The 72089-nt window shown below is 40.1% G+C and overlaps 1 protein-coding gene and 1 pseudogene across 1 annotated transcript; one reads left to right on the plus strand and one right to left on the minus strand.

Annotated features, from left to right (window-relative positions):
• Positions 1-6059: 6059 nt before the first annotated feature.
• BATF (basic leucine zipper ATF-like transcription factor) lies at positions 6060-50576 on the minus strand. The gene is made up of 3 exons (XM_043988412.1): positions 50268-50576; positions 46107-46211; positions 6060-7031 (listed from the first exon to the last, which is right to left on the minus strand). Exons 1-3 carry the CDS (start codon positions 50364-50366, stop codon positions 6822-6824), a joined length of 414 nt encoding a protein of 137 aa, XP_043844347.1. The 5' UTR covers positions 50367-50576; the 3' UTR covers positions 6060-6821.
• A 4626-nt stretch (positions 50577-55202) lies between these two features.
• LOC122744569 lies at positions 55203-55458 on the plus strand (annotated as a pseudogene).
• Positions 55459-72089: the final 16631 nt, after the last annotated feature.

The following is a 72089-nucleotide window of genomic DNA, read 5'->3' on the forward strand; positions in this document are numbered from 1 at the left end:
TCTATGCACCTATTTCTTTTTTTTTTTTTTTTAATTGTGAGTCAATTGGGGTTAAGTGACTTGCCCAGGGTCACACAGCTAGTAAGTGTTAAGTGTCTGAGGCCGGATTTGAACTCAGGTACTCCTGACTCCAGGGCCGGTGCTCTATCCACTACACCACCTAGCTGCCCCCTATGCACCTATTTCTAGGCATATTCTTTTATTCTGTTCAAGGATGCATCTGATGGATATAATCTTATGTTTAATAAATACCTGTGGTTGATGTGACACAGTGAGATGGTACAGTGGAATAAAGTGCTGGGTTTGAAGTCAGGAAGCCCAGAGTTCCAATCTGACCTCAGATATTTACTAGCTGTGTGACCCTGGGCAAGTCACTTAATCTGTCTGCCCCAATTTCCTCATCAGTCAAATAAAGATAATAAAAGCAATTGTTAGGATCAAATGCAATAGTATCTGTAGAATACTTCACAGATCCTTAAAAATGATATGACTCTTGGCTATAATAATAATTGTTAACATTTCTGTTGTTAATAATACATTTTAATGGTAAAATTATTTTTAAAAATCATTATAGCTAGTATTCATATAGTGCTTTAAAGATGTGAAACATTTACTACAACTACTTTAGTTGTTCAGTCCTTTTCAGTCATGTCTGACTCTTCATGACCCCATTTGGGGTTTTCTTGGCAAAGATACTGGAGTGGTTTGCTTCTCTGGATCATTTTACAGGAACTGAGGCAAACAGGATGAAATGACCTGCCCAGGGTCACATAGGTAGGAAATGTTTGAGGCCAGATTTGAATTCAGGAAGATAAGTCTTCAAGAAGATAAGGCCTGGCACTCTATCCTTTGTGCCACCTTAACTACTACTACTACTACTACTACTACTACTACTACTACTACTACTACTACTATTATTATTATTATTTGGGTTTTTTGTTTGTTTTTTGTGGGACAATGAGGGTTGAGTGACTTGCCCAGGGTCACACAGCTAGTAAGTGTCAAGTGTCTGAGGCTGGATTTGAACTCGGGTCCTCCTGAATCCAGGGCCAGTACTTTATCCACTGTGCCAACTAGCTGTTCCCTACAATTATTATTAACTAACCAACTAACCAACTTACTAACTAATGCTGCTGCTGCTAGCATTTCCTTGCATTCCTTTGTGGCATAAAGGATACTCAGAGATAACTCTGGGAGACATAGAAAGGGAGAGTGATCTTTCCTAGTACAGGGCTGGAATCCAATCCCTAGTCTATTGTTAAAGGGTTTTTTTCTCTCTAACCGAAAGCATGCTGGTAAGCCTTTTATAGTTTCATAACTATACTCCTGGAGGCAGAATTACTATGGACCCGGGGTCTTTGAAATCTAACTCCTCAGACTACAAGCCTAACGTGTTGTGACCCCCTTGTGGGTACAGAGGTGCTGTGGAGGAGCACCTTTTTTTTTTTTTTGCATGAGCTGTTCTAGATGTCCTCTGAGGTCTCTTCCAATCCTGAAATTCCATGATTGTGTGATTTCCTCAATACCACTTTGTTTCTTCATTCACTCATTCAACAACAATTTATTTGTTTGTTTGTTTGTTTGTTTATTTATTTATTTTTAGTGAGGCATTTGGGGTTAAGTGACTTGCCCAGGGTCACACAGCTAGTAAGTGTTAAGTGTCTGAGGCTGGATTTGAACTCAGGTACTCCTGACTCCAGGGCCGGTGCTCTATCCATTGGTGCCACCTAGCTGTCTCTCAACAACAATTTATTAAAGTGTTGTGCAAAGTAATGGAAATACCCCCCTCCCCCCACAAAAAAGAGAAGAAAAAAAGAAAGACCCCATCCCTGCCTTCAAGAAGTTTATATTCTATTGGGGAAGAAGGGGGAACAAGCTGAACACTGATAAATAAAGATAAAATAAAGGCAAAGTAACTTTGGGAGGGGCACAAGCAATTGGCGGGATCCAGCTGGGCTTCAACAGCTGGATGTAGGTGAGAAGAGGGACAATGTAGTAAGAGAAAGTCTTGGGGGGGCAGCTAGATAGCACAGTGGATAAAGCACCGGCCCTGGATTCAGGAGTACCTGAGTTCAAATCCGGCCTCGGACAACTTAACACTTGCTAGCTGTGTGACCCTGGGCAAGTCACTTAACCCCCATTGCCCCGCAAAAAAAAAAAAAAAAAAAAGAGAAAGTCTTGGCAGAGAGCAAAAAAGGAATTAACAGGAGGTCTCTCATTAATGGCGCTGTCTCAGATTCCCTGGTGGCTCTGACCCATTGTATGGAGCCACCAGTTGGCAAGGTGTGCGTTGGATTTGGACCTCCAGCAGTTGTCCCTGGGGACAGCAATGTGGACACGAGTTTGGCCTGTTGGTATGCAAGCCCCTGGAGGACTGTAGAAGCACTTGGTGGTCTCTGAAGAAGAGCAGGACAGATACCAGAATGGAAGCATCCAGAATTTCCTGGCTTCAGGTGGAAACTTATTCATGTCCATCTTCGTCAAAAACCATCATTTGTTTAAATTATTCAGTTTATACAGCTTTAACACTTTTTAAAAAAGAAGCTGGCATCATAATGGAAGCAAAAGACCAGTCCCAAATCATTGCTTGTCAGTCAGGAGAAGACAATGAAGGACAAAAACAACAGAGAGTATAACATAGCTCATAAATCTCAAAGGCCTAAGAAAAGCTGAGCTTCACTAGGGACCATCACTCCTGTACTTAGGCTCATTCCTGGGCAGCTAATAGCTGCAGAGCCTTTTTTGGTTTTCAATCACCAAGCAAGGTAGATAATACCTGGGTCAATACAACAGGAAGAACCAAGTTTAGATCGCTCCCATTGGACCCAAGCTGCAGTTTGCTTGCTGTGGACACTGACTACAAGGGAAAAGCTGGTAGAGAAGTTCAGAGAGTGTAACGTGACTTCTTCATCTGGTCCTAAGAATTACATCAAATGACAATGGTAGAGGCTCAGTGTATAGAGCACTGGGCCTGGAGTCAGAAAGACTTTTATGCTTCTCCAGCTCATTTTACAAATGAGGAAACTGAAGCAAATTGAGGCAAGCCAATTAAATTTCCCAAGATCACACAGCTAGTAAGTGTCTGAGGCTGGATTTGAACTAAGAAGAAGTCTTCCTGATTCCAGGGCAGGTGCTCTATCCACTGTGCAACATAGCTTCCCCTGTTTTAGTGGATTATGTTATTATGAGGAAATGGGGATTGCTTTCCTCTCAATGAGAATATAATAGTCACCATTCAAATTATACTCCTCTAGACTTGTTTGAAGAAAAAGGTCTTCTTCTCCTCCCTGCCCCTCTTGCCCCAAACAAAATCACATGGTTCAGGGAAACCCTGAGCTGGTCGCAATTAGGTTGGCTCCTGAGCTGTGTCCATATAAGGGAGGAATTGAAGAATTGTCCCTGTATCACCTCCCCATTGGCTAAGAAAGACTGTGTTCCAATTAGCTAGTTTTTGCAGGTAGATTTTAACCCTTGAGTAATTGGACCAATGATGAAAAAGGGGAGGGTCCATTTGTGTTAGGGACTAGGGGATAAAAGGGGCCTGCCGACCTCCATTTTTGGTCACCCACCAGCTGCACACTGGGTGGCCCATTCTCAAGAGAATGGCAATAAATGAGCCTCACTGCCCCTGCAGCTGAGTTCCAGAAAATTGTTGTAGGTGTCATTTTCCTCACAGTTATAGTCAGGAAAACATGGACTCAAATCCCAACTCAAACACTTAGTGTTGGATAAGTGCCTTAACTTCTACCTCAGTTTTCTCATTTGCAAAATGGGGATAATAATAATTATACTTATCTCACAGAGTTGTCATGAGGATCAAATTAGATAATTAATATGTGGGTATCCCAAAAGTCTTAGTGCAGTCTTAAGCTTTATTATAGTTTATTAATGCTTAAAATCTGCACTCAGATTGGAACATGTTTTGGAACATCCTGTATATGAAGTATTTTGTGAACTGCAAAGTGTTGTATAAATGTAATTATTATTATTATTACTACTACTACTATTACTATATGTCATTATATTATAATTATCCATTGAGAAAATACATCATGACAAAAATACACTATGAATTCAGTTAACACTTTGAAATACATTTGTATTTTATTATTCACAAAAACATTTGCATACATAGGGAGAAAAATGTGGAACTCAAAATCTTACAAAAATGAATGTTGAAAACTATCTTTACATGTAATTGAAAAAATAAAATGCTTTTAAAGTGGGAAAAAAGATCACTTGTACCTCACTGGGGACCCAAATGTCATGTTCCAGTTGGGTAATATTACTCACTTTCCTCTTCTCCCTCTTCCTCTCCCTCTCCTTCTCCCTCTCCTTCCTCAGTCCATATAGTGCCTTCCTCTATCCACATAGTAAACCATAAGCTTACCTGCAGGTAAGAAATGTAAGGAATATAAGTATTGATTGCTTAAACTTCACAAGATGTCTTGGAGTTTACAACCTAGATGTGTTAAGGACCAGCCTTAACCCCAAATCATTCTCTCTGGTAGACTGGCCAACAAAAGGTTCCGCCCCGCCCCCCCCCAACAACATTGGCCATTATTTGCCCTGGTAATGAATGGCTCTGAGTGAGTATAAATAGCAATTGCTTCTATTGTGACCAGAAATCCTGAAGGATTTCCCCTTCCAGATTTTACTTTCCTTCTTTCGTTCTTTCATTCATTCATTCATTCTTTCTTTCTTTCTTTCTTTCTTCATATATTGATTTATTTGCTTTGACTAGGTAAAAGAGGTCTTTCTTTGTCTCATTTCTTACCTAGCCTTAATCAATGAATGGGCCTTGCCTCAGGCAAACCGAGACCAGTGGAAAGCTTTAGCTTTCTTTTTTTTGGTGGGGCAATGAGGGTTAAGTGACTTGCTCAGGGTCACACAACTAGTGTCACATGTCTGAGGCTGGATTTGAACTCAGGTCCTCCTGAATCCAGGGCCAGTGCTTTATTCACTGTGCTACCTAGCTGCCCCCAGGGCAAAATCTTCCACTGCATCAGGATCATCTCCAGTTGTCCTGATATATATCTTGCCACTGCACCCAGATGGTTCTGGAGGAGAGAGTAAGGCTGGTGACTTTGCACAGCCTCTCCTCACTTAAATCCAATTCACTGCAAGTCATGACATCACCTCCCAACATCATGGTCCTCTTCAAGAACTTCATTGAGAAGCCCTTGAAATTCTAGGGTTTGATGCACTTAGCACCTGAAGGTTTTAAGCAGTATTTTCAGTAGCACCTCGAAGACCTCACCATGTATAGAGAATCCCTTTTTTCATGTGGAACATAAGAAGACATCTTCCATGGTGGATCAAAAAATAGTTAAGCATACTGGAAAGGGATCTTGACTTAGAATCAGAAGGGAATTTGTGATAAGAAAGTCAAAAGGGGGCAAAGTGAAGGAAGAAATTATCCTTTTCTGAAATTTACTTTGTTATGATGAATATATTAACCACCTGGATGTGATGGAGCTGCCTTATATTTTCCAAAAGAATTTTATGAAACCTTGGATTAAAATAAGCCCAAAATGCCCTCCAATTGAACTCCAAACTGAACCCAATGTGCTAGTGGGTGTGAGGAAAACCCCAGAGTTATTTGGCTGTTACGCGTCATTTGTTTCTCCAAAAGTCTAAGAAGTTTATAGCTAACATATAACCCCTTATCTGCTGACTTTTTTCCCCAGGACAGTTGGTAGATTTTATGACTCTCTAATGAACAGCTTCATCTGCTAGAGCCATCCTTGTAAAAACATCTGGGCATCCTTGTTGTGACAACCTCCTTTTGAATCATTTGCTCTTGTCATATTGTTTGTTCTCAAGCTTGAACTATCAAACTGATTGCTATTTCATATATTCTTGTTTTTGTTTTGTTTTGGTTTTTTTTGTACTGTGGTTTTTTTGGGTCTTTTTGCAGGGCAATGAGGGTTAAGTGACTTGCCCAGGGTCACACAGCTAGTTAAGTGTCAAGTGTCTGAGGCTGGATTTGAACTCAGGTCCTCCTGAATCCAAGGCCAGTGCTTTATCCACTGCACCACCTAGCTGCCCCTTCATATATTCTTGTTATAGTGTTTGCTTTTAAGCTGAATTGTCAGACTTATTTGTGTACCCTTGTTATAGGGTTTGCTTTTAAGTTGAACTGTCAAACTGATTTGGATCATGCTAATGGAACTGATGAACTAAGAAAACTGAAAGTTAATCAATTTGGATCTGATTGATTTCTTAATAGAGGCCTAAACTAAGCTCCTTAGCCAGTGAGCAGAGAAAGTTTATATAGCTTCACACAAAAAAGAGGTTTTTGAGCTCCCTCTTTGGAAGGAATCTCCCCATGCACATGCCCGCTTTTTCTTGGGACAAATAAACTGGTGCTATGTTTTCCTGTCAGTCTCTGATCTGTTTTTTCCCTTAGGAGACATTTTCTGTAGGAGACAGGCATGAAAACAATTTGTTTATAATGTCTTTTAATTTGTATTTAGAAAAATAAATTTCTGTCCATACTATCCTCTTTGTTCATCAGACTGGTATTATATTTGCCATTGGTCATATACCTCCAAGGGAAGGTATAGATAGTTACACACCATGTGTTGGGCATACAATACAAGAAGCTCTAGCATTCCATGCCTACCCCCGCCAGTTATTCCATCTCCACCTCCTTCTTTCCAGAGAGGGGAGAGAATTAAGCAGGAGATGAATGAGGTTTCTGTTGCAAAAACCCCAACTTTGTTTCTTCTATGAAGTCTCCCACTGGAAATTCTAGGGAGGAATCCCCTAGGATTGAATGTCAGAGTCTATAAAACGCTCCTCTTAGGGTTGTAGGATCAGGGCTGGAATCGCGGGGAACTGACGTGGGGCTGGTGGAAGGCATGGGCACCATAGACCACTTCAGGGGGTGGTGGGGATGTGGTGGCCAAGATGGAGCACAGAGGTTCATGGCTGTTCAGCACTGAGGTGAAATACTTCATTTCCTCTGTCAACTGCTTGATCTCCTTGCGGAGAGCTGCATTTTGTTTCTCCAGATCTTCACTCTCCTGTGGATTGAGAGGCCAAGACACAAAGTTAACACTTTTCTGTTCAATGGGAGGCAGGAAGATAACAGAGAAGTCAGAGGATGTTTGGGGCAGGGGAACCAAATTAGAAATTCATGTACAGAACCAGAGACTGTGCCATGTGATGGAAAAAACAGTGGATATGGAGTTGGGTTAAAATCCTAGCTCTATGGGCAGCTAGGTGGCACAGTGGATAAAGCACCAGCCTTGGATTCAGGAGGACCTGAGTTCAAATTCAGCCTCAGACACTTGACACTTACTAGCTATGTGACCCTGGGCAAGTCACTTAACTCTCATTGCCCTGTCCCCCGGCCAAAAAAATCCTAGCTCTGATACTTATTTCTTCACCTCTCTGACCTTTCATGTGTAAAATCAGGATAGTAATACTGGTGCAACCTATACTACAGAATTACTGTGAGCAAAATGTGCTGACCTTTCTTTCTTTTTTTTTTTTTTTTTTTGTGGGGCAATGAGGGTTAAGTGACTTGCCCAGGGTCACACAGCTAGTAAGTACCAAGTGTCTGAGGTCAGATTTGAACTCAAGTCCTCCTAAATCTAGGGCCGCTAGGTGGCACAGTGAATAGAGCACCAGCCCTGGATTTAGGAGGACCTGAGTTCAAATCTGGCCTCAGACACTTGACACTTACTAGCTGTGTGACCCTAGGTAAGTCACTTAACCCCAATTGCCTCACCAAAAAAAATAAACAAATAAAAATCTGGGGCCAGTGCTTTATCCACTGGGCCAGCTGCCCCCAACCTTTCTGAAAAATTATGTTGAATTACACCCTTGACCCAGCAATGCCACTACTCTTTCCCAAGATGATTGGGGGAAAAGAAAAAGAAGCTATATGTTATAAAATATTTATAGCAGTTCTCTTTGTTGTGAAAAAGAACTGGAAATTGCAGGGATGCCCATCAGTTGGGAAATGACTGAACAAGTTGTAGCATATAATTGTAATGGAATACTATTGTGCTTTAAGAAATGGTGAGTTTGATGGTCTTAGAAAAACATGGATAGATGTGCATAAAATAATGAAAAGAGAAATGAGTAGAAACAAAGGAAAGTTGTATACATTAACAGCAATATTGTTTTAAGAAAGTTTTTGAGGAACTAAATCATTTTGGCTAATACCCAAATTGACTACAATGGACATATGAAAGAAGACACTATCTACAACCAGAGAAAGTACTGATAAATAGAAATATGCATAGGATGATTTTCTGTGTGTGTGTCTAATGGTAGCCACTGGGGTGGGGGGGGAGGGGTAAGGGGGGGTTGGGGAAGGAAAAAAAAGAAATGTACATGATGACTATTATATATTTAAAAAGAATGGCAAGTTGTAAGATTTGCAGTTTCATGTGCAATCATTTAAAAAATTATACTATGTTATAGAAATGCTTATTTTATTCCATAAATTAAAAATAGAATAAATAAAAAAATTTAAGTATTCTATAAATGTGAGCTATTTCTCTCTGTCTCTGCCTGTCTGTGTGTCTGTCTTTCTCTCTTTCTCTTCCCACTCCCTCCCTATCTCTCCCTCACCTTGTCTCTGTCACGTGTGTGTATGTGTGCATGTGTGTATCAACTAGGTGGCTCAGTGGATAGAGTTTGGTGTATATCTTCTATGCATATAATTATTTTCATCATGTGTCCGTGAGTCCCTTGAGAGCAAGGACCATTTCCTCCCTCTTCTTTTGTATCTCTAACACTTAGCATAGTGCCTGACATATAGTAAGCAATGAATAAATGCTTGTTGACTGACATAGTAGGTACTTAATAAGTGCTTGTTGACTGGCTGATTGATAGATTATGTCTGACTCCCTACTACCTTTAAATACATGAGACTGTATACCTTTTCCCCCCCCCACTTGGTCTTCCTTTCCTTTTATTTGGATTTAGACTAATGAAGCCCTCTGATCAGGGACTATGTTTAATTGTTTGTACATCTTGGCCAACTGATCCTTGTTGCCCCTCCTCCCACCAGCCTACATCTGAAAACTTTCAGCAAAAAAAAAAAAATATTGGGGCAGCTAGGTGGCGCAGTGGATAGAGCACCGGCCCTGGAGTCAGGAGTACCTGAGTTCAAATCCGGCCCCAGACACTTAACACTTACTAGCTGTGTGACCCTGGGCAAGTCACTTAACCCCCATTGCCTCACTAAAATAAATAAATAAATAAAAATAAACTCACTTTTAACCATCATTATTATCATCGTCATCATAACTGATACTTGGCATTTATCGAGGCCCTACTATGCGCCATGCACTGTGCTAAGTGCTGGCATAAAGCATTGACACAGCCGGTGCTTTTCTTAAATTCTCTCATCTGATCTCTACCAACCTTGTGAGGTAGGTAGAGTAGATACTATCAGACTCATTTTGCACATATGGCAAATGATGCTCAGACAGGTCAAGTGACACATATCTAATTCAGGGCAGAGGCAGCTGTCAAACACAAGTATTCTCATTCCAAATCCAGCCATCCTCTTGGCATCACATTCCCTTTTCAGACAGTTCTAATCATTACTTATAATGAAACTAAAACTACTTCCCTTTAACTTTCATTCATGAGTCTTCATTTGCTCTTGGGGGGAAGGGAGGGCGCTAAGTCAACTGAGTCTAATCCTTCTTCCATTTGTCAAACCTTCAGATCCAAGGAAGCTTCTATCAGAACCCCCCTGAGTCTTCTCTTCTCCAGGCTAGAGACCCATCTGCAGATCCTTCGGTGAATCCTTGTATAACATTGTTCATAGTCCCTTCACCATCCTCATTAGCATCTTCCAGATCAGAGGTTCTTTTTTTTTTTTTTTTAGTGAGGCAATTGGGGTTAAGTGACTTGCCCAGGGTCACACAGCTAGTAAGTATTAAGTGTCTGAGGCCGGATTTGAACTCAGGTACTCCTGACTCCAGGGCCGGTGCTCTATCCACTGTGCCATCTAGCTGCCCCCAGATCAGAGGTTCTTAACCTTTTCTTGAGTCATGGTCCCCTTTGGCAAGCTGGTGAAGCCTAGGGACCTCTTGTCAAAATAATGTTTTAAATCCATAAAACACATAGTATCATAAAGGAAACCAGTTATATTGAAATAGAGTGATCAAAACATTTTAAAAACAAGTCCATATACCCCAGGCTAAGACCCCCTATATTAGATATGCTCCAGCTTGCAAATATCCTTCCTAATTGGGTCCCCAGAACTGAATACACACACACACACACACACACACACACACACACGTATGTGCATATGGATATGGATCTACGTCTGTATATATGTATGTGTATATGTGTATTGCTATTGCCATTGTCCAGTTGTTTCTGTTGTATCTGACTCTTCGTGACCCCATTTGAGATTTTCTTGGCAGAGATGCTGGAGTGCTTTGCCATTTCCTTCTCCAACTCATTTTTTTTTTTTTGCAGGGCAATGGGGGTTAAGTGACTTGCCCAGGGTCACACAGCTAGTAAGTGTCAAGTGTCTGAGGCCGGATTTGAACTCAGGTACTCCTGAATCCAGGGCCAGTGCTTTATCCACTGCGCCACCGCCCCCTCTCCAACTCATTTTACAGATGAGGAAACTGAAGCAAACAGAGTTAAGTGACTTGTCCAGGGTCACACAGCTAGTAAGTGTCTGAGGCCAGATTTGAATTTGGATTTTCCTGGCTCTAGCCCAGGTGCTCTATCAACTGAACCACCTAACTGCATGCATACACACACACACACACATACATATACACACGCACATACATGTGTATGTATGTGCGTGTGTATATATATATATATAAACATGAATACATATGTATCTGTATAAAATAATAATGATGGCTAGAATTTATACAGCACATTAAAGGTCTTCAAAGCACTTTACAAGTATTATCATCCTAATAAAAACCCTGGGATAGAGTTACCTTTATTATCTCCATTTTATAGATGAGGAAGATGAGGCAGAACTAGGTTAAATGAACTGTTTGGGATCACAGAACCATTAAATATCTGAGAGAGGATTTGAACTCAAGTCGTCCAGACTCTAAGTCAGGTTCAATTCAATAAACATTTATTAAACATCTCTTTATTTGCCACATTCATTATGTGCCAGGCACTATGTTATGCACTGGGGATACAAATAAGAAAAAGAAGAAGCTCTCTGCCCTCAGGAAGCTTACAATCTAATGGGGAAAGACAACACACAAAAGGAGGCTGAAAAGTGGCAGGTGGAGCGTGTTCTTCTATGAAGTCCAGGACTTTCTCCCCTGGGTCACCTAGTATACCTTTTTTTTTTTTTGAGGCAATTGGGGTTAAGTGATTTGCCCAGGGTCACACAGATAGTAAGTGTCAAGTGTCTGAGGTTGGATTTGAACTCAGGTCCTCCTGAATCCAGGGCTGGTGCTCTATCCACTGTGCCACCTGCTGCCCCTGTTTCATCATACTTCATTTGAACCTTTTTCACAGGTACCATGATTCCATCTAACACAGTTGTGTATATGTTCTGTATTCTCCACACACCCCCAATCCTCCACCTCAGCCTATAAACCCTTTGAAAGGATGGTCTTTATTGTATTTGTTTGTATAACCAGTGTCTACCGGAGCCCTTATAAACACTGGGCATTTAATAAATGTTTGTTGAACCAAATTAAATGTTGCTTAGGTGAACATCAAATGAATTTGTATTCTTTGGGAACTAGGTGGCTCAGTGGATAGAGTGCTGGGCCTGGAGTCAGGTACATCCTCCTGAATTCAAATCCCACCTCAGACCCTTACTAGCTGTGTGACCCTGGGCAAGTCCCTTAACCCTGTTTGCCTCAATTTCCTTAGGAAATGGTGAACCAGTCCTGTATCTTTGCCAGGAAAACTCCAAAATGGGGTCACAAAGAGTCCAAAAACTACTGAACAATCAGGGGCTTGAGTCCAGTTGTATAAGACATTGGTGAAAATTGATTACTCATCCATTCTGCCCCTCAGGCGGACTCTGGCTTACATAAGCATATAACAAACACAAGGTAATTGGGCAAACGTCTGAGGAAGGGCAAGAGGGAATAGGGTAGAGGAAACAGCGTAGAGAAATCTCATGAATGTGGAAGAATCAGCATAAATTCATTCATGCTCCTGGAAAATCTACTCAGAATGCAGAATTGAGGATGGATGAGGTCAGTAGGCCTAGCTCTCTAAGTGAAGGATAGTGAGTTGTCTATTTACCCAAATATTTCTGAGTTAGGGCATCCCCACTTTACCGAAAGCCCTACAAAAGATAAACAGGACACTGGACTGGGGGTTGTTTGTTAGAAGGGAACCGGGGACCAGGAGTCATGGCCTTCCCCTTCCTCTAACCCTTTTCCTCGCCCCCTCTCAGAGTTTCCACCAGTGGCAACATTTACTGTAAATTCTATGCAATGTAGGACCTGGGCAAACCCCTAACGCTGATGGGAGGGGCCTTGAGGTGGGAAGGGCAGCTTGGGGAAGAAATATGGCAGCTCTGACAATCTCTCAGTCACTAGGGGCTGGCCCAGCTTTCGGGAAGTGACACTTAGTCCGTCCTCTTTGGGGCTCCAGGCTCCAATATTAACTCTCTCCCAGGTCTCCTTAGTAAACAGGTTGCTTGGCCCTAAACAGGCCGAGGGGTAGGGTGGGGAGCCCAATAACTGACGGTTTTTAACCAGAAAACCACCTGTGACAGGAAATCTGTCATTACCTTGGAAATGGAAGACTTGCTGCTTCCTGCTGGGGGCCCCAGAGAAACCAACCCCACCAGCCTGCCATGGCCAAGACTCCGGGCAGGCAGTCAGACGGGCATTTAAAAGAGAAAGGGGTTAGATTTCACATTAAAAGGGAAATGACATAGCCCAGGGGGCGCTTATTCTCCTTATCCCCATCATCATCTCTATTCTGACCACTTTTGACACTTCTCCCAGACCTCAGGTGTCCAGGGCTGGGCTCACCCACGACTGGCTCTAATGCTCTTACCCCTCATTCCTCGTACTCTCCTCTCTAGGCTGCCTGTCCTAACCCACCATGGCTGCCAGAAGCAATTCAGAATAGCTATTTAAAACAGCCAGGCAGGAATTTCATTCCATATCCAATTTGAATAGAGATCAGAGTTCAGGAAATGGAAGGCAATGGCGCTGTGTACCCTTCCTCCTCATTGATCCAATTCCTTACCATGTTATGGTGATTTATGTAACTCTGGGAGCAAGGAACTGAGTTTCTCATCTTTGTATCTCTCTGTGGTCTGGGCACCCGGGCTTTGCAAAGAATGGAAGATGTGAACTAAAACACAGATCAATTTGAAGTTGAAAGACCATTTACTTGACTTTAGGTCTCTGGGTTGGTCTAGATGACCTTTGAAATCCCTTCTAGCTAGGTTGAGAATGACATTGTTGGCAACCAGATAAAATGCTAGGCCTGGAGTCAGGAAGTCATGAGTTCAAATTCAGCCTCAGGCACTAGCTATGTGACCCTGGGCGAGTTACTTAACCTCTGTCTACCTCAGTTTCCTCCATTGTAAAAGGGGGGTGATAACAGCACCTATTTCCCAAGGTTACTGTGAGGATCAAATGAGATAATATTGATAAAAAACATTTAGCACAGTGCTTAGCATATACCAGGCACTATATAAATGGGGTCCTTAAATCCCCTTCCTTTTTTTTTTTTAAAGTGAGGCAATTGGGGTTAAGTGACTTGCCCAGGGTCACACAGCTAGTAAGTGTTAAGTGTCTGAGGCCGGATTTGAACTCAGATACTCCTGACTCTAGGGCGGGTGCTCTATCCACTGTGCCACCTAGCTGCCCGGATCCCCTTCCCTTTTAAGCAATTTTATGAGACAAGTGCTATTATTTCCCTTTTACAACTCTGGAAATTAATGACTTATGCTAGAATTTCCTCCTTCCCCCTCTCCTCAAATTACTGGGGGTTAATGTGGGGATCCTATTCCTCCACTATGAGCAAATGCTTCCTCTCCCCATCTGTTTGTTTCATTAGTTTAGGGAAATTGGGATGAGAAGGACTCCTTTTACCCAATGAAGGGTGACGACTGTTCTAACAATTTATATTCTTGGAGAGTTTCCAAGGTTCTATGGCGTCAAGTAAGCTGCCCAAGGTCACATGTGGCAGCTAATATGTAGAACTAGAATGTAAGGACAATTTATCCTGACCTCATAGCCAGCTCTCTCATACTCTACACCATGCTGCCTGGATTTACAAGTATAAATATGAGACTTTAAATTTTTGATGCTGAAAGGAAGGAGACCAGCAGAGTAGTATGGGGGGGGGGAGAAACATTGAATCTGGGGTCAGAGGACCTGAGTTCAAATCCCAGAGCTACCACTTATTACCTGTGTGAACTTGTGTGAATCACCTAATCACTTTGGGCCTCAGTTTCCTTATCTGTTAACTGATGGGGTAAAGGGCAGCTAGGTGGCACAGTGGAAAGAATGCTGGACCTGGAGTCTGGAAGATCTGAGTTCAAGTCAAATCTTAGATACTTACTAGCTGTGTGACTCTGGGCAAGTTACTTAACCTCAGTCTGCCTTGGAAGGAGCTAGGTGGCTCAGTGGATAGAGCTCTGGGCCTGGAGTCAGGAAAACTCACCTTTCTGAGTTCAGATCTGACCTCAGACACCAGCTGTTCGATCCTGGGCAAGTCATTTAACCCTGTTCGCCTCAGTTCCTTATCTGTAAAATTAGCTGGAGAAGGAAATGGCAAACCACCCCATTATCTTTGCCAAGAAAAATCCAAATGGGGTCATGGAGAGTCAGACACAACTGAACAACAACAAAAACTGATGGGGGTTGGACAGGACAACCTATGACTAAGCTTTCTCCCACTTCTAAGTCTATGGCCTCTAGGCAAGTTTAAGGATTTTAAATATATCTGTGAGTATCTGGCAGATGTGAGCCAAATCAATATCAATGTCAATATCAATCAAGGGGCTTGGTGATGCTATTGAAGAGTTTTTAGAGGATCTCTAGGTTTTGACATGAGTGTGAAGATGAAGAAACACAGCAATAAGGCAGTCCCTGGAGTTTATTGAATAGGGAAGTGACTTGGTCACACCTGTGCTTTAGGAAAATCATTTTAGCGGCTGGGTGAAGGATGCATTAGAGAAGGGAGGGTCTTGAAACCAAAGGACCTATCAGGAAGCTATTTGTAAGAGTCCAGGCATCCAGCTCGACCTCTATGATGTTTTGACCACACAGCTGTTCTATCAAATTTACATGTCTGGGAAGGTAAAGATAGAGGGCAGTTGTGGGGAAAGTGAGCCAGGTTTTATCCCCATTCCACTACTTCCCCCCATGCACATAGTGAGCTACAACCAAAGAGAGTTATTTGCTGTTCCCCATACACATAAACAAGGGAAAAACAGCAGCTCAGGATAAAGGCCCAACATAAGCCAGTTGACAGGAAACTGGAAATTTCTGAGAGATCTTGTGTCAAGTTAACTGATTATCATGAAACTGTGCCTATAACTTTGTAGGTAGCTCATACCCTAAAATCTCCTCCTCCTATTATTAAAAACAGAGCAAAACAGATTACAGACTGTGTGTGTGCTGTTTCCGAATGGTTAGGGTTGGGGGAGAAGGGCAATGTAAAAGAAGTCAAAGGGGAAAGGTCATGAATTCCAAGAGAGAGGAAATCCTCTGGTAGCTAGGTGGTAGAAGGGATAGAGCTCTAGGCCTGAGGTCATGAAGACCTTACTTCAAATCCAGCCTCAGACATGTTCTTTTTTTATTTTTGGTGGGGCAATGGGGGTTAAGTGACTTGCCCAGGGTCACACAGCTAGTAAGCATCAAGTGTCTGAGGCCAGATTTGAACTCAGGTTCTCCTGAATCCAGGGCCAGTGCTCTATCCACTGCACCACCTAGCTGCCCCCTCAGAAATGCTCTAACTGTGACTTTAGGCAAAGTCATTTGCCCTCTGTTTGCTTCAGTTGCCTCATCTGTGAAATAGGTTAAACATTTGTTTTTGTTTTTGTTTTGTTTTGTTTTGTTTTGTGGGGCAAAGAGAGTTAAGTGACTTGCCCAGGGTCACATAGCTAGTGTCAAGTGTCTGAGGCTGGATTTGAACTCAGATCCTCCTGAATCCAGGGCCAATGCTTTATCCACTGCACCACCTAGCTGCCCCCTCATCTGTGAAATAGGGATAATAACACCTATGCTTGAGGATCAAATGAGATAATGATTGTAAAGTGCTTGGCATATAGTAAGTGCTACAATAAAAGTTAGCCATTATTATAGTTATGAAAAATCAGGTTGATAGATCTAGAGTTTGAGGTCAGCTAGTCCAACTGTCTTCTTTTTTTTTTTTTTTTATACAGGCAATGGGGTTAAGTGACTTGCCCAGGGTCACACAAGCTAGTAAGTGTTAAGTGTTTGAGGCCGGATTTGAACTCAGGAACTCCTGAATCCAGGGTCGGTGCTTTATCCACTGCGCCACCTAGCCGTCCCTCAACTGTCTTCTTTTATAGTTGAGGAATCTTAGTGAAGTGACTTGGCCAAGGTCCCACGGGTGGTAAATGATAGTGTTGGAAATGAAACCAAGTCGTCTGCCTCCTAAGCTGCTATGCTTTTCCACTATGCCTTGCCTCGGAGTATTTGAGTTGTGTCTTGAAGCGTGAAGGGTTGATAGGAATTGGTCAGATGGACTTGGAGGGAAAGGGTATTCTAGGTAGGGGAAATATCACCAACAAAAAGGCAGGAATTACAGGGTGTGTTCAACTAAAATAGATGACTTCCTATTCCCCAGAATACAAGAAGGAAATATGATTTGGAAGGTAAATTAGAGTCCAGTTATGGAAAGCCTTGAATGCCCTGTGAAAGAATTTGTATTCCTTCAATGAATACATGGAAGATTTTTTTTTTTAAGTGAGGCAATTGGGGTTAAGTGACTTGCCCAGGGTCACACAGCTAGTAAGTGTTAAGTGTCTGGGGCCGGATTTGAACTCAGGTCCTCCTGATTCCAAGGCCGGTACTCTATCCACTGTGCTACCTAGCTGCCCCCATGGAAGATTTTTAAAAGAAAGAAGCAACAAGTCCAAGATCACTGAGTCTAGAGTTTAGTGGATCTGCATTCACGTTGTAAATTAGGGACTGGATTTGCTATAGTCTCATTTTGTTGTCTTTTCCAGTGTAACTTAACTGCCTTCCCTAAGAGTCTAGACTGTTTATTGATCATCTAATCATTGGTGATACAAATGCCAAAGTTAATGACTAGCACAGATTCCACCCCCCCAAACCCCCTCCTCCCCAGGAAAAGTGGGAGTTCAGTTGGGACATTTCCTCCTTGATAAGAAACTCTCTCCCTATATAGCTGTCCCTTCCACATCGCAACTTTCCCCATTGGGGTTTCCATATATCATGGGTCGACATAAGAAATTAAATGGGAATTTTATGAGAGTTTTGCAGAAGCCTCAGACAACACAGGAAGACCAGCAGATGACAAAGAAAAAGTTTAGAAACTCAGAAATGCATAACATATACGTATAGCCTTGTATGATATCAACATATTTTCTCTTTTAATATCATAATAATTCAGACCTTCTTCTCTGGTACGGAGGGCCAAAAATTTTTACACAGGTTTTCCAGATCTTGGGAGTGCTGGGCTCCTAACCCACAATATGGAAGGGATAACGAGTCCCCTACTCAAGACTGATTTTTACCCTGTAGGCTTATCCCTTTTCATCTGAAGAGAATTGCTCCAGTTCCACGATGCAATTAAACTGAGTTAAGGTTATATAGAGATAAAGTATCTACCATAAACTAGGCATAAGAGAAATGATAAATGTGGGAATAAGCCAGGTTATGATGGAAAGATCATTGGCCTAGAGGTTAGTAGGCTCCCAGATTGGTCACTCTGAGAATCTCCAAGATCCCTCTCCATTCTGAAAAATTCCAGGGTTTCCTATACAAAATTTGAGGATTAGCTTCCTCAAGCCACAAGATATTTGATAATTCTTCTCATAGGGTACCTGGGTCCTGACACCTTTTGCTCTCACCTCTTATTTTTTTCCCCCTTACACAAATATAAGGGTCAGTTGACATAATTTCATATGCATGATGGGATGGGAGTGGGGATTTACCCAATGCTACTCCTACAGGCAGTTATAAGCAATTTGGGACTCTGGGATCAAAGTAGGGAATTCCCACCAATGAAGAGAGTATGGTAGGTGTCATTCAAGGAATTCCTGAGTGATGAGAAATTCCTCCATCAATTCCACCAACAGGGGAGCCCCTCACCCTCTAGGGACTCAGCCTTCTCTTCTTCCTCCTTCTGCCTTAGACAACTACTTGGATTTTCTAATCCCAGTTGTAAATAAAGATGTGAATTAAATCATTTCTCCAAGAAGCTCCGTCCTGTCTCACCACATACTTGACTAAAGAGAAGAGGAAAACACACCTAACATCTTTAACTTCAATAAACAATTTATTAAGGGCCCAGCATGTGTAGAATACTCTTCAAGGCTCCAAGAGGAGACATAATGTTTATATACAACACCATCCAGGTCTTCAGGGTACTCATCATCTAGTGGGGGGGATAAGGCACACAAAGCTATAATATATAAGGAAACATAGTGGATTATGGAAGCGAAATGGGTGGTCTGGGAGTTGGGGGAGTGAGAAGGGGGAGAGACAGTAAAGGGTGTCTGCTCCACACGAGAAGTCATCAGAGGTTGGATGAGCAGTAGTTAGCCCTGTCATAGAGAGGAATCTTGTTCAGGTGTGGACTTTGTGGCCTATGAGACACCTTTCTGATCTGACATTTGGGGATTCTGAGATTAAATGTCCCAGAGGAGTATGAATCAGACGCTACGGAAGTTGCAAAGAATGCTGGGAAATGTCTCTTCACTGGGCAGAATCAGATCTTTGGACAACATAGCATTTAACCTGGACTTTGAGGGTGGGTGGGCTTTGGGATGGGAAGAGGGCTGAGGAAATTCCCAGTGGAGAGAATGGTATGAATAAAGGCATGGAGCTGGGATGGGTCCAGAGGACAGTGAAAAATCTGGTTTGGAGTATAACGTGTGCAGGGGAGTAATGAAACCAGGACAAAACCTTTCCTATTTCCCCAACACTCTTATTTTCACCTGCCCAGACACCTAAAAGTAGCAGCTTCCTAAACACAGAAATCTGATAGGCCATATCTCCCTTCATGGAGTCATAGGCTCACATAATAGGAAGCCTAGAGTATCATAATAGCTTCCTACTTGGGCTCCCTGCCTCAAATTTCTTCCCACTCTAATACATCCTCAGCCCTTAAGTAGATAATGATAATCCTCCACTCAGCCACCAAAATGATTTTCCTAGAGTACAAATCTGTCACTCCCCTACTCAACAAAATTCAGTGGCTGGGGTGGGGGTGGGGGAGCAGCTAGGTGGCACAGTGGATAAAGCACTGGCCCTAGATTCAGGAGGACCTGAGTTCAAATCTGGCCTCTGACACTTGACACTTACTATCTGTGTGACCCTGGGCAAGTCACTTAACCCCCATTGCTCCCTCCCCCCAAAAAAATTCAGTGGCTCCCTATTGTTACCTATAGGACCAACTACAAACACTTTTCTCTCTTCTCTCTTTCTTCTTAACCCCTTACAATCCAGCTTCTGACCCTATCATTCCAAAGAAACTACTCTCTCCAAAGTTACTAATAGTCTCTTTAGCGGCCCAGATCCAATGGCCTTTTCTCAATTCTCATTCTCTTTGACATCTCAGCAGCCTTTGACACTGCTGGTCACCCTCTTCTCCTTAATACTCTCTTCTCTCTAGGTGTTGGGATATCAGACTCTCCTGCTTCTCCTCCTACCTATCTGACTGTTCTTTCTGTCTCCTCTGCAGGATCCTTGTCTAGATCATGCCTTCTAACCACAGGTGTCCTCAGGGTACTTGTCTGTTTTCCCTCTATACTATATCACTTGGGGATCTCATCAGCTCCCATGCATTTAATGACCACCTCTGTGTTATAATTTTCAAATCAGCCTAGCATGACCCAAACTCTCTGCTGACCTCCAATCACACATCTCAAACTAGATATCTAGTAACTATCTTAAACTCAGTACAGTTATTCCTTCCGCATCACTGGGGTTACTGGCCTGGTTCCCCTACAATCTGGAAAATCTACATAAAAAATTTTGGCCCACCCTTTGTACCAAAGTAGTCCAGGGGGCGGCTAGGTGGTGCAGTGGATAAAGCACTGGCCCTGGATTCAGGAGTACCTGAGTTCAAATCTGGCCTCAGACACTTGACACTTACTACCTGTGTGACCCTAGGCAAGTCACAACCCCAATTGCCTCACCAAAAAAAAAAAGTCCAAAATTTTTTTGGGGGGGGGTGTTTACAGTACCTTATAAAATTTTTATATATTTATGATATTAAGAGAGGAAATATGTTGATATTATACAATAAATAATAATATATTGTATAATAAATTATATATTTTGTGAATTTCTGACTTTCTAAACTCTAGCTCATCTGCTGACCTTTACATGTCATCTGTGGCTTCTGCAAAGCTCCCCCAAAATTCCTATTTGATTTCTTATGCTGACTCGCTGAGATGGGGAAAGTTGTGATGTGGAAGAGATAATTATATGTCCAAAACAGAACTTGTTATCTTTCCTAATAAATCGTCCTCCCCCACCACCTTCTCTATTTCTGTACAGGGTAATATCATCCTCTTATTCCCTCAGACATCAGGCATCATCCTGGATTCCTCACTATCTCTCACCTCCTGTATCCAATCTGTTGCCAAAATCTGTGGATTTTGCCTTTGTAATGTCTCTCAAATAAGCCCCCTTCTCTCCTCTGACACTGCTAACCACTCTGGTCCAGGTTCTCATTGCGTCATGGCCTGGATTATTGTAATAACCTGCTGGTGGGTCAGCCTTCCTCAAGTCTCTCTGTACTCCAATCCATCCTTCATTTAACCACTAAAGTGATTTTTCTAAAATTTTCCTACTTAAGAAACTCTATTGGCCAGTCTGTATCACTTCCAGGATCAAATATAAAATGTTTTGTTTGGCATTCAAAGTCCTTTATAACCTGTCCATCTTCTACCTTTTGGGGGGGGGGGAGGGAGAGCAGGGCAATGAGGGTTAAGTGACTTGCCCAAGATTACACAGCTAGTAAGTATCAAGTGTCTGAGGTCAGATTTGATTACAGGTCCTCCTGAATCCAGGGCAGGTGCTTTATCCACCACACCACCTAGCTGCCCCCCATCCCCGCCTCCATCTTCTACCTTTTCAGTCTTCTTGCACTTTACTCCCCAACACACATACTTTTGGACTCAGTATCACTGGCCTCCTGGCTGTTCTTGAATAAGACACTCTGTCTCTCAGCTCCAGGCATTTTCTCTGGCTGTCCCCCATGCCTGGAATACTGTCCTCCCTCTGTTCCAACTACTGACCAGTCTAGCTTCCTTTAAGACCCAACTAAAATCCCATCTTTTACTGGAAGCCTTTTGCAATCCTGCTTAATTCTAGTGTCTTCCCTCAGCTAATTATTACCTATTTAACCTGTATGTAGCTTGCTTTCTCTATATTTGTTTACATGTTGTTTCCCCCATTAGATTTCAAGCTCCTTGAGGGTAGGGACTATCTTTTACTTCTTTGTATATCCCCAGTGCTGCAAAATAGTTTATATATAATAATAAATTATTAATTGATTGAAAAGGTGTGTGTGTGTGGAGGCAAAGGAGTAGCTGATACTGCCTGTAATCATGAGTGGCCTTAGAAGTAAGAGGGCTGCTGGGTCACCCCCTCCCAACGCCTCCCCTCCCCCAACATGCACGCTTGTGTCTCAGGACCTAGCACTGCACCAGACACATAGTAAGCACTTAATAAATATGGTATTCATTAATCTCCTCCCAAATTGTGGTTACTGCTGCAGTTACTGCCCCAGGGAGGAGTGAGATGATGAGAAAGATCTATGACTGAACTCTGCAGGGCCACCTGAAGCACTGAAGAAAAACTATAGTTGTGGCACTTCTCTACTCCCTCCCTGAAGGGAAAGCCTGTACCTTTTCCTCGGGGTTTATCTCCATTTCTTTTTGTAGTTGTTGTTTTGGTTTTTTGGTTTTTTTGTATTTTTTTTTTTTTGCGGGGCAATGAGAGTTAAGTGACTTGCCCAAGGTCACACAACTATTAAGTCTCCATTTCTTTAAAATCCATTTTGCATTTCTGTCCTAGTCTCTTTAAAAAAATGAAATATGGGGGGCAGCTAGGTGGCACAGTGGATAAAGAGCTGGCCCTGGATTCAGGAGGACCTGAGTTCAAATCCAACTTCAGACACTTGACACTTACTAGCTGTGTGACCCTGGGCAAGTCACTTAACCCTCATTGCCTCACAAAACATTTAAAATTTTTAAAATTTTAAAAGAAGAAATATGGGAGGCAGCTAGTTGGTACAGTAGATAAAGCAGGAGGTTGGAATCAGGAAGACTCAGCTCCCAGAGTTCAAATCTGACCTCAAACACTGACTAGTTGTTTCAGCCTGGGTTCAGTTTCCTCATCTGTAAAATGACCTGGAGAAGGCAATAGCAAAGCACTTCAGTATCTTGGCCAAGAATTGGACATAACTGAAAATGACTGAACAATAAAAGTGTCTAAAAGTCTATTTTAGATAAAACTGTGCTGAATCTAATTCATTACAAGTCTGGATATATTTCTTCTATTCAATAAACTCTAGCGGCTACCTGGGACAGCTAGGTAGCACAGTGCATAGAACACTGGCCCTGAAGTTGGAAGGATATGAATTCAAATCTGACCCCAGACACTTATTAGCTGTGTGACCCTGAGCAAGTCACTTAATCCTAACTGGTTTACATACCCAGGGCCATCTCTAGTCGTCCTGATATATATCTTGCCACTGGACCCAGGTGGCTCTGGAAGAGAGAGTGAGGTTGGTGACCTTGTACAGGCCTCTCTTCCTCCCTCCCTTCTTTCTTTTTTTTTTCTTTTTTTCTTTTTTTTTTTTTCAGGGCAATAAGGGCTAAGTGACTTGCCCAGGGTCACACAGCTAGTGTCAAGCGTCTGAGGCCGAATTTGAACTCAGGTCCTCCTGAATCCAAGGCCAGTGCTTTATCCACTGCGCCACCTAGCTGCCCCCTACCGTTCCTCCCTTAAATGCAATTCACTGCAAGTCATGATATCACCCCAATGTCACGGTCCTCTTTGAAAAGGAAGAACTGCAACAAAAAAAATCAACAACAAGCTTATCTATTGCCTTCAGGAGCAAATGTAAAATCCTCTGTTTGGCTTTAAAGCCCTTCAAAACCTCACCCCTTCCTACCCTTCTAGTCCTCTTACACCTTACTTCCCTCCAAGAAGTAAGATTCAGTGACATTGAACTGCCATTCTATCTCCTGCCAGAGAAGTGATAGAATTAAGACGCAGACTGAAATGTGCATTTGTGGATATGACTAATGGTGAAATTTATTTTGGTGGGCTATGTATATTTGTTATGAAGGTTTTATTCTTCATTTTACATCATTGTTCAGTGAAGAGAGACTCCATGAGGGAGAGATAATAAATGCTTCTGTTAATTAATATTTTCAAACAAACAAAAACCCTTATTAACTGATGGCTCTAGTCCACCCTCCTCAATGTCCTCTCCAAAGCATAAACCAAAATCACAAAGAGCAAAGTGTCTTGCTCAAGGGCACACAAGTAGCAAACAGCAGGAATGGGTCTCAAACAAGGACTTTTGCCCAAATTCAATAATGTTTCCACTGGTGGGTGGGGTTGGGGGTGAGAGAACGACTGCCTCCAGTGAATCTTTCTGAGCCTCCCACTTTTCCGTGAGCATTTTAGCCTAAAGTCTTAGGAACAAAGAGCACTGAATTGTGCTTTTATTCTATTTATTTATTTTTTGGCCAGGCAATCACCTTAAATGACTTGCCCAGGGTCACATTGATAATAAGTGTCAAGTGTCTGAGGGTGGGTATCCAGATCCAGTGCTCTATCCACTGCTCGATCCACAGAGCCTACCCCTGAATTGTGCTTTTAATTGAACACCTGATACCTCTAAAACCCCCAGGACTAACTGTCCTCATCAGCTCAGTGCTTGGCCACAGTGATAATAGCTTGACCTTGACTTCAAGGTCAGGAATCTCAAGGCTCTTGCAGCCTGCTCCTTGGTTCCTTTTACTGGGATTTTATTGGACCTGTACCAGGAGGGCTATCCATAATACGACCAATTGTAAGTATTTGAAAAGGCTGAGTAAATAATTACAGCAAAAGATTTTTTAAATCTTTGGAGTGTTTACTTAAGTTTAAATGATGACTTATTTCTTGGCTGGCTTAGAATAAGCTCTGTAAATCCTGCAATGACACATCAGCAATTTAACCCCAACCATTCTACTGAATCCATCTGAAGGATTTCAAACAGCCTGTCATAATATATTTGCTAAAAATAAGCAGTTCTTTTTTTCTTGTCTTTTTTAAAAGAGGAAGGATGACATTTAAAAATCATCCCATTTCTAAAAATATACAGGGGAGGCTGTAAAATAATGGTAGTCATCTCTAGGGTTGTTTTGTTGTTTGTCCTTCCTTCTCAAAGAGGACCATGACATCAGGGGTGATATCATGACTTGCAGTGAAGTGGATTTAAGTGAGGGAGGGCTGAGCAAGGTCACCAACCTCACTCTCTCTTCCAGAGCCATCTGAGTCCAGTGGCAAAATATATATCAGGACAACTGGAGATGGCCCTAGATGTTTAAGTCAATTGGGGTTAAGTGACTTGCTCAGGGTCACGCAGCTAGTATCTGAGGCCAGTTTTTAACTCAGGTCCTCCCAAATTCAGGGTCAGTGTTCTATCCACTAGACCACCTCCCTACCCTTATCTCTAGAGTAAGGGGGTGAGGGAGAAAAAAAAATTAAAAAAAATTTTATATAAATTATATATATAATATATATATATGGAATAGCAAGTTGTTCATAATAGATTTTCAGTTTCACATGCAATCATTTTTTTAAATTATACTATATTATGGAAATGCTTGTTTTATCCCACAAATTAAAAATTAAGTAAATTTTAAATAAGCTGCTTCCCTTCATAGGTGAGCTAAGCTATTGCCCTAATTTTTTTTTGATTAAGCAAAACAAAAAATAGTATTTTCTCCATTGAACAGTAAACTGTAAGTGATATCATAAATTAAAAAAAATAATAATTCATCTGAGAGGTAAGCATGGCATAATGTAACATAGAGCTAGCTATTCATGAAGTCCTGCATTCTTTTTTTCTTTTTTTTTTTTAATGGGGCAATGAGGGTTAAGTGACTTGACCAGGGGTCAAGTGTTTGAGGCCATATTTGAACTCAGGTCGTCCAGAATCCAGGGCCAGTGCTTTATCCACTGCGCCACCTAGCTGCCACCCCCCCACACATTAATTTTTTACTTCAGATACATACTCGAAGTGTGACCCTTGGTAAATGACTTATCCTTTCAAGGCTGAACAGTTGCTAAAGTACATGGGTACAAGAACCTTTTTTCTGAGTTCCCTCCATCAAAGATAGCAAAGATCTCAACAGCAGCCAAAATTCATCCAGGGATGAGCTAAATTATACTATGTGTAAAGAAATGACTGCCTAAGCAAATTAGGTATGAAAAAGATGAAAAAGATTGGGGGGGGGGGCAAGTTTCATTTAATTAAACCAATTGTTTAAGTACTTCAACTATTTGATTAAAAACCCATATGATTAAAAAACCATTAATGGGCTCATTAAATGAATTATCTATTTTTTAAAAGAAGACTTGGGTTTGTTAGGTAATCTTTAAGGAATGATTTCAAGTGATTATTCATAGATAATAGAACTAGAAGAGACCTCAGAGATTATTTAAATAGAATCTAAAACTTTAGGGATAGGGATTATCTGATTTTTTTTTTCTGTATCCCTAGGGCTTAGTAAACACTAAATAAATGCTTGTTGAATTGAATCCCTAGTCCAACCCCCTAATTTTATAAATAGGGTAACTGAGTCTTATAAAACCTAAAATCATCTAGCTAGGTAAACTAGTAGTAAGTGAGACAAAAATCTAGGTTTCCTAATTTTCATCTTGGTGACTAGAAAGCAATGAAACCATTTTTTCATTTTTGTTTTTGTTTTTGTTTTAGTGAGGCAATTGGGGTTAAGTGACTTGTCCAGGGTCACACAGCTAATAAGTGTTAAGTGTCTGAGGTCAGATTTGAACTCAGGTACTCCCGACTTCAGGGCCCGTGCTGTATTCACTGCGCCACCTAGCCGCCCTGAAACCATTTTTTAAAGTAGTTTTAAATCCATACTTTACATTAATGTAGACTCTCTTTTCTCTATAATCATTCTAAATTAATAAGATTTTACTGAATTTTGTGTGAAGCCAGGTCATCAGGTGTTGTGGTTTAGTCATGTCTGACCCCATGTGAACTTTGTCCTTGGGGTTTTCTTGGCAAAGATACTAGAGTGGTTTGTCATTTCCTTCTCCAGTGTGTTCCTGCTTTATAGATGAGAAGCTGGGGCAAGTAGGAGCTAAGTAACTTGCCCCAGGTCTCACAGCTAGTAAGTGTCTGAGGCTGGATTTGAACTCAGATCTTCCTTACTCCAAGTCTGGTGCTCCATCTACTGTACCACCTAGCCGCCCTAGGCATCAAAGGGAAGAGATTTATGGACAATCAGGAAGAAGAGATAGATATTCATAAACAGGATTTCTCCAAAATCTTAATTCAACTTTAGGATTTAACAGTTCAAAATTAAACTTCAACCAATTAACCATGCACTAAGACTTTTGGGACACTCTTTTTATGGATTGTCATGTATCTCAAGATTCTTCCTAATTTTATGAGAAATAAAGATAAGAAAAGATGAGCTCATCCTTTTTTTTTTTTTTAATGTTGGCCAAAAACAAGAGACTCTCCTTCCAGGACAAGGTGTTACATAAAATTCCTACTACTAGGAGCGTAAGTTCAGTTTTGGAGAATCAGGTATATGGCCTCTCGGTTGAGTTTAAAAAACAAACAAAAAACCCCAAATCACCACTATGTTGATCTCTTAGATGTACTCTGTCCCCCGGCTCTGGAGCAGTCCCAGCCTGACTATGGAGGGTATCCAGATACCTGGGATAACACAACTATCATAGCCCCTGACTGCTTATTGCTGAGGTTCAACAGCCAAAGCTATATACATAAGGAATAGAGAAAACTGAAAAACAATAGAACGGAAAAACTTTTATTATGTGCCTATCATATGTCAGGTACTATGCTAAGCACTAGGGATACATAGATAAATATTTCATATCATTTTAAGGTGAGCTCCACTTATTCCTATGCTCTCTAGTGTTTTTAATGAATGGGTGTTGTATTTTGTCAAAGGTCTTTTTCTGCATCTATTGAGATAATTTTGTTATTGGTATGGTCAATCATACTTATAGTTTTCCTGGTATAAATCCTACCTGGTCATGATGTATGATCCTTGTGATATATTACTACAATCTCTTTGCTAGTATTCATTAAGGAAATTGGTCTTTAATTTTCTTTCTCTGTTTTGGTTCTTCCTGGTTTAGTTATCAACACCATATTTGTGTTATGAAGGGAATTTGGTAGGACTCCTTCTTCACCTATTTTCCCAAATAGTTTATATAGTATTGGGATTAATTTTCCTTTAAATGTTTGGTAGAATTCACTTGTGAATCCATCTGGCCCTGGAGATGTTTTTTCTTTTCTTGTTCAATTTCTTTTTCTAAGGTTGGATTACTTAAATATTTTATTTCTTCTTCCGTTAATCTGGGTAATTTGTATTTTTATAGATATTCATCCATTTCATTAATATTGTCAAATTTATTGACAATTGGGCAAAATAGCTCCTAACAACTGTCTTAATTTCCTCTTTATTGGTGGTGAGTTCACCTCTTTCATGTTTGATATTAGTAATTTGGTTTTCTTCTTTCCTTTTTAAAATTAAATTAACTAATTGTTTATCTATTTTTTTTATAAAACCAGTTTCTAATTTTATTTATTAATTGAATGTTTTTCTTACTTTCAGTTTTATGAATCTCTCCTTTGATTTTCAGGATTTCCAATCTGATGTTTAATTGGGGATTTTCAATTCATTCATTTTCTAGGTTTTTTTTAGTTGCATGCCCAAATTCATTGATCTGCTTTTTCTCTATTTTATTGATGTAAGCAATTAGAGATATAAAATTTCCTCACATACCGCTTTGGCTTGCATCCCATAAATTTTTATATGTTGTCTCACCGTTGTCATTTTCTTTAATGAAATTATCATTGTAAGATGATCAGCTGTGAATGACTTGGCTCTTCTCAACAATACAGTGATTCAAGACGACTCTTTTTTTTTCTTTTTTTCTTTTTTAGTGAGGCAATTGGGATTAAGTGACTTGCCCAGGGTCACACAGCTAATAAGTGTTAAGTGTCTGAGGCCGGATTTGAACTCAGGCACTCCTGAATCCAGGGCTGGTGCTCTATCCACTGCGCCACCTAGCTGCCCCATTTCCAATTAATTTTAATCTCTTTTTCCATTGTCTCTTTTGAATGTAATTTTTATTGCATTATGATCTGAAAAGGACGTATTTAGTATTTCTGCTTTTGGTTGTGAGCTTTTTATATCCTAATACATGGTCAATTTTTGTGTAGGTGCCATGTACTGCTGAAAAAAATATATATTCTCTTCTATTCCCATTCAGTTGGGGGTACATAAAGAGGCAAAAGATGGTTCCTACCCTCAAGGAGCTTACAATCTAATGGGGGAGGTGATAGCAAACACACACATATGTGTATATATATATATATATGTATATGTGTGTATGTATGTATATTTGTATATGTATATACATATGTATATGTGTCTATATACATATATACTTGTGCACACATATGTACATGCGTGTGTATATGTACATATATATACATACATGCTACATACAGGATAAATAGGAAATAGTTGAGAGGGAAGGGACTAGAATTAGGAGGAATTGGGAAAAACTTCCTTTAGAACATGGGATTTTAGTTGGGACTTGAAGAAAGCCAGGACTTTAGTTGGAACCTGAAGAAAGAAGTACTGTAAGAGTACAATGACATGGGAAATAGAAAACTCTTACTGGTCGGCCCAAGAAAGTAGGTCCAAGTGTTATAGACAGTAAAGCTTTACAACAATTTAAAATATTATTAATATAACTTCAAGTTCCATCTGAACTGACCCCCATACTCACTGAGTAGCTCTCCCCTTCATGATCATTACTTTATGTTCACATTTTCTATAACGGGGAGAGTTTAGCCACCCCATTAAGGGCAAACAGGTAAAATACTGCAGCACCTAAGGAAATTTGCTAGATGACACAGTGGATAGAATGCTGGGCCTGGAGTCAAGCAAGACTTGAGTTCAAATCCGGCCTCAGACACTTACTAGCTGTGTGACCCTGGGCAAATCACTTAACCCTGCTTGCCTCAGTTTCCTCATCTGTAAAATGAGAAAGAAATGGCAAACTATTCCGGTATCTTTTCCAAGAAAACCCCAAAAGGGGGTCATAAATATTTGGACATGAATGAAATGACTGAACAACAAGAAAGGAAATTTATCTGTGAAGCTGTGGCATAAGCCATCTGATGAGATACCAAAAAACTCTTAATAAGTAAGTTATAACCAAAGGCAATGTGATTACAATCTCTCTTTAATAGAGCAGAAGCTGGGCTGTGATCACAGACTGACATTATCTGAACATGTTTTATATTGAGATTAGATCTTATTGGTATTTTTTGTTTTTATTTTATTTTTTGCAGGGCAACGAGGGTTAAATGACTTGCCCAGGGTGATACAGTCAGTAAGTGTCAAGTGTCTGAGGCCGGATTTGAACTCAGGTCCTCCTGACTCGAGGGCCAGAGCTTTATCCACCTAGCTGCCCCAGAGCTTATAGATGTTGAGTTCCTAAAATATACACTCCACAAATGTTGATCTTGACAGGCCATCAGCAGGACATTCATTTCTAGAACTGTTTGTTTGTTTTGTTGTAGTACCAGTCACCCACACTCCCTTTGCCCATTCTCTTAAACATCATGCAATTCTAGGGGGATAGCACAGGACGTGACTACTGAACAGAGTGTGTATGTTTGTTTGTGTGTGCACACAATTGTGTATACTCTAAGCTGGAGTCCCTCCCAGATCACATACAACCGATGTAGGAAAATCCTAAAGAAACAACAAAAAGAACATCTAAGGCCTCGTGAGATAGTACCATGTTAGATTAGTAAGCTTGATTTAAAGTCAAGAAAACCCAGGTACAAATCCTGCCTGTCATGGTTAGTTAACTGTTTCAGTACTTACTGGCTAAGTGATTCTAGATAAGTCACTCAAGTTTCTCAGTCTTCATTTGCCCATCTGGAAAATGGGGATAATAATAGGACCTCTGTCACAGAGTTGCTATGAGGATCATATGAGGTCGATTATGTGTACCCCTGCCTTGTGAGGCACAGCAAACCCAGAGCGTTCTGCGAACCAGTCACACTCATAGCCTCTCAGAGCTCCTTTCCAAAACATTTAGTGCTATCCAGTCAGTTTTACCCTTTCTCACAAGGCACTGCAATCCCAGAATGCAGAACAATGAGTGTTTTGATGAGAAAGTCTGAGAGACTGTATGTGTAGGTGATGGGGAATGGTTTGTGGAGGGATCTGAGATTGATGTGTCCTGGGCTTACGGGGTTATATATGTTAACTTTGCAAACCTCAGAGAAGGGTTAAATATGTAACTTTGCAAACCTTAAGATGCTATGTATAAAGATCAGCTATTATTATCTGAGTGTTGTGTATTCAAAGAATAGAAACACAACTGCAAAAGAGAGGTGCTAGGCTGAGACTCAGGGGAAGTGGGTTCTGATGCTGGTTCTCCCCTACCTAAGTAGAGTGGTAAGTCACTTCCCTTCCCTAGACTTTAACTTCCTTATTAGTAAAATGAGCAGCTTAGATGAGATGCAAGAAGTCCAGGTGGGAGATAATATACAAGAAAACGTGAACCTAATGTGTAAGACACAGCTAGAAAGTCCCCAAAAGAACAAGAAAAGAAATCCACTGTGGAGGAGAAAAAATCATAGGACTCCTAAAAGGAGAGATTCATTCAATGAAGCTAGAACAAACTCCACACTGTGGGTAACCTAGGAATAAATAAATGGTGAAGATAGTTCTGGATTCTTCTTAATACCTGTTTCAACTGTCTCTAAAATAGATTGTGCAGTAAAGAGTTTAATCCAAGAGTCCAAGATATGAAAGAAACCAAAAAGATAATATATTTAAAACAAAAATAATTTTTTAAAAAATTTATTCATTTTGAACTTAAATTAAAAAAGAACATTTTCACGTACACAGCACAACATAAAAAGGGGATTTGATATAAAACCATGAATTTCCATTTCACACTGCTTACTTTCTTTGAAAACATTAAAACAAAATTTTTTTAACCAGGTTAAATCCCTGGAAAAAATATTCCAATCATAGATGGCATTATTAGGATTATTGTGGAGTGCCCTAGGAAAGTAAGATCTTTGCCATTCAAATTTCTTCCACCTCTGAGTGCCTCATTTTATATCTCATATTGCATCCCATTTCATGTCAAAATGTAGAGGAAGCCTGTTACTACAGCAGGTAGAAATACTTGATCTTATCAACAAGTTAGCAAGAACAATTAAAATAGTTTAACTGGTGTCTGGTGCATGAGCAGGAAACTACAGGAGGGCAAGCTCCCTTTCCCTTCTTCACAGGCTGCTGCTCCCCAGTTGGACTCCTCTCCACCCAGCATGGCCCTGCTCTATCCCCTCAAATGTTGGTTTACCAGAAGCAACTTCATTGTGTCCTGGGTTCTCTCCTCTTACTAGGTCTTGTGTCTTGAGGTCCAAGTTCTCTCCATGAACTATCCTCCCCCAAATACTGAATTTGGGTATTCTTTTCCTTCTCATTATGCTTGGTTTGAGCATAGAGGCATCTAGGTGGCTCAGTGGATAGAGCACTGGGCCTGGAGTCAGGATGACCTGAGTTCAAATTTGACCTCAGACACTTACTAGCTGTGTGATCCTGGGCAAGTCACTTAATGCTGTTTGCTTCAGTTTCCTCAAATATAAAATGAGCTGGAAAAAGACAATGGCAGGGGCAGCTAGATGGCGCAGTGGTTAAAGCACCGGCCTTGGATGCAGGAGTACCTCAGTTCAAATCCAGCCTCAGACACTTAACACTTACTAGCTGTGTGACCCTGGGCAAGTCACTTAACCCCCATTGTCCCAGGAAAAAAAAAAAGAGAGAGAAGGAAGACAGATTCAGGGAGATAATAGACAAGCAAAAAAAAAAAAAAAAAGACAATGGCAAACCACTCCAGAATCTTCACCAAGAAAACCCCAAATAGGGGCATGAAGAGTTCGACACAACTGAACAAGTTTCCTAAATGAGAGTAGAAATTACTTTAAGGGGCAGCTAGCTGGCATAGTGAACAGTATGCCAGACCTAAAGTCAGGAAGAATCATTTTTATGAGTTCAAATCCAGCTTCAGACACTTACTAGCTGACCCTGGGCAAGACACTTAACCCTGTTTGTCTCAGTTCCTCATCTGTAAAATGAGCTGGAAAAAGGAAATGGCAAACCACTCCAGTGTCTCTGCCAAGAAAACCCCAAATGGGGTCACAAAGAGTAGGACACAACTGAAAAAAGACTGAACACCAACAACTAGGCACCAAAATATCTAGTTATGGTTCTGCATAAATAAGAATCCATTCATAATATTTTTTTCATGATTTTTTTTCTGTGATTTCATCATTTTGGGGAATTCCAGATGTGGAAACTTTTTTCATGGATGCATATGGGAACCTATCCTTAACCATTATTATTAGTCTTAGAGAATTGGCTGGGAGAGCTGAGAATTTAAATGACTTGCTCAAGGTCACAGCATCAGAATTTCTCAGAAGTAAGACTTGAATGCAGGCAGTCGTATTTCTAAATCTGGCACTTTATCTACTCTGCCAGGCTGCCTTTTTGAATGTTGACAAAGTTGGTATATTTGAGATTCAACTTGACCCAAGACATATTTTTATTGTTTTAGTTTGAGTTCTTCCTACCACCTCTGTGTAGACTATAATGGTCCCTGTGGATACTCACTTAATTGTTATATAACAAAAGACAAATTATACAAGAAGTCTGATTAATAAAATAAAGATGGGGGCAGCTAGGTGGTGCAGTGGATTGAGTACCAGCCCTGGAGTCAGGAGTACCTGGGTTCAAATCCAGCCTCAGACACTTAACACTTACTAGCTGTGTGACCCTGGGCAAGTCACTTAACCCCAATTGCCTCACCAAAAAAATAAAAATTAAAATAAAATAAAATAAAGATGACAATACTAAGTTAATTTACAGATTAAGTGCCATACCAAAAGATTACTTGAGAGAATAAGAAAAAAAAAAGCCAAAATCATCCAGAAGAATGAAAAGTCAGGAATATGAAAAGGTAAAATAAAACGGAAAAAATAGAAGAAAGGGACCTAGAAGTGTCAAATATCTAACTACACTAGAAAGCAGTAATCATCACAATTATTCAGTATGGATTAAAAAGTAGAGAAATTGAACAAATTAGGTACACAAAACCCAGAAGCAATTAAACATAATCGCATATTGTTCAGCAAATTACAATGAAATTACAATGGCAAGGACTCACTATTCAACAAAAACTCCTTGGAAAATTAGAAAGCAGTCCAGTAGAAATTAAATTTAGAACATCTCATACCATATGTTATAATAAGTTCCAAATGGATTTTAAAAGTTTATAACATAGACAAATTATCACAACTATGAAGAGGGGAAGAGTTGATGACCAAACAAGAGATAGAGAGCATAGGAGATAAAAATGGACAATTTTATTTTTAATTTTAATTTTTAATGGACAAAATTGAAAAGTGTTTATACAAATAAATCAATGCAGTTAGATTTAGAAGGGAAATAGCTAACTTGGGAGAATCTTTACAGAAATATTTCTCTGATAAAAGCCTGACAGTCAACATGTTATTAATCAATACAAAGATGTAAGAACAGCCATTCTCCTCATAGATAAGTGGTCAAAATATATGAACAGGCTATTCTCAAAAGCTATTACAATCAGGGGCAGCTAGGTGGCGCAATGGATAGAGCACTGGCCCTGGATTCAGGAGGACCTGAGTCTAAGACACTTAACAATTACTAGCTGTGTGACCCTAGGCAAGTAACTTAACCCCAATTGCCTCACCACCCCCCCCCCAAAAAAAGGAAAGCATTTACAAAAACAAAAACAAAAACTTAATAGGGGCAGCTAGGTGATGCAATGGATAAAGCACTGGCCTTGGATTCTGGAGGACCTGAGTTCAAATCCAGCCTCAGAACCTTGACACTTACTAGCTGTGTGACCCTGGGAAAGTCACTTAATCCTCAGTGCCCCGCAAAAAAAAAAAAGAAAAAAAGAAAAAAAGAAGCTATTACAACCATATAAAAATGATCTGGATTACTAATAATGGGAGAAATGCAAATTAAAATGAACTCTAAAGTTCTACCTCATACCCTTCAGACTGGCAAAGATGACAAAAAGGGAAAATGACAATGGTCAGAGAGCAGGCAGGCACACTAATGCATTGTTAGTGGTTCTGTTGATTCATCCCATCATTCTGGGAATACTCTGTCTTGGTCTCCTCGACTTCACACACCCCCTTGACTGGAGGAACCTTGGGGACTTTGGGGGACAGCGGATTTGAACTTTTCTTTAGCATCCTAATGGCATCTCAAGAGTGACTATGGTAGATGACAATGTGTCTATTGGATACCAATGACCAACTGGATGCAATGAGGAAAGGCATACTTAAGACTCTGCTAAGGGCCCAGCAGGAAAAGGAGCATCTTGAGGACTTGAACAAAAGGGTTTCCTGTAGCTGTGAGTTAGCCCTTTGCCACATGTGCTATATGATTGAGGTCACATTCCTCTGGGCTCTGTGTGTGATTGTAGGAGATGGGAGAGTGTGTCAGACTGGTGAAGGTCATGATGGGGAGGAAGAGTTTTGTACCAATAGCATTATAAAAGGGTCACATTCACAGAAATCCAAGACTTGTATGAACTGAAGGAGAGTAAAGTGAACAGAACCAGGAAAACTATATAATGATCACAACACTGTTAAGGAAAACAAGTTTTAAAGACTTAACTATGCTGAGTGCAACCAGAAGATTGATGATGAATCATGCATTCTATCCCTTGGCAGAGTGGTGATGGACCACATTATGAAAGAAGTCTGATTAATATAATAAAGATGACAATATTATCTAAGTTAATTTACAGATTAAGTGCCATACCAAAATATTACTTGAGAGAATAAGAAAAAAGAATAACTGAAATCATTCAGAAAAAGGAATATGAAAAAGAAAAAAAAAGGGGAAGAAAGGGGAAGAAAGGGGCCTAGAAGTGTCAAATATCTAACTATACTAGAAAGCAGTAATGATCAAAATTATTCAGTATGGGCTAAATAATAGAAAAATCGAACAAATTAGTTACACAAAACCCAGAAACAATTGAACGTAATAGCACAGTATTAGGACAAACCTTTTCAAACATGGCCAATTGAGGATTTGTTTTGCTTGATTATACTTCTTTGAAGGAAAGGTTTTTATTTCTTTGTGTGTGGAGGTGGGGGTGGGGTGGGGAATATGGGAGATGTAGTGATACAAAAACAAAGAAGAAAAGAACCTCAGTCAAATATTTTAGAAATATACATAAGAGGGGCAGCTAGGTGGTGCAGTGGATAAAGCACCGGCTCTGGATTCAGGAGGACCTGAGTTCAAATTTGACCTCAGACACTTGACCCTTACTTGCTGTATGACCCTGGGCAAGTCACTTAATCCTCATTGCCTCGCAAAAATAAATAAATAAATAAACAAATAAAAGAAATATACATAAGAGAGTAGAAGAAAATTCAGACAGGGATGTACTCAATCAAAGCAATTTGGGAACAACAGAGTTAAATTTAATATCTCATTTTTTTAAAAAGTGAGATATATGTAAAAGAAATTCATAGTGTCATACATGATTCTCTTTCTCTATTATCTCCTATATAAGGATTTATTCATCTTTGTTGATGTTTTTCAAATTCATAAGACTAAAAAACTTAAAAACAAACAAGAAAAGAAAGATATCTAATTGCTAGATCATTAAGATATGACCATTCAATGGTTAGGATCAAAATAGTGGACGGGGATGGAAATCACCTAACCCAATTTATTTGTGGCAGTTGACATTTGTATTGTTTTGTTTTGGATAATTATGTGGTGCAATAGAAGAAAAGACAATTTCACTCTTCTATTTGAAAATAACAGGGCTGAATTTTTAGGAAGTCACGTAAGGACTAGCTGTTGATAATGATGATGGAGCAACTACAGCCATACTTTCCATAGAGAAACCCTCTTAATAGTCTGAAAACATTGAGATTACATTAATGCAATGAAAGACATCAGATTTGTTATTTGTGACAACAACTGAAACTGTGGAGAAGCTGTTACACCACCAAGAATTTGGGTTTAAAAAACAAAAACTTTGGTGGCTAGGACAGGGAAATAGTTATTCTACACATTTGAAACCATTCTCACTGAATCAGTTGCTTCTGAAACCACACTTGTCTGTTGACAAAGTAGCATGGCCACATTACAGGACATAAGGATGATTTCCAAAACATCATTAGTAAAGTTAAGCAAATTTGAAAGGGCAAAGAAAGATCTAAATGTCAAGGACATTGATTATGTGCAAGCTCCCTGACTGGAACAGATATCATGAATTAAGGGGGGAAAGTATATGATTAGCAGATAACAACTAATGAAAATTTAAGACTACTGTAAACCATCCAGGCAACATTTATTTGACCCAGTAATATCACTATTGGGTATATTTCCAAAGATGATTAGGGAAAGAGAAAAAGACCCTGTATATTCTAAAATGTTTATAGCAGCTCTCTTTGTGGTGGCAAAGAACTGGAAATTGGGGGGATAGCCATCAATTGGGGAATGGCTGAACAAATTGTGGTATATGATTGTGATGGAATACTACTGTACTATAAGAAATGATGAGCTTAATGACTTTAGAAAAACATGGATAGACTTGCATGAAATAATGAAGAGCAAAATGAGCAGAACCAAGAGAACACTGTATATAGTAAGAGCAATATTGTTTTAAGAACAACTTTGATCAAATAAGTAATTTTGACTAATATAAATGCCCAAATTAACTACAAAGGATCTATAAACAAAGATACTACATGCATCCAGAGAAAGAACTGATAAATAGAAATATATATAGAATGATCTTACATGCATATATATGTGTGTGTGTGTGTGTGCGCGCGTGTGTGTCTAATGGTAGCCATCTCTAAGGTGGGCAGGGAGAGGGAAAAATATTATGATAGCTTTATCATATATTCAAAAGGAATAGGAAGTTGTACATAACAGATTTGCAGTTTCATGTACAATCATCTTTTTTTATTCTGCTGTGTTATGGAAATACTTGTTTTATTCCATAAATTAAAAATAATATTAAAAAACGTGGATGGAGGAACCCCAAATAGTCAATAATCACCTTCCTCTTTGATTCCATGGAGTACTTTGTTACATAATTATTGTTGTTCAGTCGTTTCAGTCATGTTCAATTCTTTGTGACCCCATTTGGGGTTTTCTTGGCAAAGATATTAAATTGGTTTGCCATTTCCTTCTCCAGTTCATTTAATAGATGAGGAAACTGAGGCAAACAGGATTAAGTGACTAGCCTATGGTTATAGGGCTAGTAACTGTCAGAAGCCAGATTTGTACTCAGGAAGACGAGTCTTCTTGACTTCAGAGTCAGCACTCTATCTATCCACTGTGCCCCTTAGCTGTCCCTAACACATAATACTCTAATTTAGTTATCTGATGTTTTTATCTCCTTACTAGGCAGTAAGTTCCCTGAGGTCAGGGAACTGATGTTTCATCAATCAAGCAACTTATATAATATATCTTTGGTATCATTGGTATCCCAAATGGTGTCACCAAGAGTCAGATACAACTGAAATAACTGAACAACAACAAAATCATTGGAATCTCTTATCTAAACTTTGTATTGTCCTCTGCACCTAGCACAATGATTTACATGCCTGTTGATGTTGCTGCTGCTGCTGCAAAGCAGTATGTTAGACAAAGAAAAAGGGATACAAAAGTGAATAAGAGATAGTCCCTACTCTCAAAGAATTTAGAACATCCCTAACCTGTTAGGAAAAACAGCTGAGAATTGAAGCAGAAATTATAAAGGGCAAAGGGGAGAGATTCTACTGAGGTCAGAGAAATTGTCACTACCTACCAAAGAGAAAAGGAGCTTGATCATTACAGTAATTGAATTTAGAGTTGGTAGGGATGTTGGAGATAATCAAGTCAATCCCCTCACATGGAGGAAGAATTATTATTTTTCTTGTTCAGTCATTTTCAGTCATGTTAGATTCTGTGACCCCATCTGGAATTTTCTTGCCAAAGATACTGGAGTGGTTTGCCATTTCCCACTCTAGCTCATTTTACACATGAGGAAACTGAGGCAAACAGGGTAAAGTGACTTGCCCAGGTTCATAGAGCTAGTAATGTCTGAAGCCAGATTTGAACGCAGGAAGATGAGTTTTCCTGATTGCAAGCCCAGTGCTCTATCCTCTGCACTACCAAGCAGCCCCTCGTAGAGGGGAAAACTGAGATCCAAAGAAGTTACTACTGCTACTGCTATTAAATTTGCTAAGTACTTTCTGCACATTATCTCAGTTGAGCCTCACAACTTTGTGAGGTAGATGCTACAGGTACTATTGCCCAATTTTACTAATGATATAACTGAGATTAAAAGAGGTAACTTGCCCAACATTCTGTAGATAGTATATTGCAAAGCTGACTGGGGATGAGGCATATGAGGTATTGGCAAATCAGTGGCATTTTGAAAAGATTTTATCTCCATTTTCTATGCTGTGAACAACCAAAGGAGATAAATCACAGCAAATAAAATAGACATCTGATCTTCTATCTAGAGACAAAGCCCGAGTGACAGTAAGGGCATTGCCCCTTTTGGAGGGTCAGGATAATAATAAAAGTTTTATATTTATATCAAGCTGTAAGTATAAATTATTTTTAAATTATTTTAGAGATGGGAATCTGGGACTTAGAGAGGTTAAAAGATTTCCTTTAGTTACACAGAGAGTAGGTAGTAAAAGCCAGGACCTGAAGTCTGGGCTACTAACTCCATATTCTCTGGTCTACCAAGCTGCCGCTCCAATAAATGCCACATGTTTTTAAAAAATGTGATGCAATTACACTTTAGATGTTATAAAATTTTAATAACACAACAATATCCATCTGTCTTCAGAAGCCTTGTTTTAACTATTATCTTGTTCTTTGTTTTTTTGGAGGGGAAGTGGCTTATTTTTATTTTTAAAGAATTCTGAATTAGAGACGCGAAGAAATACACCAATATACCGTTTCGTTCTCACGTGAAAACATGTGATTATTTTCAGATAACTGAACTATTGAAGGCAATAGCTAAAAGGCAATCAATAGCTAGAGAGACTTACTTACAAATTATGATTTCTATTTGGGAATGTTCATTCTATTTATCAACAATTGTCCGGAGTTACTAAATAATAGAAGCTCAGTGTTGGAAGAAACTCTGAAGACCAGCTAGTCTAATCCATGACTGATCCAGAAACCCCACCATAATACACCCACTCTGGACATTTAGTTTTCACCTTAAAACTTCTAATGAAAGGGAGTCCAATCAAGAGGAAGGCCCTTTGGACAGCTCCTATTCATTGGGAAGTTTTCCCTTCCTTTTGGCCCTTCAGCTTTCAACAATTATTCCTGGTTAAGCCATTTGGGGTCAACTAGAATAAATTGAAGCCCCCTCCCATATGACATCTGTTCAAATGTTTGAAAAGAGCTATGATTTCTCCATTTCTCCCCCACTTTAATCTACTTTTTTTCAAGCTAACCATCAGCAATTTCTTCCACCAGTCTTCATATAGCATGATCTCAAGGCCCCTTGTCATTTTGTTCACATTTTTTAGACATTCTCTATCAATCTCCTTCCTAAAATGTCATATCTAGTACTTGACATGATGTTCCAGATATGGTTTGACAAGAGCAGAATACACGAGAACCCTCACAACCCTAGCCCGGGATTGTCTTCTTATCTTGGGCAGTCTGTGATGCTATTTTGAATCTTCAGTTACTGTATTATATACCAATGGCTTAAGTTGAACTTGTGGTCTGCTAAAAAGGTTTTTATTTCATCTAGGAACTAAAAGTTGCTATGGTATGAAATGGACAATATCTAAAATGAAATGGAAATATCCCAGAAGAGTGGTTTAAGTATTTAGGTCTCTTTTGGCTAATGACATAAAATATAAATCTTGGCCTTACAAAACAAACCTGCGTCTTATTAGGGGGAAAATGACTGCTTCCAGTTTCTCCTTTTTGTGTTAACTTCCCAAATAACCAAAGCAGGATTCTCAGTCTAGTATTTGGAAAAGTTTATCAGATGAGTTGTTGTAGAGAGTCTAATTGTCTCCCATTTTGGGGGGGATAAGAATGGATCAGGAAGAAGAGGGGGCAGGTAGACATGCAAGTAAAGGGATGGAAAAACTAAGGAATTTATTTGGACACAATTGATATTTATTGTCCTTAAAATATCCGAATCTAAATGCTACATTATGTGTCCTTTATTATCAAGTGGATCAAAGACTAAGGACCTAGCCAATAGGATGGGAAACTCCTAAAAGGGTCAGAGTAGGGGGGAAGACATCAGACAACTAGAACTTTGTGTTCCTGATTTTACTATGTAGTGGCCAAAAGATGAATAAATATATTTGGGGAGGTAGCTAGGTGGTGCAGTGGATAGAGCACTGGCCCTGGATTCAGGAGGACCTGAGTTCAAATCTGGCCTCAGAAACTTGACACTTACTAGCTGTATGACCTTGGGCAAGTCACTTAACCCCAATTGCCTCACTAAAAAAATTTTAAAATTTTAAATAAATAAATAAATAAATTTGGGAAAGTGACTGTTTATTTATGACTTTAAAAATCAACAGGCAGGGGGCGGCTAGGTGGCACAGTAGATAAAGCACTGGCCCTGAATTCAGGAGGACCTGAGTTCAAATCCGGCTTCAGACACTTGACCCTTACCAGCTGTGTGACCCTGGGCAAGTCACTTAACCCCCATTGCCCTGCCAAAAAAACCAAAACAAAACAAAAATCAACAGGCACCTGGATACAGGATATCTCCTGCTAAAGATTACTTTAGAAACACTGCTGCAATCAGAAGGAAGATTACTCCATCTCGAAGAACTTGTAGCTATTTAGTTTGAATCTGAAACAGGTGGAATGTCAGGCAGATGTTGGAATCAGTCCAAATGATAAGTAAATGCTTAGGATCCAGGTATAAGTAGAGAGCAAATTTGGACAGCATGAAGGGAGGCTGTGGGGTTGTGAAAAGGCCACTAGACCTGGAGTCATAAAATTGGGTTTGCCATTATTTAGCTCTGTGGTCCAGGGCTTAACCTTGATGTTTCTGGGTCTCAGAAATGAGGTGTTTTGAACTCAGTAAGTTGGTATGAGTATTGCTCCATTCCAACTAAGACTCTATGAATACCTGGAAAGCAATTTGGAATTATGCCAAGAAAATGATTAAATATACATGCCCAGAGATCTCACTGCTAGGCATAACCCAAGGAAGTCAAAGATAGAAAGGAAAGCTAATACGCATACCAAAATGTTCCCAGCAGAATTTTTATACAAAAGGGAACGTAGCAAGCATTTCTTAAGCACTAAATGCCAGTCACTATGTTTAACGCTTCACAAATCTTATCTTGTTTAATCTTCACAACAACTCTGAGAGGAAGGTGTTATTATTATCCCCATTTTACAATTGAGGAAACTGAGGCAGGCAGAGGTTAAATGACTTAAGGCTGGATTTGAATGTAGGTCTTTCGGACTCCAGGTTCAGCAGTCTATCTGCTATTCTACCTGACCACCACATAAGAAGCAAGAAAAGCAAAAGCAAGGGCATTAGGGGTTAAGTGCTGGGTACAACATTTGTCTTAAAAAGGTTCTAAGACAGATTTTAATAAAGAATCCTAAACACCCGTTTCTGACACAAAAGGGATGGGGCAAATGCAAAAGGTTCACTATTCATTTCTTCCTTCCTCTTCTGCCCTACCCACAGTTTCCTCACCATAACCCAGCCTGGGCACCCTTCCTAGCCTCACCTCCTTTTTAGCACTCCTTTACATGTGATCTCCCCTCATTAGAAGGTAAGCTTTTTGAGGGTAGGGGCTGTTCTGTTTGTGTTCATCTGTGTATCCAGTGCTTAGCGCTTGCCTGGAATATATCCCTGTCTGTCTAAACATTTTTTATACAGCAGGATACTTATTTACTCTTCATCTTTATTTTCCTTTTCTGCTAGGATTCAAACTCAGTAGATTCCAGAACCAATGCTTTTGCAATAACACCACCATGTCTCTTCCAGAGCGCAAGAATGAGAATAAAACGGAGAGGACCATGAAGAGAAAAGCAAAACATGACAGAACCAAGCAAGTGGAAATAATTTCCAAAATCCAGGCACAGACAATTGCCCAGGAAAATGCCATCAGGCATCCTATATTGCAGGTGAGCATTCTGCCCCAGAGTGAACTTCAAATGTATAAAGTTGAAGACCCACTCCTGTGCAACATCAGGGAGCATAAAAACTACTTGACCTAGTTCAAGGAAGTAATCTGAGCTTAAACTAGATGATTCTCTGAGTGTGGGGCTCTACATTTCCTCTCTGTGTATTGGAGCCACAGTTCTATCCCCACCACAGCATCTCATCCTTTTCAACCCCATAATAAAGATAGTCCTTCCATTCTGTTGCTTCTACATCATGGCAGGTCAAACTCATTGTAGGTAAGCCACACATAAGGAGGAGCCAGTTTGTCACTCCAGTCTTGTTTTTTTTTTTTTTTCAGCCTTGCTTTTAAAAGATGAATCTTATTTTTCTGTTTTCCCCTACTTGTATGTGCCAGCCCTTTCCAGATCATCCTTGCCATACTTTAGCATCACCACACTAGGCACTAGGGACACAACGGTAAGAGTTAAGCAGTCCCTGCCCCTCAAGAAGTTTGTATTCTACTAAGGGGAAACAGTATGTTCACAGATCAAATAAAAACAGGAGATGGTCTAAAACATGCCCCAGTGATTGCAGAGGGACCTTGTGCACTAAAAAATGGAGTACCGGGGAATCAGAAAATTGGTCTATTGATTGGTATTATACCTTCAGCCTGTTGTGTTTCCAAAAGGTTTAAAAAAATTTTTAACACATATCTATATAGCTATAGCTATAGCCAGAGCTACATAGAGTTATATAGATTAACATATATAGACAGATTTGTAAAATTAAATTATTTTTTCAAAATTAATAGAATGGCGGAGTAGTGAACTAATTCAACCATTCTGTAGAGCAATTTGAGACTGTGCCCAAAGGGCTATAAAACCATGCATACCCTTTGATCTAGCAATGATCTAGATCTGTATCCAAAAAAGAGATTTAAAAAAAAAAAGCAAAAAGGAAAAGGACCTATCTGTGCAAAAATATTTATAGAAGTTCTTTTCTGGTGGCAAAAAAAATTGAAATTCAGGGGATACCTATCAATTGGGGAATGTCTGAACAAATTGTGTTATGTGATTATGAAGGAATACTATTGTGCTATAAGAAATAATGAGCAGGATGCTCTCAGAAAAACCTGGAAAGACTTGCATGAGTTGATGCAAAGTGAAATGACTGTGCACAAAGTAATAGCATTATTGTAAGATGATCAACTGTGAATGACTTGGCTATTCTCAACAATACAGTGATCCAAGAAAACTCTCAAAGGACTTAAGATGAAAAATGCTATCTATATCCAGAGAAAGAACTGATGGGGTCTGAATACAGACTGAAGGATAATTTTTTTAACTTTATTTTTCTTGAGTTTCTTTGTTTGTTTTCTTTTATAACCTGACTAATATGAAAATGTTTTGCTTGACTACAAAAGTATAACTTATAATGAATTGCTTGCCTTCTCAAAGGGATGGGGTGGGGGAGGAAGGAAGAGAATTTGGAAGACAAAGTTTTTAAAACGGATGTTAAAACTATTTTACATGTAATTGGGGAGGAAAATGCTAAATAAACCAAAAAGGAAAAAAAGAAATATAAGGAGGATGCTCTCAGAAAAACCTGGAAAGACATACATGAGCTGTTACAAAGTGAAATGTACTGTGTGCAAATTAACAGCAATAATGTAAGATGATCAGCTATGAATGAATGATTTAGCTATTCTCAGTAATCCAATGATCCAAGACAATTCTGAAGGACTTATGATGAAAAATGCTATCTGTCCCCAGAGAAAGAACTGATGGTATCTGAATACAGATTGAAGCATACTTTTTAAAAAAACTTTATTTTTCTCGAGCTTTTTTGTCTATGTTTTCTTTCACAACATGACTAATATGGAAATGTTTTGCATGACTACACATGCATAACCTATATTGAATTGCTTGCCTTATCAATGGGGTGGGGGAAGGGGAGGGAGGGAGGAAGGGAGACAATTTGGAATTCAAAGTTTTAAAAATGAATGTTAAGAGGGCAGCTCCGTGGCACAGTGGATAAAGTACTGGCCCTGGATTCAGGAGGACCTGAGTTCAAATCTGGTCTCAGACCCTTGACATTTACTAGCTGTGTAACCTTGGGCAAGTCACTTAACCCTGATTGTCCAACCAAAAAAAAAAAAAGAATGTTAAATTAAAAAAAAAAAAGTAATTGGGGAAAATAAAATACTAAATAAATTAAAAAAAAAACTTAACAGAAGGGCAGCTAGGTGGTGCAGTGGATAGAGCACCGGCCCTGGAGTCAGGAGTACCTGAGTTCAAATCCGACCTCAGACACTTAACACTTACTAGCTGTGTGACCCTGGGCAAGTCACTTAACCCCGATTGCCTCACTGTAAAAAAAAAACAAACAAAAAACTTAACAGAAATCTGTTTTATCTCCTATCCCATACCTTTGGGGGGGGAGTCTATCTTTACATAGATATAGATAACTATCTTTCTATATATTTATGGGGATAGATATAGATATACCAGACAATAGAGGTAGATATAAAAATTATATATATGTATATATATATTCATATGTGTATGCATATGTGTGTTTATGTATATATACCATACATATGATAAATGCTTGTTGAACTGATGGCTCTCATAGAAGCAGTTTAACTCTATGATCCTCTATAAGGATCATCAATTCAACAAGAATTTATTAAGCACCTACTCTGTGCTGAATATGTACCATACTAAGCACTGAGTATACAAAGAAAGGCAAAAAAAACCCAATTCCTGCTCTCAAGAGATTCACAGTTTAATAGAGGAAGGGGGAGACAACAGGCAAAGAACTATTTACAAACAAGATCCATACAAAATAAATTCCTCAGAAGGAAAAGCTAAGGTTAAGGAGGAGAGGGTTTCAGGGATGTGATGGAGTCAACTCCAAGACCAATTATTTTTTTTTTATTTTTTTATTTTTATTTTTTGCGGGGCAATGGGGGTTAAGTGACTTGCCCAGGGTCACACAGCTAGTAAGTGTCAAGTGTCTGAGGTCGGATTTGAACTCAGGTACTCCTGAATCCAGGGCTGGTACTTTATCCACTGTGCCACCTAGCCGCCCCCTCCAAGACCAATTATTACATTTTCAGGGTGAGCATTGACACCTCAGAAACAGACAAATTTTACAAATCTGGTCTTGATTTATTGTTTAATGATTGCTTAGAACTAAGAAAGTGATGCACAAAATGTTAATAATTAAATTTAAGCTTAAGGTTAAACTTAAAGGTGTGTTGTGGATTTTAGGAGAAATGGTAGTTAAACATTTCCCAGCATATCCCTGACTAGGAAAGCATTCTTGCAAAGGGTGGTACTTGAGCTGAGATTTGAAGGAAATTGGGAAGGATTAGGAAGGAATGAAGATAATAATTACCTGTATTTAATGGCAACAGGGGCTAAAAGTACTCACCAAATGTAACGTGTCTGCTTTTTGTGTCTGCCTTTGTCGACTCTTCTGAGCTGCAATACGATTTTTCTCCCTTCTCTGAACTTTTCTCACGTCATCTGAGGAATCCTGAAAAATTAGAGAAGGTAGCAATGGGTCATTCCTTCCTGGTCACTTTAGACTCTCTGCAACAACTCATCTGATAAACACTTTTCCAAACTCTAGACTAAGAATCCTGCTCCCTTTCTATGGAATCCCCAATACTAGATTAATGTGATGATGAAATGGGGGGGAAAATGTATGTAAAGCCCTTTGTAAACCCTAACATATTATGAGTAGAAATGTCTTCTATTTAAAACAAACAAATAAAAAATGGGAATATCTTGAATTATTATTAAGTAGTTTCTCTCATTTACAATTTATCTAGAATAAGGCACTAAGACTTGAGACCCTCCATAGCTCTTGAATCGCAACTCTGCTACATGATCTCATATATGTCATTCAAACTCTTTGGAATTCAGTTTCCTCATTTGTAAGATGGGTAAAATAGACCAGGCATGGCAGTGCACATCTGCAATAACCACTACTATAGAGGTTGAGCCTAGCAGATAGCTTGAGACTGGGAATTCTGAGCTACAATAGAAATAGAAATTGGATGTCTGCACTATGTCCTCCACCAATATAAAGAGACCCAGGAGCAGGTAACCATCAGGCTGCCTGAGGGGCAAATCAACCTCAGCCAGAAAAAAAGCAAAGATCAAAGCAAGGTTGCCCCTACACCACTATGAAGCATCAGAGTAGTGGCCCCAGATTTTACAGTGGAGAAACCTGAAGCCCAAAGAAAAGTAACTAGCTAAGATCACTTAAAAACAGTAAGCAATAGGACCAGAATTTAAACCCAGGATTTTAACTAGACTACTTCCATTGTGACAGATCTTCTATCCATCCTTTTTTTTACTATAACACATCCCCTTCCAGAGTGTATAGTGGGACCCCATACTCTACAGTGTACCCCATAGACCCGAGGGACACATGATATGGGAAGAAACATTGCTATTAGAGAGTAAAAGGCTGAGAGAATGGTCTCATTATTATAGTACTAGCCTATTTCAATACCTGTGAATTGATGAATAGACGAGAGAGAGAGAGAGAGAGAGAGAGAGAGAGAGAGAGAGAGAGAGAGAGAGAGAGAGAGAGAGAAGAGAGCAAAGTTAGGTCTAAAGTGGATCATTTCAATAACATTAAATTAAAAAGGTTTTGTATAAATAAAACACATGTAACCAAGATCAGAAGGAAAGCAAGAAAATTGGGAGGGGGTGGTGGTGGTAATAGACAATTTCTCAAAGAAAGGCCTTCCAAATACTTCTCAGAAAAGTGAAACGAGGAATTCAGGTAAGATAGGAAGGGAAGCTTCATTTCTCTAAAGGATACAGAGATAGGAACTGGACTTGTGATTTCATTGGGACAGAGTACTCTCAGATAGTGAAAACCTCTCTATCAATGCAAGCCAGCATCTTTTCTGCAACTCCCAATCTTAGAGAGCCTCCCGGAGCATTGAGAAGTTAATTGATTTGCCTGGGGTCTTATAGCCAGTAGGAATCAAAAGGACATAATCCTAGTTCGTCAGGGCTTCAAGATCACACACTCCACGGCAGGATGCCTCCAAAGTGTATGTGGTATTATTTTCTGCTTTCCAGAACAGGAGCAGAATTCCCCGATACTCTACTTCTAAGATATTTTAAAATAGAATTCAAAAACAAAACAAACCAAACCAAAATAAAATAAAAATAGAACAGACACACCCCCTCAGGGGATGGGATGCACGGGTCTAGTCCTGCCTCAAAAGATGACAGAAGATCTCCATCCAGAAGGCCCTGAGATATGTTCTAAGAATCTGCTTTTAAAAACTTTTAATACAGTAATAATTATAAGAATTCACACTTATAATGAATTTTAAGGTTTACGGAGGACTTTCCTTGCACAAGTCTGGAGAGGTGAGAAGGTCAAGTGTATGGTCATTTTACAGATGAAGAGACTGAGGTTCCTGGCCTACACAGCTAGGATTTTCGGCTAGCTCCAGGTTCAACATGCACAAGTATAAAATATGTATATGCTGTGCTACCATCTCCTAAAATTATGAAGAAAATATTTTCTAGTCCTCAAATCACCAAACAGCTATGAGTTATTTTTATGATGTGCCTATAGACACAAAATATGGAAAGTCCACTCACCCCCCTCTTTCCCCAATACAGGGCTAATTAAATATCTGATCTTTAAATCGAAGACCAGAGAAGAGAATTCAAAATGATTGCATCACAGGTGGTTGACAAGGCCAGCACCATCCTCCTTCACAGAGAAAAGTCAGGGGATGTGGTGAGCAGTCAGGTTCAGTGTAGCGGGGCTGCGGTTCTTAGAGAATGACCTATCAGAAAGCCGGAAGCTTCTGGCCAAACTCTAATCTCCCAGGGCTGGAGGTGAGCTGCTGGGTTATCTGAAACATCTCCCTGTCAGACCCTCTAGAAACCTCCCCCACATGCATTCCCACAACTCCCAGCCCAGTCCTAGCCAATGGGGCACATGAGTTACAGCAGCAGCTGAATGCTCTCTCACCCCATGGATGACAGGCCAGATTCTCATAATGCTCCTCCAGAACTTCCCGGACCAGAAGCCCTCCTATCCATTGCCTTTCTCCCAGCTCTGTAGCTGGCATGGACTTAGTCTTGACTTTTTTTTTTTTTTTTTTTGCGGGGCAATGGGGGTTAAGTGACTTGCCCAGGGTCATACAGCTAGTAAGTGTCAAGTGTCTGAGGCCGGATTTGAACTCAGGTACTCCTGAATCCAAGGCCGGTGCTTTATCCACTGCGCCAACTAGCCGCCCCCCTAGTCTTGACTTTTAGTTGCCTTTTCTTTCTTTCTTTTTTTTTTGCTTGTGCCCAATTTAGCTCCCCTTGGGTCTTCCCAGTTTTATAATTTGACTTAGGTTTTCCAGTCAGTATAAGCTTCAGTTCGACAGCCTGAAATAGGGTAGTATGGTGAAAAGCCTAGGTCTGAGTCTCGACTCTACTACTTTCCAGGCCTGTGATCATGGGTCAGCAAAACACTTAAATGTTCTGATTCAGTTTCCTCTTCTGCAAAATGGGACTAATAATAATGCTTGCAAGAAGCAAGGAGAAAATTGAGAGGCAGGCTTGGAATCAGAAAGACCTGGTCTCACTTTTACTGGCTGTGTGACCCCAAGTGAATGAGTCATTTAATTTCTTAGTGCCCCCTAGCAGTGCTTTAAAATGGTACATTTCCAAGGAGTTGCTAATCTGCATGAGACAAAGGATTTTTTTTAACAACCGTATTTCTTGTACTGATGAAATCATACAACCAGATCCAAAAAATAAAACTGAAAAGAATACTTATTCTTCCTCCTTCGTAAGATTATTATAAGAGGGGCAGCTAGGTGGAGCAGTGGATAGAGCACCAGCCCTGGAGTCAGAAGGACCTGAATTCAAATCTGGCCTCAGACACTTGACACTTACTAGCTGTGTGATCCTGGGCAAGTCACTTAACCCCAACTGCCTCACCAAAAAAAAAAAAAAATTAAAAAAAAATAAGATTATTATAAGAAAAGCACTCTGTGAGCCTCAAGTATGATATACATGTAAGATGCTATTATTAGCAAATGAGATAATATTAGTAGAGCAGTTAGCCTGGTGGCTGACACATAGTAGGCACTATATAAATGTTAGCCATCATCATCATGATTATTAGCCACAGCTTACACCTAACTCCCTCTACTAAGATTAAACCTTTTGTAGCAAATAAGAGTCTTTTCCTTCTGACCAAACCAAAACATTTTCATTCACCATCTTGTCTCTTCATTCATTCTCTTTCCTTCCTAGAAAGCTTTATGAGGCAGGGACCATGAAGGTGGTAGGAGGAAGGTGAAAGGAGAGGGACACAAGTGATAAATAAAGTGGTGAATTGATGGCCCCTTTGCCAAATGCTTCTGGGACGCTCAATTACAAATTCAAAGGACTCAAATGAAATTATTTGGCTCATGCTCTGACCTTGACTACTGAGCCTTCCTTGCCTAGGGGTTTCCAGACAGCCTCCTGAGGGGTTCTATTAGGAAGAGAAGGCCTAGGGGTGGGAATTGGGATGGATGGTGGTACGAAAAGAGAAGAGAAGCCTTACCTGTTTATTGCTGGGTGGAGGTGATCGGCTGAAGCTAGAGTCGCTACTGTCAGAACTATGGGGCATAGCTGAAGTCTCCAGGGGTTGAGCAAACTTCATCCACTTCCCTTCAGGCCTTGTTCCTTTATCTCTCTAGAAACCAAAGCAGCCTTTCTCAAACATTCACTAGGTCACCAGCCCACTACCCTCCTTGGATTCTTCTTCTTTCTTGTCCACCATGCACCTCTGGACCCCAAGGTCTTCTTCTCTCTGTGGTCTGGAGACACTGCACCTAGCACTGACATAGTCGCTCACTTTTTGGGGCTTGCTTTGTCACTTGTGGTTTCTGGTAAAAAAAAAAATAATAATGGAGAACTTAAGCTGGAAGTCACATGGGCGGAAACATAAGTGAACTACAAGTTGCACTGATGGGTGAGAGAGAGAAAAAAAACATATCGGGGAAAAGACCTTTAAAATAATTTGAGAAGAAGAAAAAAACCCAGACACCTTCAGATACTTTAAAAGGCAGAGAAATTGGTTTCAATTGAAAATGATAAAAGAAAAGAAAAAAAAACCAGAATGAGGAGGGAAAGTCCCGAAACAGTTCTAGAGAGCTAGTCCTCTCTCAAAATGGGGAAAGAGATATGGACAGTAGGGAAATAATTTACCATTGTTACACGATTTTACTTTAAGCCAAAATTAAACAGCCACACTAGGATTTCATTTTAACTTACCTTCATAAATAACCTACAACCATACACTGCAACCATATAAGAGGCAAAATGAGTGAGAATGAATCGGTAGAAAATCCCAACTCAGGATTTAGAGGGGAAATTATGATACTATAAGCAGTAATTGACATTAATGCAAATAAATTATTTAACAAGTTTAGGGGGTTGCGTTAATACTCAATGTTAAAACTTCATCAAAACATTTAAATTAAGTAATAAAATTAAATAAAAATAGTTCACATACCCTGTCCTCCATTAGTGGTCTTTTCCTCATCCAGAACATCATCTGACCCCATGTGGGGTAGCCCTGGTGGCAAAGTGATATCACTGAACTAAATTACTTTTGGAGATCCCTTCTAGACCTAGATCTATAACCCTGGGATTTTCCCTGCCACTTACATATCAAACAAAAACCGTTCCTAGGAGTGGCATTGGGTTGCTGGCCATCTGTTGGTTTGTTTTACTTAATTACATTTTTATGTTACAAGGATGGGTTCTCTTGAATAAAGGAGGAAAGTCACTGGGGAAGTGACAGCGATTGCTTAGCAGTGTCTGGCACATAGTAAGTGCTTAATAAACATTTTATTGATTGCTTTTATTTATTATTTATTTATTTTTGCAGGCGGTGAGGGCTAAGTGACTTGCCCAGGGTCACACAGCCACTAAGTGTCAAGTGTCTGAGGCTGGACGTGAACTCAGGTCCTCCTGAATCCAAGGCTGGTGTTTTATCCACTTTGCCACCTAGCTGCCCTCTATTGATTGCTTTTAAAAGAAATCCAAGCCTTGATCTGAATGGACATAGAATCCTGATTCTAATGAAAGGAATGCCCAAATAAATTGCTTACTACTTTTCCCAAATTAGAAAAGATCCTGATAGTATCATCATAGAAAAGTAGTCTTCTTATATTGAACTGAGACTCTGAACCCAAATTCCCTATGATTTATCTGGTCAGTGCATCTTCCCAAAGGCAGAGCCCAAAATGGAGGGAGGATTTAAGTCATGCTAAATATCCTGCAGGGCAGCTAGGTGGCTCAGTGGATAGAGAGCCCTCCCTGGAGTCAAGAGGACCTGAGTGGGGCAGCTAGGTGGAGCAGTGAATAAAGCACTGGCCCTGTATTCAGGAGTACCTGAGTTCAAATCTGGCCTCCGAAACTTGACACTTACTAGCTGTATGACCTTGGGCAAGTCACTTAATCCCCATTGCCCCACAAAAAAAAAAATGACCTGAGTTCAAATCTCACCTCAGACACTTACTAGCTACATGATCCTGGGCAATTCACTTAACCTCAATTGCCTCAAACATCCAGAGCCATCTCCACTGATCCTGATGTATATCTTGCCACTGGACCCAGATGACTCTGGAGGAGAGAGTGAGGTTGGTGACCTTGCACAGCCCTCCCTCACTTATGTCCTGATGTCATGGTCCTCTTCGAGAACAAAGGACAAATATCCTGAATTTTTGCAAATTAAAATCTGGCTTCAGACACTTACTAGCTGTGTGACCCTAGGCAAGTCACTTCACCCCAATTGCCTTAAACATCCCGGGGCCATCTCCAGTAGTCCTGATGCATATCTTGCTACTGGACCCAAATGGACCCAGAGGAGAGAGTAAGGTTGGTGACCTTTCACAGCCCTACCTCACTTAGATCCAATTCAGACCAAGTCATGAGATCACGTCCCAATGTCATGGGACTCTTCAAGAACAAAGGACGAACTCATTTGACTGGTGTGAACCCAAACTCCCCACCCCCCCCAACCTTATAGTGTTCCATTTCCAAGGGTTAACTTGGATTCACACTTAACATTCTTCTTTGCTTATTTAAACCTGGAACAGTGATAAAAGGGAAATATAGGTGAATCTGAGGCCAGAAGGACAGAAAGTATTGTGGACTACTAGAAAAGCCTACTTTTTCTGAATCTCAATGCTGAACAAGGTGGTTCTCCGCTGGCCTTTGAGGGTTCAGGTGAGGCCAGAGCCATAACTTAGGTTTTTTGTTGTTGTTGTTCTGTTTTGGTTTTTTGCAGGACAATGGGGGGTTAAGTGATTTGCCCAGGGTCACACAGCTAGTATGTGTCAAGTGTCTGAGGCTGGATTTGAACTCAGGTCCTCCTGAATCCAGGGCCGGTGCTTTATCTACTGCACCACCTAGCTGCCCCTCATAACTTAGGTTTGACCTATGGTGTTTGTATAGGGGAGGTCCCTTCTTACCTTCATGGGTCCTTGAGGCTGCTGCCCCTATATCAAGAAGTCTTTGGACAGCTAAGATGACTGCCCCACTCTCTTGACCATCCACAGGTTTACATTTCCATGGTTCTGTATGAGTGGGATCCCGTTCCAGGGAACACCTTCCCAGTGACTCCTTCACTTCTGCCTCCTTCCTGTGGTTAGGGTGTTGGGAACTATTAGCCATGCTATAGGCAGGGTATAGCCAGATTCTTGGGAGAGGGGGCTGAACTTCTCTCCAAGCACAACTATACACAGGACAGAATGTTCTCTTAACTGAACCCCCAAACTAAATTTGCTCATGATGCAAAAGGCAGAGAGGAAGAAAAGAGTTTCCTATAGCACTTTGTAGCTTTCAGATTCACCAATCCTTAGCTATGGAAAAATAGTACAGAGATCATACTTCCCATATATCAAGGTAAATGCCTTAATTCACACTGAAAATTAGATCATCTTCATTGTGGTATATGGAAGGAGGGCTTGGCACAACCTTTCTAGGTCTCATTTACTTCATCTGGAAAATAAAGGTCTTAGATTAAATGACCCCTCTGGTCCCTTGCTGCTCTAAATCTGTTTCTAAAATGCCAGGATTGTTATAGATGGCCATATAAAGTACCTGCATGATTGGGACTAGATTTGGGAAATAGAGAGCCCAGTATGGCCATTAAAAAAAATTACTTCAGGAAACACACACACACAAACATATACATATACATATATATACATATATATATACATATATATATACATATATATATACACATATATGTTTAACCTGTGTGTATATACATGTATATGTATATACATATGATTAAAAAATTCACTCCAGGAAAGATACACACATGCATGTAACCTATGTGTGTATATACATATACATGCATATGTATACATATGTGTACATATAGCTGTGTATGTGTGCATGTGTTTATATATATAGAGAGAGAGAAAAATACTTTTTTCTCCATATAATATATAAAATATGCGTGTAGGGGGCAGCTAGATGGTGCAGTGGATAAAGCACCGGCCCTGGATTCAGGAGGACCTGAGTTCAAATCTGGCCTCAGACACTTGACACTTACTATCTGTGTGATCCTGGGCAAGTCACTTAACCCCCATTGCCCCACAAAAAAAAAAAATAATAAAATAAAATATGTGTGTATATATGTAGAAAAAAGAATGTATACAAAGGTATATATATACACACACACACTCACACACACACACACACACACACACATATATACACACACATACACACATACATATACACCTTTACCTTTGTATGCATTCTCTTTTCTTCTTTCCCAGTGAGGTTATTCTTGAAGACCCTACCACCTAAGAATTGTGATTCAACTGTGATTCCCAGAGTCCTTAAACCAGGAGAATAAGTAGTTATCTATGTAGCATTATTTGAGGGATGCCAAAGGGATTTCTTGCAGTCTCTCATTTCCACCGAATCATTCCCTCAGGTTCATCACTCTCAAATCCATCTATCGATCAGTCAATCAACAAATATTTATTAAATGCCTACTCTGTGCAGGCCCTTACGGGATACAAAGACAAAGAAATAGTATGTATGGAACATATATAGGAATATACAAAGTGGATGCAATTTTAGGGAGAAAGGTACTACTGATTGTGGGTTCATTTCAGAAACAACAATAGAAAAATACCATTAGCTTGCACAGATGATATTGGAGAGAAGTCAAACAGAATTATTTATTATTAATTATTAAAACATATTAAATTATAGATTTAAAAAAAGAAATTCAGCTTTATTACTTTTAAAACCTTCAAGTACAAGGCAAAATATATTTTGAATAATAGAATTATTTTTAGAATAAATAATTAATCTCATTTCTCAAGTCAATGAATAATCACTTTTGAAACACAGTATATACAAGCACTGGGCTAGAGGTCAGGTCCCTTCCAGCTCTAACCCTACAATCTATAAGAAATAAACTAGACACAGGTGAGGCTGCTGCGAAGGCGCTGTGAAGATGGGCCGCGAGTTCGGGAACCTGATCCGGATGAGGCACATCATTTCCTACAGCCTGTCCCCATTGGAGCAGAAAGCCTTCCCCAGCTACTTCACGAAGGGCATCCCGAATATGTTACACAGGATGCAGGACTCCATTCTGCGGGTCGCCCCCCCCTCCCCCATTTATAGGCTTTTACTTCCTCTATACCTGTGGAACCCAGGAGTTTGAGAAGTCAAAGAGGAAGAAGCCAACCGACTTTGAAGAAGAAAAATAAGCTATTCAGAGGGAAGTGCAACAATGTTGGTGTGATATAGAAGAAGAGTGTATAAAGATAGTTTAAAGATGTAATAAATTTCACATTTCACCAAAAAAAAAAAAGAAAAAGAAAAGAAAAAGAAATAAACTAGGGGGTAGCTAGGTGGCGCAAAGGATAAAGCACTGGCCTTGGATTCAGGAAGACCTGAGTTCAAATCTGGCCTCAGACACTTGACACTTACTAGCTGTGTGACCCATTGCCTTGCAAAAAAAAAAAAGAAAGAAAAGAGAGAAAGAAACTAGTCCCTGTCCTCAGGGATCTTACATTCTAGAGAAACAATAACTGATAGGGTAGTGCTCATTTATATGTATACAATCTGGTACTTCTGATAGATGGTGCAATGGATAGGGTGCTAGATTTCAAGTGAGAATAGATCTGAATTACTGAGCAAGTCACTTAAAAACCTCTCTCAACCTCAGTTTCCTTATCCTCAAAGACGGGATAATTGAATATTATCAATGAATTATTAATAGCACCTACCTCAAAGGGTTATTTTGAGACCTAAATAAGAAAATATATCTAACACATTCTTTGCAAACATTAAAGCACTATATAAATGATTATTATTGTGGAGCAGCTAGGTAGCACAGTGGATAGAGTTCCAGGCCTGGAGTCAGGAAGACTCATCTTCCTGAGTTCAAATCTGGCCTCTGACACTTCCTAGCTATGTGGCCCTGGACAAGTCACTTAACCCTGTTTATCTCAGTTTCCTCATCTGTAAAATGAGCTGGAGAAGGAAATGGCAAATCAATTTTGCACTAAGAAAAGCCCAAATGGCGTCATGAAGAGTCAGACACAACTGAAAATGACTGAACAACAGAAAGAATTATCATTATAGAGTAGAAGGAGACTGGACTAGAAATCAAATTGCTGAGTTGTAGGCCTACCTCCTTCCTGTCAGTTAATTTGCTCCATGATTTTTGTTATATCCCTTCACTACCCTGACCTTCGGTTTTCTCATCTGTGAAATGAGAAGTTGAACTACATAGTTTCTAAAATCATTTTCATTCTAGGTTTGTTAAGAACTCAGTCATGTTACTTCAAAGTTGCATCTTCTTCCTACAATACTTGAACAAAGTTAGCAAAATGCAATATTACAAAATTATGACATTAGGGAAACTTCCTTTTCGATCAGTATGACAATTGTATTTAAATGGTACATCTTGTCTGTGTAGAATCTTATTTCCTTGATTGGTCTGATTAGCAAATCCTTTTGTTACAACAAGAGAGGAAAAAAACCTTCCTCCAAGCCTTTCCTGAATCATGAATCTCAAGTCACTATAATAATAGCTAACATTTATATAGTGTTTGGGCAGCTAGACAGTGGTTTGGGCAGCAGTGGTTAGACCACTGACCTTGGAATCAGGAAGACACCTTCATGAATCTAAATCTGGCCTCAGACACATCCTGGCTATGTGATCCTGGGTAAGTCACTTAACCTCATTTGCCTCAGTTTCCTTATCTGTAAAATGAGCTGGAGAAGGAAATGGCAAAACACTCCAATGTCTCTGCTAAGAAAACCTCAAATGGAGTCATGAAAAATCAGATAAGACTAAGACGACTAAATAACAACATATAGTGTTTACTATGTTATTATCATATTTGATTCTTACAACAACCCTACAAGGTTGGTGCTATTATCACTTCTATTTTATATATGAGGAAACTGAGGCAAAACAAGGTTAAGTGACTTGTCCGGAGTTACATAGCTAGTGTAACGATAGGAGTGACTCCACCTGCTGGAGAGTTACTGTAGGAAAGTGTCACCATGAGGAAAAGTCATCTGAGGGCAAGCCATACAGCTTTTCCTTGGCGTCAGGAAGTGACATTTGCTCATGAGTGCTGTCTATCGAAGCTACCAGGCAATTAGCTTGGAGTTGTGTGCGCTGGTGTGGATGGGATGTTCCCAGATTCACAGGAGGCTTGTGGGAAGAAGAAGGGGCGAGGCCGGCTCTCTTGCTCTCTTTTATCAGGACTCTAGTGAAAGTGGAGCAGAGGGACGGCTAGGTGATACAGTGGATAGAGCACCGGCTCTGGAGTCAGGAGGACCTGAGTTCAAATGTGGCCTCAGACACTTAACACTTACCAGCTGTGTGACCCTAAGCAAGTCACTTAACCCCAATTGCCTCACCAAAAAAAAAAAAAAAAAAGAAAAAGAAAGTGGAGCAGAAATGCAGGCTCCCTGAGACAGACAGTTGAATCTAGGCCTCTTTCTCTCTCTCTTCACCAAATTCTTATGCTCCTTAATAAATGCTTAAAAGTCTAAACTCTTGCTAAAGCTTATAATTTATTGATGACCACTCATTAGATATTTTAGACAATATAGCTAGAATTTTAGCCCCTTACACTAGTAAGTAACTAAAGCCTTTGAACTCAGGCCTTCCCGACTCTAAGCTGGGCACTCTATCTACTGTGACACATAGCTGCTATATAACTATAATCTGAATGAATGAGAGCAATACATAATAAAGGAAGAAGCAAGGAAAGTCATTCCTTCCAACCTTTAGTTGTACACCACACAGAAAAAGAATCACAGAATGCTGGAGTTAGAAGTCACTTTAGAGACCATGCATTCTTGATTTTATAGATGAAGAAAGCAAAGCTCCCAGAGTTGAAGTGACATGCCTAAGGTCACTGGCAGCAATGGAATGTGAACCCAGGTCTTCTGCATGTCCACTCTTTTCTCTACTACACTAAACTAACCCGGGATTCGTTACACATTAGCACCAATTCTAAGAGTGGTACTTCCAGGAACTTACCAGGAAGTCTTTGCCCCAGAGACATGCATTCTTGCATGCATGAAGATGCTATCAAGACCTGCCAAGGGCACTTATTTTTTTAATGCTTTTTTTTTTCCTCAGCAGAGATGATGGATGAATTTCTCCCTCTTGCTTAGTTCTTCATCACCACCAATGATATTTTACAGTTGGGTTGGTCAGTCAGTGCCACAGCCTAAGAAGATGGAATTGGCCAACAAGGCCCGATAAAGATCCGATCCATATCCTTGGCCCTATGAATATGAAGTCACCCTAATTCTATGACTACTAAGTGACCAAAGTAGAAAGTGCTGTAACCTCCACAGTTCCTAAGATCTGTACCTCTATGAGTTGACATTGGCTTCATACAAATGAAAAAGACTGTCATGGTAGACTGTCAGTTTCTTAGATACATAGAAATGAGGCCCAGAGAAGGGAAATAAGTTGTGAGTCAAGCGAAGAGTATACTAAACCATCCTCTCTCTCTCTTCCACTTTTCTCTCTCTCTGAGATGTAAGGTGAGTCAGCGTTGCTCTGAACACCATGACTGCTGCATTTTGTGACCACTTTGCTTTTAAATTTGAGTATTAGTTTTACTTTCCTAGAGGGTTTTACTTGTGATTCCTTAACAGTTTGTTTTCTCGGTATTCTTATTAAAAAGATTAAAAAGAAGAGAGGAAGAACGTTAAAGAAAATGGTCCCTTTGAAAGCTACGTACTCTCACAAGGTACACCCCAACCTCCCCCAGTACTGGATTCACTCAGCCAAAGGAAGGCCAAGGATAGTTTTCAAAATCAGCTGTTACACATACTTCTCTTCAGGGATGCCTAACCTGGGTCTGGATCCATTACTCAAGTGTCCAACCTCCTATTTATGTTCTCATTCACTGAGCCCTGTTTATTAAACCCTACTATGCACAAGGCACTAGACTGGGTATGAAGATTACAAAGACAAAAACCAAACAGTCCCCATCTTCAAGGAGCACACATTCTATTGGGAGAAGTCAGAGATGGCCTGTTGTGTTTTCCGGAGTTAACTATTTGTTCATTCTAAACCCACACTTTTTTTTTTCCAAGTTCTGTCTGACAGCCCAATAGAAACTTACCAGCAGGATGAACCAACTTTGAAGTCTCTGGGTTAGATGTAAGGTAGTTATTTGAGCTAAAATAATAAAAATCCCCTAGCCACTTTGTCTTTAAAATGGAAAAAGCCCATTATTTCATGTCCTAAATGATCTTAAATAGTTAAAGGGGATTTTTCTCAAACTTTCCCAAACCTTTCACAAATAGGGAAACACACACCTGAAAGCAGGCCCAGGATTCCAGCATGGGGGCAGAGTGGGGGGGTGCCTCAATAGATATATTGCATTTTAAAAAATACAATATTTCTATCCTAATTTATTTTTCTATTAACTATTGCATTCAAACACAGGAGGCCCTGGTTATCCACTAAGATAGTGGACCTCAAGTCTCTGGGAAACAAATTTCACAGTTGTTCCTATTAATCCCATTGGGCTAGAAGTAGGCTCAAATTCTAAACAGCCTAGTTACATGTGTATCCCTTTCCATTGCCATTAGGGTCACCTCAAACTGTCATTCTCTTGAGAATATGGTTGTCCAAGGTTTCAAGCCATATTGCAGCCTCATTAGGAAATTTTTTCTTTTCTTTTTTCCCCTTTTCTCTTTGGTCCAAACATGTGATTTTTATTATCATAGGGGAACTCTGTAGTGTGGAAATTCTTTCCACCATGGGCAATTTATCTATAGCTTATAGTCTTAAAGTAGTGAGACCTTTTTTGTTGTATCATGGACCCCTCTGGTGGTCTGGCAAAACCTAGTAATACTGGCTTGTTGCTTTTGCTGATAATTGAAGGAGATGCTGAATTTCAATTAGGTGTGAATGAAAGTCATGTTATGATGGGCATCATGTTCCTTGCTTTCTCAATGGGTGGGGTTGAGTCTGAAGGGAAGGAAAGAATTTTGCAACTCAAAATTTAAAAATTTAAGTAAAGAAGAAAAAAGTTTAAAATGTAATTTTAAAAATGGGAATAATAATAGACTCTACCTCATAGGGTGTTGTCAGGATCAAATCAGATAATGAAGTGCTTTGCAAACCTTATAAAAATGTAATTTTCAGCACTTGACACTTACTAGCTGTGTGACCCTGGGCAAGTCACTTAACCCTCATTGTCCCGCAAAAAAGAAAAGAAAAAAATATAATTAAAGGGCAGCTAGGTGGCACAATGGATAGAACACCGGCCCTGGAGTCAGGAGGAGCTGAGTTCAAATCTGACCTCAGATTGATACTTACTAGCTGTGTGACCATGGGCAAGTCACCTAACCCCAATTGCCTCACCAAAAAAAAAATGTAACTAAAAATAATATTTCCTAAAAGCAAAACATATGTTTTAAATAGAGATTAACGGAGGCAGCTAGGTGGAGCAGTGGATAAAGCACCGGCCCTGATTCAGAAGGACCTGAGTTCAAATCTGGCCTCAGACACTTGACACTTACTAGCTGGGTGACCCTGGGCAAGTCACTTAACCCCAATTGCCCCACAAAAAAAAACAAAACAAGCAAAACAAAACAAACAAACAAACAAAAAACACTATAAAAAGAGATTAATGAAAGTAATGTTGTAATTTTTTTTGGCCATCCAAATGAATAGAACTGAAATCTATCCATGGACCCCAGGTAAAGGACCCCAATCTTAGAATTGCCTGAAGCCCTAAGAGGCTGTGACTTGCCTATCATCAACTGGACAAGAACCTAGTCTTTTCTTACTCCCAGAGTAGTTCTCTATCCACTATAACATGGGGAAATATTGGTGGATTGTTGAGTCAACCAGATGGTATAATGGAATAGAGCATTGGTCTTAAAGTCAAGAAGACCTAAGTCTGAATCCAGATCTAAATACTTACTAGCTGTATAACACTGGTTTGGTCACAACTACCTTCAGCCTCAGTTTCCTCATCTACAAAATGGTGATAATCATAAGGCTTATCTCACACAGTTGTTGAGGGAAGGGATCAAATGAGGCAACGTTTGTGAAGCACTTTGCTGACTTTGAAACACTATGTAAATGTTAGCTATTTTTATGAAAAGATGGGTTTGTGTAGCAGAGAATAGTTTGGAGCTGTTGAGAGCTCAGTGCATTGTCCCAAACACAATCCAGTCTATTTTCTTCCCCTTACTCAATTCTGGCTCCAATGTCTTTGCATCTGACAAGTTTGTGCAAGGCAAATGGAATGTATCTTTCTGTCTCTGAGGTGAGACCTATAATAATTATAATGATAATAATAATGTTTAGCATTTGCAGGATGCGTTAGGATTTGCAAAGCATTCTACAAATTTAATCTCATTTGATCACTACAACCAACCCTACAAGGTAGGTGCTATTTGATCCTCATTTTACATATTGGGAAACTGAGGCTCAGAGAAGTTAAGTGACTTGCCCAGAGTCACCTGGGTAGTAAATAAAGGTAAATGTTTAACAACTGGCTGGGGGCGGGGGGGGGGGGGGGAGGATTGTATACAATGTACACTTTGAAGTTTAATCTGTATTATTATTTTCTCCTTCAGTTTCTAAAATCTAGGCAATCAACAAAACAACAAAACAAGTCCTAATTTGTAAGGTTTCCAAGGTTAAATGCTCACATTGAAAATGTAAGAATCCAGTCTCTGGAGGAGCTGGCTCTAGCACAACTGGAGGCAGTATTTGAACATGGGTGCTTCTTGATCCCAGGTCCGGTTCTCTATCCAGTAAAGCCTCTTAGCTGCTCACCATACTACCATCTCTGGATAATGACCATGAAATGTAAAATCCAGAGTGCTTCATGAATGCCCAGTACACAAATAATAAGCATATGATATGTGCAATCTTGGTTTTAGGATCATAGGATCATGGATTAAGAACTGAAAGAGATAAAAGGTCATGGAATCCAACACTTTCATTTTATAGATGAGGAAAGTGAGGTTTAGTAAAGGTTAGATGACACCCAGGTCACACAGCTAAGCTAAATAAAAACAGTGTGCTAGTCTACATGTAAAGGTAAGCAAGGTGGAGCAATGGATAGAGCACCAGACCTGGAATTAGGAAGACTCTTCTTCCTTAGTTCTTATGATGTGAAGTAGCAAGTCTCATTTTTTTTTTTTTTGGTGAGGCAGTTGGGGTTAAGTGACTTGCCCAGGGTCACACAGCTAGTAAGTGTCAAGTGTACGAGGCCAGATTTGAACTCAGGTTCTTCTGACTCCAGGGCCAATGCTCCATCTACTATGCCACCTAGCTGCTCCTTCTTCCTTAGTTCAAATCCACACTAGCTGTGTGACCCTGGGCAAGTCACTGCACCCTGTTTGCCTCAGTTTCCTCATCTGTAAAATGAGCTGGAGAAGGATATGACAAACCACTCCAGTATCTTTGCCAAGAAAACCCCAAATGGGGTCACAAAGAGTGGGATGTGACTGAAAAATGGCTGAACAACAGCAGTCAACATGTAGATGGAGAAAAACATCAGAAAGATATGAAATAAATAAGGGGTTGACAATGTTTGAAATGCGTCATGACCAAATCCCAACCTGTTTTCTTTAGTGAGCTGGTGGCCCAACGTGAATTCTTCCTACTTGGGGAATAGGAAGTGCAGGCAAGGATGGGGAAGAAAAATATATTGCTGATTCTTGAAAATAAAGAGGCTTGGGGGCAGCTAGATGGCGCAGTGGTTAAAGCACCGGCCCTGGAGTCAGGAGTACCTGAGTTCAAATCCGGCCTCAGACACTTAACACTTACTAGCTGTGTGACCCTGGGCAAGTCACTTAACCCCAATTGCCTCACTAAAAAAAAAAAAGAAAAGAAAAGAAAGAGACTTCTAACACTCAGGAGCTGAAGACATGCATGATGAACTCTCCAAGGGGTAGAAGGCCACCCCACGCTAACTCAGGGGGAAAGTGGGGGCTCTTATAAGCACCAAAGGTTTGGCTGAATCAACTATCCCACTTGTTTCTGAAAATAGACTTTGGTGTTCTCACGGAGGTACATGGTATAAGATACCAATCTTTAGAGTGGAGGATGCTTTGTATATCAAAGGATAACCTTAACTAGATCAGGGCTTCTTAAAATTTTTCCACTTGTGGGGTGGCTAGGTGGTACAGTGGATAGAGCACCGGCCCTGGAGTCAGGAGTACCTGAGTTCAAATCCGGCCTCAGACACTTAACACTTACTAGCTGTGTGACCCTGGACAAGTCACTTAACCCCAATTGCCTCACTTTAAAAAAAAAATTTTTTTTCCACTTGTGACCCCTTTCTCCCCAAGAAATTTTTACATGGCCCTGGGGTACGTAGGTATATCAAATGGGTATTACATAACCCTTTACTGTTGCCAACTTTTTCGAGACCCCTACATTCAGTTCTGTGATCCCCAAATGGGGTCGCAACCCACAGATTAAGAAGATTTAAACTAGATCATGTACTAGAGGGACCACTAGTCATCCAAGATATTCAGTACTCCTGTATCTCTGCTCCCCATACCAGAGACTTAAAAATTCCCTAAGTCAAGAACTCCACCAATCTACCTTTGGATGAGATTGAGTGTCTGTAAGGGAGGAGGTGGTTGAAACTTTAGCCTGAGACAGGGAGCAAATAAGAGCACCCAACCAACTATGGCAATAATCATCAAAAAACATTGATTACTCATCTAGTTAGTGTTAGGTATGCACTATGCAGATTAAGGAACAGACATGTAAAGCACCTCACACAATGTCTCTGCTAATCCTGGGTAAACCTTTTAACAGAATTAAATGTATAATGGTTGTCAAAGTCTATTTGTATCCATAATGATAGCTGTGAGAAAATGGGTAGTTGTCTCCTCTCAATGGGGATATAACGGTCAATCATACTCCTCCTGACCTGTTTTTAGGACAAAGGTCTCAGATCTCGTCCTCCCCCTCTGGCTAACAAAATCACATGGTTCTAGGAGCCCTGGTCTCAGTAAGGTCTGCTTTGGAGTTGTGTCCATAAAAGGAAGAATAGTGTCCACTCCTGAGCTATGCCCATATAAGGAAGAACTGATTAGGGGTGGGAATACTGTATTCCAATTAGCTAGTTTTTGCACTAGATTGTAACCCTTGAGTAATTGGACCAATGATGAAAAAGGGGAGGGTCCATTTGTGTTAGGGGCTAGGGTTTAAAACAGGGCCCTTTCTTTGTACCCACTAGCTGCACACTAGGGTGCCTCCTTCTCACAAGAAGGAAATAAAAGAACCTTTGTCACATTGCTGCTGAGTTCCTGAGAATTATTGAGAAGAGGATTGTTTTCCCTCAAAATAGCTAACATTTATATAGCATGCTCAGTGTTCTCAGTATTCATTTTATCCTCACAATAACCTTTCTAAGTAAGGACTATTCCCCTATTATACAGATATGAAAACTGAGGTAAACAGGGGTCAAGTGACTTGCCCAGGGTCCCATAGCCAGTCAGTATCTGAGGCAAGAGTTGAACTCAGAGCTTCCTGAACTAAAAGTCCAGCACTCTATCCCCTGTACCACCTAGCTGCCTCTATGTTCTAACTGCCTCAACCAAAAAAAAAAATTCAGGCAGTAGGCCTCAATAAATTGACTAAAAACTCATTTTCTCAGAAATTTTGCATGTAATAGCACTGGCCCTGCCATTAGAGCATCCTGAGCAAATCATTTTACCTCCCTGGGCCTCAGTTTCTGCATCTGTAAAATCAAGTGGTTAGATGAATATATAGCTCAGATTGCATGTTTCTTGAGTGGCTTTTCCCAATCCTCTTTAGGACTCGTGCTTTGCTTCTGAGAATACATTTACACTTTATATATCTTGTACATAGAGGGAGTTTGGAACATTATGTACTCCATTCGAATATGAATTCCTTGTGGGCAGGGACTGTGTTGTTGCCTTTGTATCCCTAGTGCCTGGCACAATGCCTGGAACATAGTAGGTACTTAAGAAATGCTTATCAACTATTGAGTGACTTCTTAACTGGCCAGTTGGTCTATGAGGCTCCTGTGACTATGATCTTCCTCATTTTAATAGAGACTTGGGAAACTGGATAGAGAATGTTGGGGAAAACAAAATAATAAATAAATAATAAAATAATAAATAATAAATAATAAAAAATATGTGAGTATGTATATGTATATGTGTATATATATATACACATACATACATATACAAATGTATATATACTCCACATAGTAAATATTCTACTCACGTACATATCAAACATAGTACCTGCCTTTGCTTAATTTTGTTGTTGTTATTGGAGAGGCAGTGGTCAGAGGTAAGGGGGTGTTATAATCAGAAATGGCCGAATATAAAAAATAAAAGACATCTATAGAAAATAAAGAAAAGAAATTCTATCCTTACTCAAAGTTGATTATCTGGACACCTTTTTTTTTTTTTTTGGTGAGGCAATTGGGGTTGACTTGCCTAGGGTCACACAGCTAGTAAGTGTCAAGTGTCTGAGGCTGGATTTGAACTCAGGTCCTAAATCCAGGGCCGGTGCTCTATCTACTGTGCCACCTAGCTGCCCCTGGATACCTTTTTAGCCTAGCAATAAGAAAATCATAACAAGTCACCCTAAAGAAATGCTGTAAGGACTTCAGAAATCTATCACCAGAGACAAGTCTTCCAGGGAAAGCGTTAATTCATTTGAAATGCCTTAAGGACTTCTGAGTTTTTGTAAGCGGCTTCAAAACTGTCATTCAGCAGCATTTTGCCTCAGTTTCCTTATGTGTAAAAATGAGCTGGAGAAGAAAATAGAAAATCATTCCAGCATCTTTGCGAAGAAAACCTCTAATACAATCACAGAGAGTCAGACATGACTAAAAATGACCGAATGACAACATACAAAAATACAACTGATTATTGCATTAGTCTGGGCCTATGTTAAGTCACATAATGTCCCCTAAAACATAATTACCTTGCAGGGTTGTTATGAGGATCAAATGAGCCAATTTTTTTTTCAAGCTCTTAGTATAGTACCTGGCATATAGTAGGCACTATATAAATGCTTATTCCCTTTCCAGCACTCTACCAACTGTGTAATTTAAGATTCTAAATGTGGATTCTAATCTGTTCCCCCAGTTTTGGGGGAAACTGACTAAAATCACTGATAAACCGAGTTTAGGTTTTTAAGGGTTTATTGGAAAATAGAAAGAAAAAGATTGAGAACAGAATTCCAACAGCCTGGCATTCCTATCTTTCCTCAAATTTCCTGTGAAGTCCTCTGCCGCCACCACCACCATCAAGTCAGGAACCCAAAAGAGCTCTCCACGCAGGCTCTCTTTCCTCCTTCCTGTCTCCTCAATAGGAGGCTCCTCAAGTTGATTGGCTGGTAGCCTTGATAGTAAACGTCATTTCCTGATGCCAAGGAAAAGCCACAATGCCTCCTGAGGCATTTTCCTCATGGCGGAGCTTTCCCACAGCAAGTCTCCAGTAGGTGGCATCATTCCAATCATTACAGCACTGTACCACCAATGGCCTCTAGGAGGCAAGGTAAAGAACTTCCCAAGAGAAAACTTTCTGTTCCAATGTATATGGACACCTGCTCTGCTGCTTGAAGTCTTAGAAATTTGCCTGGTATACCAAGACATGAAGTGATTTGCCCAGGATCACTCGATCAGTATGGGTCAGAGGAATGATTTGAACCCAGGTGTAGCTGACTTTGACACCAGCTCTCCAGCTGCTGCAACACGCTGCCTTTCCATTAGGAGCATGAGCAGCAGCATTCTCCTTAGGAAGAGCTCATCTTCTTTAGGAAGATGTTTCATTCAACTTCTCTGTATTTAACTTAGGTTATATCTATGCTCTAACTCTGTGCTTTGCTTTTGGAGATGTGACCTTGGCTTATGCCTACATTATAAAATAAGTCTGCCCTTTGTTATTGTTGTTGAGTGGTTTCTGTCTTGTCTGATTCTTCATGACCCCATTTGGGGTTTTCTTGGCAAAGGTACTGGAGTGGTTTGCCATTTCCTTCTCCAGCTCATTTTACAGATGAGGAAACTCAGGCAAACAGAGATTAAGGGACTTACCCAGGGTCACATGGCTAGTAAGTGTTTGAGGCTGAATTTCAATTCAGGTCCTCCTGCCTCCAGACTCAGTACTCTATCCACCGTTCAACCTAGCTGCCCAGTCTGCACTTAGCAAAGTAGTAATGAAATAGCTTGTGCTTATACACCTACTAGGAGAGCAAAACTCTCTAAAAATAAACTAGAGATTGAGTTCCCAGTCCCATGCTGGGCGAGATCCTCTATGGCCCCCATTAGAACCTCATGCCCCAAACAAACAGAGATACAGACAGTTTTAAGCCATAGATGTTTAGGAGAAATAATATTAAATCTGGTAAATGTATTCATTCTTTTTTTCAGTTTTATTGATGTTTTGTTTTTAATATTATAAGTGTAGATTATTCCCACTGTGAGAGGTCTCTTATAACAAAAAGTTAAGACTTCATTAATAATACAGTGACTTCATCTAAAAGTTCATGTAACATTTCACATCTATAGTACCCCTTTAACTTTAACTTTGTATTTTTTTTAAAAATTAACAAATATATATATATATATATATATATATACTTTTTCTCCCTCTCATTCCTTACTCCATTTTTAAAAAGAAAAATAAAATTTCTTTTATATATATATATATATATACATATACATATATATATATATATATATATATACATATATATATGTGTGTGTGTGTGTGTGTGTGTATGTATTCTTGTTTGTTTTAGTGAGGCAATTGGGGTTAAGTGACTTGCCTAAGGTCACACAGCTAGTAAGTGTTAAGTGTCTGAGGCTGGATTTGAACTCAGGTACTCCTGAATCCAGGGCCAGTGCTCTATCCACTGCACCACCTAGCTGCCCCTTGTATTTTTTAACTTAATTATTTAACAAAATAAATTTAAGAAAAACACAAATGGAACTAAGGCTGGAGCTGGGTAGAGGTCAACCATTCTTCTCAACCGGCTTTTTCTTTCAATAGTCTTCAATAAAACATAGTTACATACCCATACCTTCCAGCTTGTCCATTTGGATAGAGGTTGTCTCTTGTGGTCTTAGAGAAGGGAACTGAAGATATAGCAGATGCCAACTGCTACACTCTTATTGATGCTATGAGATGACCACTACCTTTTCCTTCTTCTTGATAGTTTGACAACTCCTGCCATTCCTATGCCAAACCTCCACTCTTACCGTATGAGAGGACTAATTTCCTGTTAGTTTCCTCAAACTGGGAAGAATTTACAGTGGATAGAGCACTGGGCTTGGAATCAGGAAGATTCATCTTCACGAGTTCAAATCTGACCTCATCAGATACTTAATGTGTGACTATGAGCAAGTGGCTTAACCCTGTTTGTCTTGGTTTTCTCATATGTAAAATGGCAAAAGGAAATGGTAAAACATTCTAATGTGGGCCAAGAATACTCCAAAATGGGGTCACAAAGAGTCAGACAAGATTGAAACGATTACTAACCAACCAACAAATTTCTAGGTGAGTTGTCAACAACCATCCTCTTGCCAGTAGTTGCTATGGAGAAATGACTTATGATTAAAAAGTTTTAAATTATTATTATTCCTCCTCATGTGTTGCAGAAGGACACTGGCCTTCTGAATAAGTATATCAAAGTATTTGTGCTTGTGCTTCACTATGTCAGTGTGTATCTCATGCATTCTGCATCGAGCATCTAAGGGAACTTGCAGAAAGAGCACTAGCCTGGGGTTTAGAAGACCCCAGGCTCTTATCATGGTTATGTCACTTGCTAGCTATAAGACCTGTTAGGCAAATAACTCAGCCTCCGGCTTTCAGTTCCTCTTTACCTCCAAAATCCCCTCTAGCTCCAAGGCTGTTGTAGGGAAGGTGAATTGTCTGGGTTAATTCTTTTATTATTATCTTAGCACTGGAGCTGGAAAAGACTTCAGGGGGATATGTTTAAGTGCCAAGATGAGCACTCATACTATATATACTACAGAAGTGCAGAAAAAGGAGAAATGAATGTGGTTTAGAGCAGAGTTGTCAAACCAAAATGGATAGCAGGTTAAAAATCTGAATTCGGGCAGCTAGGTGGTGCAGTGGATAGAGCAACGGCCCTGGATTCAGAAGGACCTGAGTTCAAATCCAACCTCAGCTGCCCCTAAATATTTTTTATAGATGGGGATGCACGATTTAGAAAGTATGGAGCCCACTGACTTAGAAGATTAAGACCTAAAGAGTTATTTGATGAAAGTAGGAGGTTAGGGGCAGTTAGGTGGTGCAGTAGATAGAGAGCACTAGCCCTAGAGTCAGGAAGACTTGAGTTCAAATCAGGCCTCAGAGACTTGACAACTTACTAGCTGTGTGACCCTGGGCAAGTCACTTAATCCCAATTGCCTCGAAAGAAAGAAAGAAAGTAGGTCAAATGACTTTTTCAAGGGGCAGTTAGGTGATGCAGTGGATAGAGCACCAGCCCTGGAGTCAGGAGGACCTGAGTTCAAATTTGGCCTCAGGTACTTACTAGCTGTATGACCCTGGACTTAACCCTGACTGCCTTCACCCCAAAATAAAAAATAAGTGACTTACTCGGGGTTATGCAGTATCAGAGGCAGAACTATCTCTTGACTCCATACCCAGAGCCCTATTTATTAATTCCACTACAACATCTTGCTTCCAGGAGAGTACATTGAAAATAAGGAAAGTACACGAGAGAGGACCAGGGGAGGCTTCAGAAAGAAGATGAACGGAACCTTGAAGGAAGACAGACTCTGAAAGGAAGGAAGGAGCCCATCCCAGTGTAAGGGCTAGTTTGTATAGATGCAAGATGTGATTTCCATTTTAGGGAATACCTAGGAATCTAGCTTGGTTGGAAGGTAGAGTTTATGACATGAAGCTTGCTACCTTCCCTGGGTCTTCCTAGTTTTGAATGCTCTCTTTCTTCCTCAAATTATCTTTTTTTAAAAAAACTTATCATTAGAGTGAAAGCCCCATGAGAACAGGGACTATCTTTTGCCTCTTTTTGCATCCCCACAGTGCCGAGCACACAGTGGGTGCTTAATCCAAATTTATGGAATTGAATCAAATTAAGTTTGCATTTGTTGTATCTGCATCCATGTTTTATCTAATTGGAGCTTGCCTCCTTGCCTCCCTCCCCAAATAAAATGTCTTTGAAGGCAAGGTCAGTTTTATTCTTGGCTTTGCATCCCCAGCATCAAACACAGTGTCTGACACATAAGGTAGTTAATAAATTTTGATTGAACTGAATTGCAGAGGGCAGCTGGGTGGCATAATGGATAAAGCAGCGGCCCTGGATTCAGGAGGACCTGAGTTCAAATCGGTCCTCTGACACTTGACACTTACTAGCTGTGTGACCCTGGGCAAGTCAATTAACCCTCATTGCCCCACCAAAAAAAAAACCAGAGAGAGAGAATTGAATTGAAAATGAAAACTTCATCTGTTACAAACTTGATAAGACTAATAAATCAGAGCAGAATGAAATATATAAAGAGTAAAACGCAACCTACAAACTGAATAATGTGACAGTACATTTACACATGGGAATGTAAGGGGGGCAGCTAGGTGGTGCAGTGGATAAAGCACCGGCCCTGGATTCAGGAGTACCTGAGTTCAAATCCGACCTCAGACATTTAACACTAGCTGTGTGACCCTGGGCAAGTCACTTAACCCTCATTGCCCTAAAAAAAAAAGAAAAGGAATGTAAGGAACGGAATTCTCGGTCCACCATTATTCATGGAATGCTTACCACATAAGGTTCCAAGGTGGAGGACATTTGGGGCCATCTAGTCGAACCCCGTCATTTTATGGATGAGAAAAGTGAGGCCTGGGGGCAGATAGATGGCACAGTGGATAAAGCACTGGCCCTGGATTCAGGAGGATCTGAGTTCAAGTCTCACCTCAGACACTTACTAGCTGTGTGACCCTGGGTAAGTCATTAAACCCTCATTGCCCCCATCAAAAAAAATAAATAAATAAAAGAAGAAAAAGAAAAGCAAGGCCCAAAGAGGTCGCCCAAGTAGGAAGCTGCAGGTTCTCTGACTGCAGATCCATCATTCTTTCCACTCCACAGAGAGGCTTCCATATGTATCACACTGTATCCTCAATGATACGGATCCAATACTGTTTTAGAAAGCTGCTCCTTGGAAGGAAAGCTATTGCAAATCTGCGCAGCACACTGAAGAGCAGAGGCATTACCTTGACACAAAAGCCTGTATAAGTCAGAGCTATGGCTTTTCCAATAGCAGTGTGTGGCTGAGAGAGTTGGACTATAAGGAAAGCTAAGCACCGCTTTCCAATTGTTGTGCTGGAGAAGACCTTTGAGAGTCCCTTGGACAGCAAGGAGGTCAAATCAAAGATAACCAAAGATAACATAAGGACTTCAAAAGCCATTTAGTCTGATCCTTCCATTTTATGGATAAAGGAAAAATTAAAGCTCGAGAAATTAAGTGACTCACTCAAGATTACACAGGTGGTAATTATCAGAGGTAGGATTTGATTTGAACACAGGTCTTCTGACTCCAGACTCAACAATATCTCTTCTGTATTATGTTGTGGTCATAATTTAGGACTAGTAGGGGATTTAGAGGTCCTCTAATCCAGCCATTCTCAGTGGAGGAAACTGAGCACCAAAGCAGTTAAATAATTCGCTCAAAGTCAAATAGGGAGTAAGTGACAAAACTGGGATTTCAACGCAGGTCATCTCATCCCCAAATCAGCATTTTTTCTTCCACTAGTTATGTAGGCAACATATAACATAAAATATAAAATGCTCACATGGAGGTCACTTGCAAGTGTCACTAGGACACTTGCAAGGTCTCTCTGA

This window comes from Dromiciops gliroides, chromosome 2 (assembly GCF_019393635.1).
Source record: "Dromiciops gliroides isolate mDroGli1 chromosome 2, mDroGli1.pri, whole genome shotgun sequence".
Classification (NCBI taxonomy): Eukaryota; Metazoa; Chordata; class Mammalia; order Microbiotheria; family Microbiotheriidae; genus Dromiciops; species Dromiciops gliroides.

Coding starts and splice junctions, on each gene's coding strand:
- BATF (XM_043988412.1), bottom strand. CDS start 50,366: ATGAAGTTTGCTCAACCCCTGGAGACTTCAGCTATGCCCCATAGTTCT. Junction 46,212..50,267: donor CTCCACCCAGCAATAAACAG/GTAAGGCTTCTC, acceptor CTAATTTTTCAG/GATTCCTCAGATGACGTGAG. Junction 7,032..46,106: donor AAGCAGACACGTTACATTTG/GTGAGTACTTTT, acceptor CTCAATCCACAG/GAGAGTGAAGATCTGGAGAA.